General features: G+C 45.3%; 3 protein-coding genes and 1 long non-coding RNA gene across 6 annotated transcripts in view; 2 read left to right on the top strand and 2 right to left on the bottom strand.

Moving 5' to 3' along the window:
* The window catches only part of LOC145431004 (uncharacterized), a 5,808-nt gene extending 3,758 nt beyond the window's left edge, over positions 1–2,050 (top strand). Inside the window, exons 1-2 of the long non-coding RNA XR_013911374.1 lie at positions 1–1,146; positions 1,237–2,050. The exon at positions 1–1,146 is cut by the window's left edge and continues 3,758 nt beyond it. This is a non-coding gene — a long non-coding RNA (uncharacterized LOC145431004). The remainder of the gene's footprint in view (positions 1,147–1,236) is intronic.
* A 21,186-nt stretch (positions 2,051–23,236) lies between these two features.
* Positions 23,237–29,779, top strand: f3a (coagulation factor III, tissue factor a). The gene is made up of 6 exons (XM_026180815.2): positions 23,237–23,846; positions 25,607–25,718; positions 25,831–26,024; positions 26,812–26,987; positions 27,079–27,247; positions 29,230–29,779. The coding sequence occupies exons 1-6, from the start codon at positions 23,771–23,773 to the stop codon at positions 29,361–29,363; spliced, it is 861 nt and encodes a 286-aa protein (XP_026036600.2). The 5' UTR covers positions 23,237–23,770; the 3' UTR covers positions 29,364–29,779.
* A 2,091-nt stretch (positions 29,780–31,870) lies between these two features.
* Positions 31,871–39,417, bottom strand: LOC113028778 (tartrate-resistant acid phosphatase type 5-like). Its single transcript, XM_026179221.2, has 6 exons — positions 39,260–39,417; positions 35,750–35,940; positions 34,048–34,175; positions 33,632–33,823; positions 33,213–33,360; positions 31,871–32,932 (listed from the first exon to the last, which is right to left on the bottom strand). The coding sequence occupies exons 1-6, from the start codon at positions 39,333–39,335 to the stop codon at positions 32,693–32,695; spliced, it is 975 nt and encodes a 324-aa protein (XP_026035006.1). The 5' UTR covers positions 39,336–39,417; the 3' UTR covers positions 31,871–32,692.
* Positions 39,418–40,981: 1,564 nt separating this feature from the next.
* Positions 40,982–64,978, bottom strand: abcd3a (ATP-binding cassette, sub-family D (ALD), member 3a). 3 transcript variants are annotated; one of them, XM_026179219.2, is made up of 23 exons: positions 64,802–64,978; positions 61,134–61,164; positions 60,946–61,044; positions 59,992–60,080; positions 58,700–58,769; positions 58,354–58,451; positions 57,799–57,922; positions 56,483–56,539; positions 55,587–55,729; positions 55,445–55,514; positions 55,193–55,262; positions 54,944–55,041; positions 53,290–53,381; positions 53,001–53,092; positions 52,857–52,923; positions 52,718–52,781; positions 52,418–52,495; positions 52,271–52,336; positions 51,813–51,902; positions 51,625–51,744; positions 44,067–44,171; positions 43,248–43,304; positions 40,982–42,460 (listed from the first exon to the last, which is right to left on the bottom strand). In XM_026179219.2, the coding sequence occupies exons 1-23, from the start codon at positions 64,906–64,908 to the stop codon at positions 42,383–42,385; spliced, it is 1,965 nt and encodes a 654-aa protein (XP_026035004.1). In that variant the 5' UTR covers positions 64,909–64,978; the 3' UTR covers positions 40,982–42,382. The 3 variants fall into 3 exon arrangements, with proteins under 3 accessions (XP_026035004.1, XP_026035005.1, XP_026035002.1); XM_026179220.2 differs by lacking the exon at positions 58,700–58,769 and adding an exon at positions 59,649–59,718 and having other exon boundaries at positions 64,802–64,975; XM_026179217.2 differs by lacking the exon at positions 64,802–64,978 and having other exon boundaries at positions 61,134–61,443.
* Positions 64,979–70,825: the final 5,847 nt, after the last annotated feature.

The following is a 70,825-nucleotide window of genomic DNA, read 5'->3' as shown; positions in this document are numbered from 1 at the left end:
CACATTTACTATGGTTTCTTTTACATGCACATACAACTTAGAATCGAATAGAATTCAACTTTATTGTCATTGCACACGTCACAAGTACAAGGCAACGAAATGCAGCTCGCATCCATCCAGAAGTGCTTCAGCACAAATATAGATATATTACAGAATATGGATCTGTTATAGGTATGTTACAGTGTGACACACCTGTATGTTATGAATATGCTATATGTGCAGGCTATGAACAGGTATATGGTTAGAAATAGGAAAACTAGACAGATTGTAGATGTACGATTGTGAGTGTTAATAAACTGTTGTAACAACTATAATTATTGTATTGCACAGTGTGATCGTCTATACAGCATTTACAGTGGTGCAGTTGAGATCAGTGAGATATATGGATACAGTACAGTGGTATATAAAGTGCTGGTGGTTGTGAGTGGTGGCTCAGTCCATGTTATTATTGTGTGTGTGAGGGTGCAGTCGGCCATTTGTTTGTTTTGTCCATTGTGTGTGCGTTCAGTTTTAGGTGGTTGTGTGTGTGTGTGTTCAGTCCATGAGTTTAATGTGGGTGAGACGTCAGGAGTTCAGGAGTCTGACAGCTGTGGTGGTGGTCTCAGTCCGGAGGCTCCTGTAGCGCCTCCCAGAGGGCAGGAGGGTGAGGAGTCCGTGTGCTGGGATTTTTCCCAGCCCTTTTCAGACACCGCTTCCTGTAGATGGCTTGTATGGCAGGAAGTGTTGCTCCAGCGGTTTCTCTGTACAAAGCAAGCGGATGGCGTAAACGATGTCCTGTTGTTAAAAAAGGGCAGATGTTCACAGGCCTGGTGATCAGAGACGGTTACTGTCCTGCTGTCCAAAGACCTCCATTCATAAATGTACAGACCACAGCACTGACACAGTTAACATGAGTGTCACGCATGGATGCGTTTGTGCACAAACACCTGGAGTGTGCAGCTTTTTATGAAACTGTGCTGTCATCATGTTTGTACTAGTAGCACATCCATGCAGTCCCAGAGTGAGCAGAGTACAGCTGACTGCTCTGATGGGCCCTCCTGTCCGGCTCAAAGGACTGACACACACACACACACACACACACACGTCATGATGTCTCCGGTGGTTGTCTGGATCTTTGTCCTTGTGTTCTGAGAAGATCAAAATAAGGTAAAAAGGCTTTTAAGGTGAAGCATGTTCAACTTTGTGTTTTCTGTTTCACATGAAAATAAGAACAAACCTGCACTTTGCCACAAACAGAACTGCTGAGGACATCAGAAGCAGGAAAACAACAAGACAGTTTATTTGTCCTCGTGGGAGAGTTTGCTCGAAGTCACCGGACGTCTGCATTCACTGCAATAAAACAAAAGCATTCAGCCCCCTTGAACTTGAGGCCCATGGTGACTCTGGACGAGCTGCAGAGATCTACAGCTCAGGTGGGGGTCTGTCCATAGGACAACTACTAAATGGCCTGTATTTGTATAGCACTTTACTAGTCCCAAAGCACTTTACACATCCAGTCATTCACACACTGGTGATGGCAGCTACATTGTAGCCACAGCCACCCTGGGGCGCACTGACAGAGGCGAGGCTGCCGGACACTGGCGCCACCGGGCCCTCTGACCACCACCAGTAGGCAACGGGTGACGTGTCTCGCCCAAGGACACAACGACCGAGACTGTCCAAGCCGGGGCTCGAACCGGCAACCTTCCGATTACAAGGCGAACTCCCAACTCTTGAGCCACGATCGCCTGATGATGTTCCAGCGTCATGTTGTTGCTCCTCCTCCACATGCTTACCTGCCACAGTTTAACTCCGCCTCTCAGACAGTCATGTCACCTGCTCTGCATGCTTTCCTGTACGATGACGTCATCTTGATGTTGACGAGGAGTGTCCTGCAGATGGCGATCTTGCACCGTGTTCAGAGAGCCGACACGTTGATGATGCTGCTCTACTCAGCTTACTTTAGCCTGGGCTGGACTCTATATGAGCAGCTTCCACTCTGGTTTCACTCTTAAACACACTTGTTTGATTTCACTTGGAAACGTTGAAAAATAAATATTTTATTGCAAAATTATTTGTTGGTACATTTTTGAGGGTCAAATATCTTGTTTGATTTGAGGAATGAACTGTTAGAGTGAAAAAATGAATCAGGTTAAAATACTTTAAATCAGTGCAGATGTATAATGTAATTTAACATGTTGGTAATGGTTGTAGTGGGCTTGTAATGTAAATGTGTCTGATTAAATGTGACATTAATGGTGACGCTGCATAAACCTGATAAAACAGTTCTATTAGTGGGTCTGTGTGATCAGCATCAGTGGGTTAAGCTGAGGCCTTGATTAGAACGTCATGTTGGTGACAACACATGAGCCAACATCAGACTCTGAGCGCTACGATGCTAAAGATGTTGAGTTTAGATCACAGCCGACCACCAGCAGTCTGAAATGGAATGAAGCCCACTGACAGCCAGCAGGTCTAAACAGGAACGCAGCCATTTGTATGCAATGATGTGGCTGCAGCTGACACAGGATTGGTTCAAACTAAACGTCAGACGCATTTCACAGAGTTCACAAATAAACTCACGTTTTTATCTTTGAAGATCATCATAAAGTAGAATTGATGGTCCAGTAGAAACAGCAGGAGGTTTGAGCCCTTCTGATGCAGCAGAAACAGGATTTGGAGGAAGATGTTGATAGATTAGAAAGAATTGTACACTGTGAATCTTTAATAATCCTCAGGTAGGTTCCTCTGGGACAGTCACAGATAGAGATTCTGACGTCCTTTGAAAGTTTGAATTTTCATCACTCATCATGTACACAGATGTTAATTCTACATATTCCTGGTACTGAACTCTAAATCAGTCTGAAGAAAATCCTCCTACTGTCACGGCTGCCGAGGCGAGCCGTGTGGATACAGAAGGAGGACCCAAGATGCAGGCAGTGGATGAGATACCGGTGGTTTTATTTACAGAGGTGTAGAGGCAAACAAACAGTGGGGCATAACAAACAACTAAAGACACCTAAACTGGGAGAACTAAAATAACAGACCTGGGAGCATATGACAACGGATGATGAATAGCAGAGAGACACAGACGAGGAACAGGACACCGTGGAACACAGGGTAACAGACTGACACGGAGGAACACAGACGAACCGGCAACAGGCAGGAGAACACACAGGGCTTAAATACACACACCAGTAATCAGGGGATGAGAGACAGGAGGGCAACACAGCTGGGAGGAATCTGGGCTGACGGGACAGGGGAAACGTAAACTGATCACACTCACATATGACACGGACCTTCACAATAAAACAGGAAACTCAGATACATGGAACCAGACAAGACATTGAACTAAACAGACAGCTTCACAAACAGATGGGGAGACACCATAGACAGACAGATACAGACGCAGACTCAGAGGCAGATCGAAAATAACACAGAACTTAAACAATCATCATCTAGAAAATGATAACAAACTAAAAGCGCTGGGTCACCGACCCAGGACCATGACACCTACTAATCTGCATATGTGTTGATATCAAATCCTTTTGCAGCACATGGATAAATCTCTATAAATCTTTCAGTCTGATCAGAATGGGCACAGTGTTGTTATTGCAGCTGATGTTTGAAAAGCTAAATGTCCATTTTAAAGTGCTCGTGTGTAGGATTGTGTTTCCTCCTTTGTGCAGTTCTTACAGTAAACATGTTTGAATGTTTCCTGTTGCCCTGATGGCTGCACCTGTGTGTAATCTAATGTCAGTACAGATACAGCTGCTCTGTGACGGCCTCAGAGGTTGTCTAAGAGAATATTGGGAGCAACAACACCATGAAGTCCAAAGAACACACCAGACAGGTCAGGGATAACGTTATTGAGACATTTAAAGCAGGCTTAGGCTACAAAAAGATTTCCCAAGCCTTGAACATCCCACGGAGCTCTGTTCAAGCCATCATTCAGAAATGGAAGGAGTATGGCACAACTGTAAACCTACAAAGACAAGGCCGTCCACCTAAACTCACAGGCCGAACAAGGAGAGCGCTGATCAGAAATGCAGCCAAGAGGCCCATGGTGACTCTGGACGAGCTGCAGAGATCTACAGCTCAGGTGGGGGAATCTGTCCATAGGACAACTATTAGTCGTGCACTGCACAAAGTTGTCCTTTATGGAAGAGTGGCAAGAAGAAAGCCATTGTTAACAGGAAACCAGAAGAAGTCCCGTTTGCAGTTTGCCACAAGCCATGTGGGGACACAGCAAACATGTGGAAGAAGCTGCTCTGGTCAGATGAGACCAAAATGCAAAACGCTGTGTGTGGAAAACTAACACTGCACATCACTCTGAACACACCATCCCCACTGTCAGATATGGTGGTGGCAGCATCATGCTCTGGGGCTGCTTCTCTTCAGCAGGGACAGGGAAGCTGGTCAGAGTTGATGGGAAGATGGATGGAGCCAAATACAGGGCAATCTTGGAAGAAAACCTCTTGGAGTCTGCAAAAGACTTGAGACTGGGGCGGAGCTTCACCTTCCAGCAGGACATTGACCCTAAACATAAAGCCAGGGCAACAATGGGATGGTTTAAAACAAAACATATCCATGTGTTAGACTGGCCCAGTCAAAGTCCAGATCTAAATCCAATCCAGAATCTGTGACAAGATCTGAAACTGCTGTTCACAAACGCTGCCCATCTAATCTGACTGAGCTGGAGCTGTTTCAAAGAAGAATGGGCAAAGATTTCAGTCTGTAGATGTGCACAGCTGGTAGAGACAGACCCTAAAAGACTGGCAGCTGGAACTGCAGCAAAAGCTGGTTCTACAAAGTATTGACTCAGGGGCTGAATAATTACGCACACCCCACTTTGCAGTTATTTATTTGTAAAACATGTTTGGGATCATGTCTGATTTCCGTTCCACTTCTCACGTGTGCACCACTTTGTGTTGGTCTTTCACCTGGAAGTCCAATAAAACTGATTCATGTTTGTGGCTGTAATGTGACAAAATGTGGGAAAGTTCAAGGGGCCCAATACTTTTGCATCCACTGTATACAACCACATGGACTGGCTGAGCTTTGTGTTGCTAATTTCGATGTTTGGATCAGGGAATGAAAAATACTTTGGAGCAGGCTCTGTATACACGGGGTGCATGGAGGACGTGTCCTGATTTAAAAAGCAGGCAGCAAGCGGCTGCCTCACATCACTGACAATATTCTTTGGTTCACTCCTTCAGCTGTTAAGTGGTTTAGTTAGAACTCACCTTATCAGCTGTGTTCCAGGAACAAAAGGAGGAAGTATAGTTTTGCAGCTTCCTCCGGTGAAGAAGGGGGAGGATCTTGGTAATTTAACAAAGCTGATTTTACAGTGTTAGTATGGATTTGTTGTGATATGTATTGAGCGTAGAGCTTTATTGCCAGGAAGAGCAGCAGGACAGGTTTGAGTATAGAAATGTTTGTCTCACCTACCTACTGGAGTCCAGAGGTGCAGGTCAGTGTAGCTGTGCGACCTTAACATCTGTTAAGTTCAGTTGTGTTTATTTGACCTGAGTTAATTATGAGTTTTTTATCTATTTTTGTAAATATTGTTTGGTCACAAAATGGTGAATAACTCACTCGCTACACTGGACAGCATCTGTCTCCTGCACTTCTTTGGCTGCTTAAGCCGAGTCCGACCACATGCAGGATGTGCTCTCCCTGCACCTCCTTCTCTGAGGCGTCTCCTCCAGTCTGAGGGCTTTGCTCCTCACAGGTGCAGACGTGTCTTTAATCCATGGAGCTTCAACAGGGGGCATCAGAGTGTGTGTGACATACAAGGGAAAACCATCTTCAAGGGAACGGTCACGTCACCTCTCGACTTAAACGAAGCTATACCAAGAAACCTGTGAAGAAGCCTGTAGCTGGGCTGAAACAGAAGGTTAGCAGGCAGAAGGGATTTAACGAGGCTGTGATCAGCCGACTCAGTGAAAGCTGTATCAGAGCTGTAGCAATGTTTCTGTGAATGAAAATCATGACGAGGGATGGGTGTGGTTTTCTCCAATACCAGTACCAAACCGGTACTTTTGAAACGGTGCTTAAAGAATCAAGAAGTCCGGATACATGTAGTGCTTCATGTCCACTTTAAATACTGAAGACAAAAAGGGTAATAAAGAGCAAATGAGCGGCACTGAACACAATGTTAAATGTACCGAATATTAAACTAGGGCTATTGAGTAATGAGAGTAGTTTCTGGGCTGATCCATCTCCCTCAGAGACAGAATAAACAGCTTGAGAGGATTGGTCCAGTAACTCACGTCAGGCTGTGAAGAGTCTGCACGTTTATATTCACTGAACAGATTGTTTTCAGTGGGGGTGGGTCCAGACTCCCCACATTGTTCCAGGACTGCCCAGGACTACATCCACCTTAAATTCCAGTCTAATAACATCATTAGTTGGAAAAATGTCCATTCAAAGTGTGCGTCCTTTACTGAAATATGTTATTGTCTCATATCAGGTCCAGTTGAAGGATGTAGTGCCTTTACCTGATCAGGAAATCAGGTCGCATACATTTTTGTGTGGAGCAGTCGGAGGGCAGGAGAGGTCGTCACTAACCTCAGACTTCAGCGCTGACACTGTGGATGTGTTTACTGTTTGTGCGGTTGTGTGTTCACGTCACAGGAAAAGGACCTCGTCTTCAGTCTGGCATCGTTTAACCTTTCACCCTCACAGAAACACAATTTTCCAAAACAAATCTTTCACTTCGATTCCTGTTTTCGACGTTACTCCCTTAATAGAATGTGTTCTGTGACATCGTGCTGCTTTATTATTTTGGCTGTTACTGACCCTCCCGTGTGCTGTTAGCGCGCTGTAACCCGAGCCTAGCTAAACAGTCCCTTGTTGTGCGCATGTCAGAATGAATGGGCCTTGTTTTTTTTGTTTTTTTTGAATACGTTTTATTGACAAAGCACAAAATACAGACATACAAATACAAAATAGCAAACACAATGTCAGGGGGTTCGTATAAAAAAGCAAAATAGACACAGTCTATTATAGAATCACATGATATTGAACAGGGAACATAAGTTTATGGTTTTGACAGCTTTTAGATTTTGAGAACGTTGTATGGTTTTAACATATTGTTTAGTTTCAGTTAAAAAGCACTGAAAGGATGGTTCTGCGTTAGAAAATTTTGACTTATGTACATGAAATTTAGCCAATAATATCAATAAATTAATCAAATAAAATTCGTTTGCCCTGTGCATGGTTAAAGAAACCAAACAATATTTTCTCGTAACAAAGAGAGAACTCAGAAAAGATAAAGGAAACAACAAAAACACAAAACTCTTGCAGAAAAGACTCGTGTATAAGCATGACCAAAGTAAATGAGAAATATCTTCCTTCACACAATTACAAAATGTACAGTTAACATCAATGTCCTTTTTATAACGTACAAGAAAAGACCCAGTTGGATAAAAACGATGAATAACTTTAAAAGATATTTCCTTTACTTTATTTAATAGAAATTTCGACGGTAAGGTCCAAATCTTCTCCCCTTCCAGGTCCTGGTAGAAGTTATTCCAGTAGGCGACACAAGTTCTGTCTTTTGGAAACAGAGTTCGTATTTCACGGTTGTTTTTCCTCCTTACAGACGGGAAACACACCTGACCGACATAAGTAACAGCAGGGTCCAGTGGTAAAGGGGTCAAATCACTAACAACAGGATTTCTAAACAACATTAAGACCCCAGCAGGGATAGCATCAAACACTACGGCACATTCCTTTGAACAGGAAGACCATATGTATTCAAAGATTCTGAGTAAGAGAGTAAACCTCCAGCTGGATTTAAGTTGTGCAGCACCATGAATCCCATTATCAAACCAGTTACTTACAAACACAGACTTATGTTTGTATGAAATGTCTCTAGATGAATGGGCCTTGTTCTCTCCGGCTTATCCACGTAATGACGACACACTTATCACCCACCCATCACTACACCCGGCTGCCCACTGTGGGTTGTCACGACGGAGTAATGTAACGGCATTTCAGGGTCTGCAGCCTCAACGGTCCTCAAGGGGCGTACTCAAAGACCGCCAAGGCCGGAAGTGCGAGGCTTGTGAAATGGGCGGTCGCGCTGCCCAGGTTGCCTAGCAACCATGATAGCTGCAAACGTGTGGTTGACAGAAACGAAGGAGAACATGTTTTGTTCGTGTGTTTCTACGTGAGCTTTGCGTGATTCAATAAGACTGCGTGGCGCCTCGTGGAGAGCGACACCAAACAAACTCCACGCTGCAGACAGGAACACGGAGTTTAATAAAAACGTCATTTTAAGAATAAATGTGGAGATTACAGCTTCCACAGCAACACTGCCCTGATTTCTCCTTGTGACCCAGCCACGAGGAACGTCGTGCCACAGCACTACGTCATCAAACCCACTTTGCCCCCGCAGCACGAAAGTCGCGCTTCCCGATAAACACGGTTTACAGGCCGGTCACGTGGTTTTTCCTAAAGCGGAACACGCACCGTTACGGGGTTTCGCTCTGTGCTCGATCCACGCACCCACGCGTCGGTACCGTGGGGCCGGGCTGTGTTGTGCTGCTGTGAAAACAAACGGCTGACGTGACTCACTGATGAAGGCGCGTGCAGTCTCCGTGCTTCTGATAATCCTCGAAGAAGAAACGTAATAATGTCAACAAACATTTCACAGTCACGTCTGGTCCACTTCATTCAAAGCTGCTCTGCTGCTGAGTTCACCCAGTAAGAACCACACACCGTCTGCACACGCCGTGGATAAGCACACTGTGATGCACACTCTTAACTAACACGCGCCTGAACGTGTTATCCACGAAAACAACGAAATGTTGGAAACAGTTTTATAGTTTTAAGATAAGATAACCTTTATTAGTCCCACACGTGGGAAATTTGTTTTGTCACAGCAGGAAGTGGACAGTGCAAAAGTTATGAGGCAAAAATTAGAATACAATAAGAATAAATACAGTACACAGCTGTACAGAATAGAATAAAATACTATATACAGTAGAATAAAATATACAATAAGATAAAAATAGAATACGAATGCTATATACAACTGACTAAAAATACAACGATGACAGAAAGGATTATTGCACTTAGTATTATTGCACATGTATGGATGTGTGTGCTTGATCAGTTAAAGTCTTTATTATGGAGTCTGACAGCAGTGGGGAGGAAAGACCTGTGAAATCTCTCCGTCCCACACCGTGGGTGCCGCAGTCTCCCACTGAAGGAGCTGCTCAGTGCTGTCACAGTCTGCTGCATGGGGTGGGAGATGTTGTCCATCAGGGATGACAGCTTAGCCGCCGTTCTCCTGTCACTCACCACCTCCACTGGGTCCAGAGGGCATCCTAGAACAGAGCTGGCCCTTCCGATCACCCTGTTCAGTCTCTTCCTGTCCCCAGCAGAGATGCTGCCGCCCCAGCAGACCACGCCATAAAAGATAGCAGAAGCCACCACAGAGTCATAGAAGGTCTTCAGGAGTGGGCCCTCCACTCCAAACGACCTGAGTCTCCGCAGCAGGTACAGCCTGCTCTGCCCTTTCCTGTAGAGGGCGTCTGAGTTATGAGTCCAGTCCAGTCTGTTGTTCAGATGAACACCAAGGTACCTGTAGCTGTCCACAGCCTCAATGTCCATACCCTGGATGTTCAGTGGTTGCAGTGGAGAATGCTTGTGCCTGTGGAAGTCTACCACCAGTTCCTTGGTTTTACTGGCGTTGATCTGGAGGTAGTTCAGCTGGCACCAGTCCACAAAGTCTTGAGTCAGTTCTCTGTATCCTTGTACAGAGAACTGACTTTTATAATGAACTTCACAGACAGGAAATTATGAATGTGTATGATATGATCCACAAGCATCAAGTATGATTTACAAATGTGTGCAGTGATTTGTGTGTAACCGCTGAGGACTCACAAATCACGTGTTTGACCACGTGTGTATTTATTTTACACACATCCAGACCTGAGTAAATGCTGATGCACACATCATTAGGTTCACCACTTACATCATTTTCACTTCCAACAATGTGTCAAACTACGTGAAACATCCACTCGCCTGATACATCCACAAATGTGAGCTGCCTTCATGTCACACTCGTTCTTTCACTGTGTTTTTAACACAATAGGAGTTTCTTCTTCTAAATAAACACAACTGCTTCACAGCTCTAATAAAACACAGGGTTAACAATTAAAGGCATTACAAAAACGCCTATGAAGGTTAATATATGCTTTAATGAACTGTTTCTGTATCGTGAGGTGCTCAGGAGGAGACATTAAGCTGGCATCAGTGTTAGCCTGCTTTCTCAGAGAACAGTGAGACTGATATCTCAGTGCTGTTCCAGATTACCTGGATTATAACTATATCCAAAATAAACAGAGATTAGTTTGCATATATTCACTCCTCTGCATGTGTCCCCTCTCTGCAGCTGCGCACTGACTGGCTATCCTAGCAGGATGTTCCTCGTAGATTAGCTGTTCTGTTTAAAAAACAACCCCCTGCAGGAATCCAGAGGACGACCAGATGTCCTGGTTTCATACAGGGACTTGCATGAATACAACTTACATTTGTGAGTCTGTGCAAAGCTGGCAACATGAACCAAAACCCCACCTGGATGTGCTCTGTGCATATCAGGCGACCGGTGCATTTAAGGTTTTGTGACTGAGCGAGAGAGATGTTTATGAAGGTCAAACCGTGAGTCACTGAACAGAAATAATCACCATTTATTCAGGTTGGATGGATGGCCACTTTGTGAGTATAAAGTCCTAAAAATGACACACATGTGTAAATCTTAGTTTATGCTCATGGATCATAACGTGTATGTTCTCTCCACAATGATCTATTCAGTAAAGCTCTGTTCAGTCTGCTGATGCAGAGGCATGAAGGTGGATTCACACACATTCATGCTCCCATGGAGGCATCACAGAGCTGCTTGGGGTTGTCTCGCCTGAGGACGCTGCATGCAGACTGGAGCAGCTGGGGATCAAACCTCTGGATGAGCTGCTGTATCTCCTGAGCTACAATCACCCCAAAGTGTAGATAAGACTGTGGCCCTTAAAGCAGGAGACGGCTGTTTGTTTAATGAACCAGCAGGCCCATATGGAAAAGAAATAGTGAAAACATACATCATTTACTCATGAAAGTGGCCACTTTCTCATTACTTTCATATATTTTTTTAGTAAGTATACAAAACATACAAGTTTCATTATATAATTTTTGAAGGGATCTTATATCTGTTTTCACTCTTGTATGCTTTTTATACAAGTTTCATACAAGAGAGATAAAAACTTTATAAGATTTATATATATCTTTTCCATATGGGGTGGAACAGTCTATCTTTCCTTCTCTCGGGAGTATTGCTGTAAGCTCACTCCAGTCTGTTTCAAAGACCCAGCTCGAAGCTACACACTGTGTTGGCCCGAGCCTGAGAAAATATGCAGCCGTTGGCATTTTTATCCTGTTGTTTATGAAAACAAACATTTTATAGTCCCTAACTGCAAAACAGGGAGACATATTTAGTGAATTATAGTGAGTCATACTAATGTGAAAACACTTGTTAGGTTATTTTGTCACGTTCACACGTGTGAAACACATTTGATGAAAACTGCTTGTGAGAATCACATGAAGACTGAAATCACATCAGACGTCATTAAAGACGACTGCTGTGTCAGGATGATTCCACGGGCGAATCCACAGTTTCCACAGTCCCAACCTGTCAGTCAAACGATGTCCTCGCAGATACGGGCCAGGGCGTAATGTCCCACAAACATTACACTATTATTTAGGTGAGTGCGGGCACAGTCAGTGGACGTCTTCATCCTTAAGCGACTGCCTGCGTACTCTCACCACGTGAGGCTGAGAAATAATGGTCACGGTGAAGCGTGTTCCAGGCAGCTTTGCCACGTCGGTCACGCGTGTTCATGTGTCAGTTTGAGGTCTTTACAACATGAAGCGCCTCGAGGTGACTGTTCTTGTGATTTGGTGCTGCATAAATAACATTGACTTGAACTGTGAAAAACTCAGGTGGTGGATCTGCCAATTTTAGCATCGTATGCGCCCCACAGTGGACCCACTAGATCAGCGGTCTCCAACCTTTTTTGCGCCACGGACCGGTTTATGCCCGACAATATTTTCACGGACCGGCCTTTAAGGTGTCGCGGATAAATGCAACAAAATAAAACTAGTACCGGTACCGAAAAAAAAGAAGATTTATTCATAACACACGTGAAAAGACCCAGGAAAACCGAGTAAACGATAAAAACGATAACAAAATAACGCTGAAAACCAATAAAAACCCTGAAAACCAGACATTTCACACCTGAGCCTCAACTCTCGCGGCCCGGTACCGGTCCGAGGCCCGGGGGTTGGGGACCGCTGCACTAGAGGACGTTGGGCTCTGAGGCCATCCTCTGTTTCTGTTTGCCTGCTGGAGGTCATCTTTAGGGCTGATGGATTCCGTACCTGTGCAGCCTCTGCAGTTCAGGTATCTGCGGGTGTCACGCTGGCCTGTTTGTCATGTAACGAACAAGATGACCTTTGACTGTTTTTGTTGTTTTCTACACATTTTATTACGTTACTTTTTGAACCATAGAATATTAACTATTATTGTTATTTTGTATAATTATGTAGTGATTCAGACATGTTTAATGCTACCATCTCAATGGTGGGACCATTTTCCAGTTACTCCATGGGAGTAGCTTTTTCCTGTGAATCTGCATGAACGCGTCGTGTGTTTGAAATAAGCGTCTTTAAAGGGATTTTCCAGCCTTATTGTTTGTAATGTGACTGACTCATCAGCGTCATCTATAAAACCATTTGGTGCAAAAGTGGAAATAACTATATTTACAACTTCTGCAGTAATTCAAAGAGAGCAAAAGAGGAACTAAATGACAGATTTGGTTCATGCGTTTAAGAAATGCATTAATGCAATAGCTCTGACAGATGATCACACACACGAAGAAAACAAATCAACCAATCCATACCGTGTGTTGTACGACATGAATGCTGGAGTAAAGGAGTGTCCGCTCTGGTGTTCAGCCCCGTGCTCCACATGACCATAAAAGGAGGCAGCAGCACAGACCAGTGGGTGCACTTCACTCCAGCTCTTAACTCGTAGCTCGGCACAAAATAAAGGCCATGACAAACCGAGCAGACCAGTGTGTTCACGGGACGTTTGAAGTGGGTCATGGGTCATAACAACAGAATAATAATTAAAACATGTAAAACATGTGATCCCTGTCTATTCTGCAGAAAGAGCTAGGTTCCCATGACAACATCTCAGCTCCAATCATTCCTACTTTAAAGCACCAAAAGCTTTTGTGAGATCTGTCCTTAGAGCTGCTCTGCTGCTGGCAGCTAACTGGTTTTGTTGCTTAGGTCCAGTCAGCAGGTCTTCGGAGAATGCAGCAGTGTTGTCACCAAGCCCAGATCACTGCTGTGACTACAGAGCTGCTTTGTAGTTCCCTCCACCTGGTGAAAGCAGAGGATGTGCTAGAAATGGGAACACTGTATGTGTGACCATCAAACTCAGCATCTGTAACTGTTAACAACAAACTTAAAGTCGCAAAAGACAACAATTTCTGAATGGTATACACCCCCACCCATCACGCTCCTGCCCGAGGGTTCTTCCTGCCAAAAGGGAGTTTTTCCTTCCCACTGTCTCTCGGGTCCCTCAGGTCATATGATTGTTGTGGTTTTCTCAGTTTTCTTTGAATGATTGCAGAGTCTGGACCTTACAATATAAAGTGCCTTGAGGTGAGTGTTGTTGAGATTTGGTGCCGTTACATTTCACACTAATGCAAAATGAGCCGTTTCTGCAGAACAGACAGGGATCACTGTGATTTCCAACTCCCCTCTTTCACAAAGAGGACATGAGGCCAGATCAGTCCCTGCAGTCACCCTCTAGGTGCGCTTGAGGACATGCCTGTTTCACGTACTCCCCGGGGAAGTCCCTTTGGTTTGGCCTTGTCCTTCACGTTGTTTTGTTCCTGTCGACCAGGAAGTGCTTGGACTAAAAAAGAAAGCCAGTAGGAAGTAACCTAGCAACCTCCTGAACAGACAAAACATTTCTGGTTTTGAGATGCAAATTGATCCGCATGTATCTGCAATGGTAAAGTGCTTAACTGTGTGGATTTAACTCAAAGTGTGACAATGGTAACATAAATGCTGGGTCGTTTTTGCATCTGCTTCCTCTCCAAACAATCAACAAACAAGCCTCAACAGTTCAGAAAAGGTTTAACCTGAGTCCAAACTCAGGCATGTCAAGCATGTGAAACAACAAACCCTGCCACGCCACACGGCAGGAAATGTTCCGGAGCCTGGCAGCGAGCTGCTGTGTAGCTAAGAGCATCCTGCTGACAGCTTCTACAGACTATTTGCAAATATTTAGTAAAGTTTATTGACTCTTTGGATGAGAGGCACTTCAGGCAGACAGCGGTCTGTCGTTGGCAGAGCCCTCGGCTGGATAGATGACCAAAATCACTAAATACATGTGCCTATGCATAGAAAGGGGAATGTGTAAAACTGAACAGATGTGGATCATGTGATCATTTTATAGCTTGTTTGTTTTAACAGACCAGATGTCTTCTTCAGTTAAAACATATTGAGTGTTTTAATAGAGATTGGTCCCATATAATGTATGGGGTTATATTAATGCTTGTTTATCTTTAAGCAGCAAATAAGTCATCGTTTCTTCTCAAACTTAACGTCCAATATCTCACCAGCCTTCACTTAACTCAAACACAACCTGTGTCGATGAAGACGAACAAGAAAGGCGTGTGTGTCTGTATGCTGTCAGGCTTCTTCACTCGATCAATGTTTGCACATCTGGAACCTGCTATAACAGGCTGAACAGTGTTTTCTGTACTTGCATGACCCTCACAGCTGGACTCAGACGGCTGCGTTCCAGGAGGAACCAGAGACAACAAACACATAGATTGATTTAAACTTGAGCAGCATTTTTGTAATCCCAGATGATCAGGCTGAGGCACAACGATGTGTGCGGCTGCTGCTTAAACCAGGATTGAGCAGTGCAGTTTGCTTTTAAATTTGCATGAAATTTGTATAAAAGCAACTCTGTGCTTCAAAGCTGGTGTTCTGCAGACTGCAGTGGGAACAAAGTGGCTCATCTTGATCTTATCATCGTATAAAACCTCCTTTAAACCTTATGAACGCTGAAATGTTCCTGTAGTGGTTTCTTATGCTTCTGTAGATATTTACAGGGGCTACGTTTTACTTCTGATGTATGAATAGTTCTATTTGATCATTTGTGTAAATCCATATTAGGTTGTTGTTAAAGTGTTTTTATTTTGGAGGAAGAGATCAAGTGGAAGAGGAAGCAGAGAGAGCGGGAACAAAGAGAGAAGGAAGAGCGGGAAGAGCGGCGCCACGAGTGACCGGAGTGAGATGGCAGAGCGTGTGGTTGGATGCAGCTGGCATCAACTAGGACACTTGTGAGGGACGGTGAGGATAACCCGTCCTGCATCCACAGCCAAGGAACGGAGTAAGGGAGCGCATGAGTGCAGCTCGGACTAGCTTTGTATCTCTGCCCAGAAAACCAGTTAGTGGCAGTTGAATGAGCTAATGGCGATAGCTCCAACTCTGCAAATTACAGCAACAACTGTACAGGCCGCCTTGTCGCCTGCTCTGAAGGCGGAGTCTCAAGTCTTTAGCAGGTCACGCACTTCTGCAGTCATCTGGTCGCAGCAGATAGCCCCGCCCCTCCCTGAGCCTGGTTCTGCCGGAGGTTTCTTCCTGTTAAAAGAGAGTTTTTCCTTCCCACTGTCGCCAAAGTGCTGCTCATAGGGGGTCATATGATTGTTGGGTTTTTCTCTGTATCTACTGTACAATATAAAGCACCTTGAGGCGACTGTTGTGATTTGGCGCTGTGTAAATCAAATTGAATTGAATGCACAGTTTCTGGTCGGAGCGTGTTATGACAGTCTTGGAGTCAGTGACATCATCGATGCACTTACCTGTGTGCTGGTCACAGATGATGTGTTCTCCTCCAAGTTGGCGCGGTCGCCATTTGTTGCAGCGTCCCTGAACATGTCCCAGTCAGTGAGCTCAAAACAGTCCTGAAGAGCAGAGAGCTCCTGCAGGCCAACTTCTCACCTGTCTCAGAACCGCTTTGCACAGCAGTGAATTCCCGAGGTAGATAAAAAGGTCTGCCTCTAACAGTCATAAACGCTACCAGCGATGAGCAGTTTTAGAAACTAGCACAGTTCTTGTGCTGTGATGTAGACACACAAGCCACCACGTGAGTCTCACGGCACAGAGCTGCATTTCTGTTGGCATGAAATGAAGTGAGCCCGTGTAGCTGAACGGTGGTGTGCGTCACCGAGCCATGCTTCTGGGAAAACAAAGACGCAGCAGTCCCTAAATTCCCGCTAATCTGCTGGAGTCGGACGTAGTCCAGTTTGTTGTCCAGTGAGCAAATGTTTGAGAGCAGCGTGGATAACACCTGACCACCGCCACCAGGCAGCGGACTGCAGGCCTGGTTTCTGTAGCAACCCAAGGATGCACAGCGCTCCCAGGAGTTCCTGGTCAGTTTTTATATGATGCTTGTAATTTAGAAGCGTTTGCCGTTGGTGAACGCGAGCACCTCTTGTTCTGGTGTCCATGTGGCTCAGAAATCACAAAAATACAAAAACTGCCCCATTTGAGTGGCCGCGGCGTGCTGCTAACACGGCGCCAGCTGAGGATCTCGTTGAATTATAATGTTTCCTTTTTCCAGAGTTCAGTACATAGTTCTCTGGTAAGTGTGGGAAAAGGTTGGATGCTGAAGTTACCTGTGAAGAGTTAAGGAACTTTCTGAAAACCAGGAGAACAGGAGCTGATAACAAACCGGTAAAATGAACTCAGGGCGCTGAAGCCAGGGTCGTTTCCCTCCCATCGTACATGTCTGCTGGCATAAAACAGCAACATATCAGTGACGCTATTTCAAGTTCACAGGAAAACACAGTAAATTAACAGGTGTCTGACCTGGTTATACTGTACATGGATATTCACGTATACTCCAAACACAGGTGGAAGTATTTTTGCACTCTCTGAGGTTCAGTGAGTGTGTTCACATTTCTGCTTTCAGTTAGCGAACACTGACAACAGCAGCAAGACAAATACAACAACTAAGTTTATGGAAGTCCGTCTGCTCTGTGTCGTCTTTGCCATCAGTAAGAAGAATAAAGGTTTGACGTAAAGATTTCAGCGGTGCCACTTTGACAGGATTAGAGCAGAAAACCTTTAAGTCACCGTCGGAGTATGTGAAGGATCCCTGAAAGAGACCCTGCTCTGCACCAGTCTCACTTATATAACACACTTTCCATCTGTAGCTCCAGCGTGCACTTCAAGCACTTTTACAGATACATGGAGTTTTTCCATTGCTGCTGGTTTATGAACCGTCATTTGTGGCTCTATTGGCAGTGAACTGATGAACACAGTGTTTAAAATCTGCAGTCGTCATCATGATTAACACAACGAGAACAGAAAAATGATGAAATTCTGGGAAGGATGACGAGTGATTTTAGTCACTGAGGCTGGGAAATAAAAGACATCTCATTGTGTGTAAATGATATTACACATGGAGCTAAAAGCTTTTTAAGGCAAAATGAGTCAGTTATCATTGTTTTACTTCCCACACACAAACCTTCGTCACACACTGGGAGCTGGCGTTTCACGGTGAAGCAAAGGTAAAGATTCAAAGAGTCGATAAACACACACGACACACCCACAGTAAAGGTTATAGCCACTGTCTGTGTCCACATGCTCAGCCACTCATCACATTTTATTGTGTCTTCGTTCATTTCCAGACTGTTGTGGGTACCTTCATATACAGTGTGTGTGCAGTCTGAACAAAGAGCTTTTTGTTCATATGCAGACGCCTTCACGCAGAAGCCGAAGCACTTCAGCCAGATCAAAGTCCAAACATCCAGTTAGAGTGCACAGTTCATTGATACAGGTTCAGGAGACAGTGCAGCCATGCACAGATATCCACGAGCGTTTGATTCTTCAACTCAAAGCCGTCCAGCTCCTGTTGCTCGACACATACATGTCAGCTCCTGCGTCCTGCTGCTGGGGAGGCTAACCCCCCACGCACACTTCTCCTGCTCTGCATCGACGGTGAAGAATACTTTAGTTGTTGACCACCAGGACATGAAAGGTTTGAGTGTAAGAGCCAGAGGCTTCACAGGTCCTAAACAGCAGAGGTGTGGACTCGAGTCACATGACTTGGACTCGAGTCAGACTCGAGTCATTAATTTTATGACTTTAGACTTGACTTGAAAAAATGTTCTAAGACTTGTGACTTGACTTGGACTTTTACACCAATGACTTGGGACTTGAATTGGACTTGAACCGGTTTACTTGAAAAGACTTGACATTTTACCCCAAATATAAAATTTAACATGCATATTATATAGAGATTGAAAATGTGACGTCATTCAGGGGTAAAACCGCAAAGGATTCTGGGAACTCGTGGCAAGAGGTACTAGCGCACACAGCCTTTCAATTGAAATCAGTCACACAGCGATAAAAAGAAACACAAAAATGTCAAGAAGCCTTGTATTATTAACTGCAATAGCCGGTCGCATGACAGCCACGGGAAGCCGACGGGTAAAGAGATCGGTTGTTATCGGATTACGTCGTTGAAGAGAAATTGTTCGAGCCATGTTTCTGAAGTAACAAAGAGGCGACTGGATTGCAGCCATTCAAAGACCAAATATAACGTCCCAGAACCCTCCAGCTCACAGGTTAGTTTTGCTCCAAGCATTTACACAAAGGTCAGTCTTCTGTTGTAGTTAATGCGTCATTTTCATAACATAATTGGTGATATAGGTTACAAGCAAGTCTGGCGCTGAACAGAAATTGTCGCGCTATGCTCCTTTGTTTATTGTGCATAAATAGTGAATTGTCCTGACACAATATTGCGTTTCGCTTCTGTTATTATGGTACACTGACAAAAACATATACTTTTATTCACAGGGTAAAACAGTTGTTTTGTATCACTAATTGCCCAGTGCGATTACAGCATACAATATTATTGTCACTGCTACATTTCTGTAATGCTACCAGAAATTATTTCCACTGCTAATTAATTACCGTTGAGCTCAAAGGTCCTATTAATAAACGGTTAACGAATGTGTATTTATGACGACGATTTGTGAGACTGGTAAACTTATGATACGTACGATGGTCTTTCGTTCTACACGGTGCATTTCAAGGTCCTGCACCCATCCGTCGGTAAACTGTACCTGGGCTTGTTGCAGTGACCTGAAGTTACTAAACTTCACGAGTGTATGCACTCACTCCAAGAAGCGTATAATTATAAATATGTATATAAATATGCTACGATGAGATAGCTGACTTCATCTAACTAGCAAATGTTGTCCAGGCTACGTTGGTGATGCAGTTTTTTTTAATATGTATGATATTTTTGTCATGCGATTTTTAAAGCCGGTCCTACAACCGCATCCAAGAATAACATGCAGCTTATCTCAGAACTGTCGGTGAAAATTATTCTTGGAGCTAGGTTTAATTGAGCTGCATTTTAAAGAGGTGCAATTTCACAATTTGTGTATATTTTCTAAGTTCACTATTTTGTCATGTGTTGAGAAAAACACAGATTTAAAAATTACATGGTCTAATATTTACATTTAGCATATAACTGCAACATGCTTTTTTTCGTTTTTTTTTTAAAGACTCGAAAGGACTTGAAATTCAAAATTTCAGACTTGTGACTTGACTCGGACTTTTACACCAGTGACTTGAGACTCGACTCTGACTTGCCTGACATTACTTGAGACTTGACTTGAGACTTGAGGATAAAGACTTGAGACTTACTTGAGACTTGCAAAACAATGACTTGGTCCCACCTCTGCTAAACAGTACTTGACAGGAGACGTCAAAAATGCAGATACAAACTTTATTGTTCATTAAACAACCTGCACAAAAGTAAGTGGTTGTTGCACACACAGGGTTGGACCCAACCAAGAGAGAGAAATAGGAAAAGGGTCGAGTGGAGGAGGCACACACACCCCCACAGTGCACACAAAGCATTAATGAAGAGCAGTCTTCATCAGGGATGTAACACTGCTCCTGGTCAACACCGAACATCCTACTCAGCACAAAGAAGGAAGGTCAAAGTATCAATGAAACCTTGAGGATTCCTCCAGCTGTGCTCCTGTGTCTCATCCCCTCGTTATCCCTCAGTGTATTCAACCCCGTGTTTCTCTTTGTCATGATCTTCATACGTGTCTGTGTCCTGACTGCAAACTGTCCAGTTTACTTCTTTCTCGTGTCCAGCAGTAAAGCTGCCCTTTGAGTTTTGGGTCCTTTCCTGCCTCCCTGCACACACACCATGACAGAAAATGTGTCCCCCCCACTGGCCACAGCAGACGGCTGCTGCTTCCCAAGTCTGGTTGCTCTCACTTCTTCTTCTTCTTCTTCTTTTAGACTTCTATGGAAAAATGTCTTTATCCTAATAATGTCTATTAATATGTTAAAAGGCAGATTTGTGTGTGTGCGCGATATTGTGATATGTGTCACTTGTTGCTTGTGTTGCTTATCTGTTGGTTTTGAAGACAACCCTTCTGAAGTTGTTTCCCACGCTCACAGCTCGAGGCTGCTGGGTAAAAAGACGCGCAGAGACGCTCACACTGTGATCCTGCATCAGCTGACATGCTGGGGTTGTGGTTGGTGGCTTGCTTGCGCTGCAGACAACTGAGAAGGAACAGTTTATTTGTTCTGTGTGTCTACATCACACACAAAACAAGCCCAGAGTGTGAAATGTGACCTGATCTACTACACATGTAAGTGCCACTACTGCACGTCATTACATGTCCTGTGCTCTCCTTCTTCTGTCCCCCAACATCCTGTTAAAGCAGGGTTCGTCCTCCCCGTGGTCTAAAGTTGTTATATTTGTGTGTGTGTGTGCAACATTCAGGACACGTTACAGTCTTGGATCTTTTGAATGTTTCAGCTCCCGTCAGTTTCTTCCTTTGTTCTGTTTTCTAATAAAACAGCTTCTTGCTTCTAGCTCACGTGACCTGAACTCAGAGTCCAGACTGCGCCCTGGTCTCCTTAAAAGGCTCGTCTACATACAGGCTGCTTCGTCCCCATTATTCCTCACAGGAAAAAGTCCTGACAAACATGTATATCTCTGTGTCTGATCTCTTTCCTGTTTTCATCATGAGCCGCAGACAGTCATGTTCCAACAGGTGAAAACCCACCTCTGTTCTCTAATCTCCCTGAAACCTGCACACCAACGCACCGAGCATTCACCCCTGCATTCCAATCCTTCTGCTGGGAGTGGAAACCGCTTTGCTGTGTTCCCTACTCTGAACATCATGTGCATGCTTCATACAGTTACTCCATGTGCAGTTTGAACACAACACCTGGAGAGATGCTGATGGTTGCCAGCAGAGCTCTGGTTCATAATCTCACTCTCTGTCACTGTGGCTGTTCCACCTTTGCAGAAACAGGCTGTTGTTTCCGATCGCCTCTAAAACCACACCCTGTTTGCTGGAAGCTGTTAAAGCCTGCTCGCCACTCTGTGTGCAGGTTGAGCAGGATAAAGCTACCAGGAACAGGTTTCCTTGGGCAGCCTGCCAGTCTCTCTAGATTTAGGTTTGCTGGTGCTTGATCCAGCTCGTGCTGCAAACACAACCAGAGTGATAGAAAATCAGAACACAGTTTGTGACATTTGTGCCAAATAAAAGTGGACGTGGACTCTTCTGTAAAAGCCCATCTTTGATTCAAACATGCCGAAGCTTTTAAGTGCTCATTGATGACCTAACATCTAAAGTTATCGGTGTAGCTGAGGACGTAGAACACACCACCCACCAAAGATGCATCCGCGTGGCTGTGAACGTGTGAAGGTGGGATAGAAAAGCGTGTTTGAACTGGTGAATGAGGCTTTGAGCACAAATATAAGAAGGAGTCCAACTACTGACGTGAATCTGAATGTCTCTAAATGTGCTGCTGACGTGTTGGTGCGTGCTCAGTCCTGCAGGTGAGCAAATCCTCAAACGCTGACTCTTTTGAGTAACAGGCTCCTCAGAAACATACTGTAAGTCACTTCTGATCAGCATCAGTGAATCATTAACCCTCATTAGTTTTAATGCCAGAAACTGCATGGATTTCAAAAACAGACATAATAAGCAGAGCGTTGGGACAGTACTGTCTGCCTCGACTACTTGAGTCTGAAGATTAAGATCTAGAAAAGACGATTAAGACCCAGCTCCAACTTCAATGTCCTAACTTGCCAAGAAAACAGCCTAAAGTGTTTGTTACTGGTCACCAGTTCCTTGCTAAATGCAGTGAACAGTGCAGTGTTAGCGCTGGTTAGTCAGTGATACACTGCTGCTCCCTTCCTTCCTTTCAGGAATGAGCCTGAGAAAGTAATTAAGGCAGGAGGGAGGGCACGGGGCGACTCACCCTGTGTGCAGTGCGCCCCCACACCACGGTGTATTTCTCCTCTGAGAACAGTAGCTATGTTAGGAAATGCCTTGAGATATGGTGACAGAGATAACTGTTGGGGAAGAGGTAAATAAATGATCTGGACGTTGACCACGTGAAGCCTTTCCTCAGTAGAACTGGGGAAAGCAGAACATGCACACTTAGTAATTCATTATCAGTAATGATCAGTGCTCCAAACATCAGGTTCAATTTCAAACAGCTGAACTGCAAACGTTAAGACAAAGCAGGAAACAGCCATTAGAAGCTGCGCTCTCACTCCGCTTTCCTTCAGAGAAACTGTTGGACTCCAGCTTGTGTATTCAATCCTTCCTGTTTGAGACTTACTCGGTATTCAAAGCCACACTGTACCCTACGGCAGTCGGGCCTCTCATTATCTCTGCTCCGCCCTCTCAGGGGAAGGAGGACGAGGGGGCCAGGACTACCAAAGTCCAGGCAGATATTCCCGGTCCATTAAAAGGCTGAAACAGCCAGAATAACAGCCTGGGACAAACAAATCAGCTTCAGCTTTCTTTATATCATTAAAAGCATGCTAACTGTTATTGTGCTACATTGTTCAGGCTATATGCCCCTTTCATGTGTGCAAGTGTGCACTTTGAAATGACTGGACTAGAGGATTCCAGCATTTTGGAACAACCTCTCCACATGTGTGTCTGGAAATTTAGCAAAAGTAATCAGATCTATAAATGGAGCCGCTCTGACTCAGTGAGTTACAGTGAGTTACAGTGAGCTGTAAGGTCCACGCTGCGGTCATTCACGTCATTCTAGTGATCTCTCTAGAAAGTCATGTAGTCAGCATGAGCACACACACGGTCCTCTGTGAAACACGACCTGCACAGGTCTGCCTGCAGAAACACAACCGTGCATCTGTAGCAGAAACCAGGCACGAATGAAGGCGCTCTTGTGATTTCACATCAAACCTGTAATCTAGACAAACTGTTTCAATTGAAAACACTTTCAGGACTCACTGAAAATAAAGAAAGTAAAAGACAATCACGGCATGAAAACCATCATCCAGGTAAGCAAACCCCCAAAGCTGGTTCTGTCCGGACGAACAGAAGTTCTTATGATGTAATAATGATCGGCTGAGTCCGAAGAAGCCATTGAGCCGCTATATCCGCTCAATGACTTAAGCGGGACAGGCACGCAGCGCATACCGCAGCGATGTGATGACGGGCGAGCCGGACGCTCCTTATTTGGTCATGTTGGACTGAGTTAAACTGCTACGAGCGGAGGTTTTTAGTCCTGAGCAGAAACGAAAAGTATCCCAGTGTGAAAGGAGGCTCCGGGACTGCACGCGGATAGCTGTCTGATCTGGACTACACTTCCTGAGGGTACCATGGCGACCACAAGAATAGAAGCAGGATTTTATTTTCTTTACTTTTCTTTTTTCCCCATGCTGCTGTCTGCCTCAGGTGAGTCCGGCGCATTCTCCTAGTGTGGATGCAGCGACAGAAACGCTTCTTCTTCTCGTGATTATTATTATTATTATTATTATTATTATTATTATTATTATTATTATTATTATTATTATTATTATTATTATCATCATTATTCTTAGAGGTACAGTCAGAACACGTCTGTTTTTTTATTTGGCCTCACATGTGAAATTCAATTCAATTCAATTCAATTTTATTTATATAGCGCCAAATCACAACAAAAGTCGCCTCAAGGCGCTTCATAGATACAGAGAAAAACCCAACAATCATATGACCCCCTATGAGCAGCACTTTGGTGACAGTGGGAAGGAAAAACTCCCTTTTAACAGGAAGAAACCTCCGGCAGAACCAGGCTCAGGGAGGGGCGGGGCCATCTGCTGTGATTGGTTGGGGTGAGAGAAGGAAGACAGGATAAAGACATGCTGTGGAAGAGAGACAGAGGTTAATAACAGATATGATTCAATGCAGAGAGGTCTGTTAATACATAGTGAGTGAGAAAGGTGACTGGAAAGGAAAAACTCAATGCATCATGGGAATCCCCCGGCAGCCTACGTCTATTGCAGCATAGCTAAGGGAGGATTCAGGGTCACCTGGTCCAGCCCTAACTATATGCTTTAGCAAAAAGGAAAGTTTGAAGCCTAATCTTGAAAGTAGAGATAGTGTCTGTCTCCTGAATCCAAACTGGAAGCTGGTTCCACAGAAGAGGGGCCTGAAAACTGAAGGCTCTGCCTCCCATTCTACTTTTAAATACTCTAGGAACAACAAGTAGGCCTGCAGAGCGAGAGCGAAGTGCTCTAATAGGGTGATATGGTACTACAAGGTCGTTAAGATAAGATGGGCCTGATTATTTAAGAGCTTGTATGTGAGGAGCAGGATTTTGAATTCAATTCTGGATTTAACAGGAAGCCAATGAAGGGAAGCCAAAACAGGAGAAATCTGCTCTCTTTCTAGTCCCTGTCAGGACTCTTGCTGCAGCATTTTGGATCAGCTGAAGGCTTTTCAGTGAGTTTTTTGGACATCCTGATAATAATGAATTACAGTCGTCCAGCCTGGAAGTAATAAATGCATGAACTAGTTTTTCAGCGTCACTCTGAGACAGGATATTTCTAATTTTAGAGATGTTGCACAAATGGAAGAACGCAGTCTTACATATTTGTTTAATATGTGCGTTGAAGGACATGTCCTGGTCAAAAATGACTCCAAGGTTCCTCACAGTGTTACTGGAGGCCAAGGTAATGCCATCCAGAGTAAGAATCTGGTTAGATACCATATTTCTAGGCTTTTCAGGGCCGAGTACAATAACCTCAGTTTGATCTGAATTGTGAAAAGAGTGAGACAGCTGCACTCTTTGCCCCCAGCTAAAGAGGAAGGAGGTACTTACACTCCCGAGGTCTGCAAACAAGCGATGATGTTTCAGACAGATTTGCGATCCTCGGTGTAAGAGGGGAGAAGCTGTGGTGTGCTCCGTGGGTGGCACACTTACTGTGGTCACAAAGCAAAGTGCAGCTGGAACAGTCCGTCCGTAAAACTACATGAATGGGGCCTTTTTCTCCACTGATAAGAGCGCAGCTCTGGGATGTTCACCATGTGAACCTGATGAAATGATGAATCTGAGCACAGTTTGGGTCGTTTTGCTGCTAAAGGATGTGCAACACTGTGTTAAAGAGCTTCAGTCATTCAGCAGGATCAGTAATGTCTGATTTTCATCATGTGACTGATCCACTCCTTGTTTGCAGGCTCGTATCCACAAGCGCAGAACGTCACCTGGAAATCCACCAATTTTAAAACGGTTCTGGTCTGGGAGCCCAAACCATCTGCGGATTACTCTTACACAGTGGAACTGTCTCCGTAAGTACCATCCACACCTGGCCTCACAGCCCCATCAGTTCACCTACGGCAGCACGTTTTCATGTATGTGGGTGTTTCATGTAAACTATGTGTAACACGTCATATGTTGCAGGGTTGGTGGGAACGCACAGAGAATCACTAACTGTATCCGGTCGTCACAAACGATGTGCGATCTCTCCACCGCCATGACTGACCCCAAAGCCTGCTACGTAGCTGATGTCCTATCTCAGCCCCCACAGGGGGTGACCTCTGAACTCTCCGAGTTTCCCCACAAAACCTCGCCAAAATTCTGCCCATACGATGACAGTAAGACCCTTTGATATTATTTTTTATAAATCAGAATAACATAGAAATGAAAGCATGCCCGGGAGAGCGCATGAAGCCAGCGCAGGAACAGTTTAACATGGTAACACACCCGCTCTCATGGTCGCCCTCAGTGAGCATGATGCAAAGAAGTCTCACCGTCACACTCACAGGGTTGTTTCCATCATCGGTCCCTGGATCTGTAGACTTTCACAAAGTTGTTGCCCATCCAATAAAGAAATGCCCGTCACAGTTTCTCTGTCAGGTACAATGTCATCAGGCAGCGGTCTCAAAGCCGAGGTCACCCCTACCTCTGCGCTTGACTTAAACAGGAACACAATGACAGCAGCGCTGCTGCCTCGTGTCACACAGACAGGACCCCTGTGTTTATTTAGTTGTCCAGTGAACGGCTTCAGAGGAAATAAAGTTTAGTCTTGTTTTACAATATTTGAAAAGTAAACAAACAAACAAACACTCCTGTTTTCTTGTTTTGTACTACTTGAAGTGTCCTCCAATGAGACGACAGTGTCCGCAGTGGCCCACAGTGTGACACCCGGTCATCAGGGGTCGTTCTGTCTACAGGTCCAGAGAGCAATGTTAACATAAGCAGATTATTTATGTGATCATTCAGCAAACTCAAAGAAAAGCTGATCATTTTATGTCAACACATAAGCTGTTTGTTGAAGCTGTCATTCTCATTTAGTTCAGTGTAATATTGGAAGGTTAACAGAGACTTCAGTGATCACATGTGCACATATCCAGCAGTTTCACAAATACTTCTCCTCCACAGCTGAACTCGACAGGCCCAAGTTCACGCTGGAGGTCAGTGAAGGCAGCGCCACCCTGAACGTGACAGACTCACCCACTGCCATCGCCAACGGTACACACCTGCAGACTTTGAGGGACATCTTCTCTGAGCGGCTCCACTACAGAGTCACCTACTGGAAGAATAAGAGCACTGGCAAAGTGAGGAGCACCCACCACAGACTGACATCACAACAGCAGTCTTTAACATACGTGAATGACATCACGGGCCTTTCCCTTCTGTTGTCCACAGAAAACATCCAACTACAACACAAGTATGATAAAGGTGACTGGCCTGGATCACGGGGAGAGCTACTGCTTCCAGGTCCAAGCCTACATCCCCAGCCGCACTTATGGCAAGCAGCTGGGAGACCTGAGTCCCCCGCAGTGCTCAAAAGACGAGAACCAGACCATCATAGAAGGTGAGCTCTTTATTTCAGCACAGCACTGACCACGAGCTGCTGACCACAAGCTGCTGACACAGCAGCGTTACAGCAGGATGTGATTTATTTGACTAACAATCGTCTGCAGAAGCCTGTTGACTTGATGAGTAACTTATCATTTTGTGAGGTGAAAATAGAGTTTTCACAAACTCTGTGTGTTTATTTTTGATGCGGAGGAGAACACTAACTGTTAAGGTTGCAAAAGCTCTGTAAAGTGTTTGAACACTGGGCCAGGCTTTCTTCTCCGGTGTGTGTCTGTGTGGGTGTGAAGGAGCTGGGAAATAGAGGTGAGGCAGTAAATCGTGCCTGGATCTGATGGTGTTTATTGCACGACTGTGACTCCAGTTCAGTCTACAGAATAAGAGGGCGGGGCCAAAATACCAGAGCTTACACACAATGCTGTGGTGCTGGGATGTCTGCCTTTGGGACAGGGGGCGCTCCAGGACCCCAGCACATCCACTTCCCACGGCCTCGTGCGGATGTGCGTCCAGAGCGTGTACATCCGTCCGTAAATATTTGGACTATAAATTCACAGCATGTTTATTTATTGTCTTAGTGAAACAGGTCAAGCACCTCCAGAGTTCTTCATGACTAAAACAACATTACATCTACTTTTAATCCAGTTTTATTTATACAACACGTGACCTCAGTGTGCTTTATATGTGAACAATAACACAAACGTGTTAAAGTGAGTGTTTGTAGTAACTCACACAAAAACATCAGGATGTTTCCCCTCAGACTGTGAAACCTGTGAAAAAAGCACTTCTGCATTCATTACTCTGAAGGTGTTTGTGATGAACTACAGCTGCAGTGTGCCGTGGGTGCACGGATTCTTAATAGAAATCCCACAGCGCCCCCTACAGGAAGCTGCTACAGTAACAGGCAATAACCCGACACGGAGCCACGTCACTGTGGACTGTCTGTCTGCAGATGTTATTCTGAATTAGCAAACAGTGAAAGTAATCACATTACTCATCACTTTGTTTTGTTTTCAGAGTAATGCAGTATTAATTAGTAAAGTTAAACCAAGTGTGTGAATACGTCATTAATCCTCCGTGGTCACAGCGTCTCCACAGCAGCAAGAACAGTGACTAAATAACTAATACAATATTTTACAAAATATAACAAAACAGCTCTAATTACTGGAACATTGATAGGTATGTACAAATATCATTACCTATGAATGTCACTTATGGATAATAATAATGCATTGCATTTATAAAGCGCTTTATTCATCCACACACTGGTGGAGGCAGCTACAGCAGTAGCTACAGCAGTAGCCACATCGCGCCATCGGCCCCTCTGGCCAACACCAGTAGGTGAAGTGTCTCGCCAAGGACACAACGACCGAGACTGTCCGAGCCGGGGCTCGAACCGGCAACCGTCTGATTCAAGATGAACTCCCAATTCTTGAGCCGCGATCGGCCCGTTTGTTGAGCGGTTTGTTGAGTCTGCTGGCGTCTGTGAGCCTCCACAGAGGACGGCGCCGACCACAGAGACTCACAGAACATGCTGAGCATTGTCCGACAGATGTTGAAGGACCTCAGAGACGACTGGCCCGTCCTCTAGAGGGCGGTGGTGCTTCTAACCCAGTCCAGGTGTTTTCTGTGTGTACTCTGAGGCATTTATGCTCCTCCACGACGTCCACATCCACCTCCTGGACTGAAACAGGTCACAGGTTTCTTGGTCCTCCCACAGTCCACAGTCTTTGGTCTTTGTCACGTTGAGCTGCAGATGATTCTGCTCACACAGCATGCGTGTGACTGTGTTACATGGTTCAAACACCACACAGAGTCTGCCTGTGAATTTGTGTGAAAAGCTTCAGTGTGGCTTGTACTGTAGTCTTAAGTACTCTGAGTACTTAAGACTACAGTACTGTATAAAAGCCAGCCCGTGTGGATTACTGCTTAGAAATGAGCAGTAAAGCTTTGCTGTGACAGACTGTGTTGTGTTTTCCACAGTGTATTCTCCTGCAGTGATCATTTCTGCCATCATCCTCATCCTACTGCTCACCGGGATCATCATCACCGTCACAGTGGTGTGCTGCAAGCGCAAGAAAAAAGCTGCAAACGGTGAAAAGAAGGGCGTAGTATAAAGTATGTGCTTCACTACACATCTCTCGCGGTACGTTGAACTGGACACACGGACATATGTCGCTCAGCATTCCTCAGCCAAACACTGGACTTTCATTTAGTTTCTGTGAAACAACCTTATTTTTGACACTGGGAAGATGGGAAAACTCTGCTGAAGCCCTGCTACAGTATGTACTGATACTGCAAATACTGCATCTCCTTTCCTGGTGCCTGTGACTACTATAGTAAAATATAACAGCTTATTTTATTTAATTTCACAGTCTGCTGTGTAAATGTAAATCATTCTTAGACTGTAGTGGGGATTTTACCTTGAAACACATTTTTATGGAATCAAATGTAGGATGTATATTTTTGTATGTGGTGTATTTATTTTATTGTGTTTAACTGATATTAAAGACAATAAACATGTTACTCCTTACGTTTGTGCATTTTACTGGTAACAGCAGAGCATCGCTGGGCTTTGGTGGTCATCAGCAACACAACAACATTCAGGGGTCAGCGTTTTGCTGGACGCTGTCTGAGCTGATGCAGGATGAAACCCAGCGCTTGGCTCAGACCATCAGTTTAATACATTTGCTGCAGCAGGCTGGATGTGTCACGTTGTTTATTTACAGATAATTTATAAACAAACACCTTCATTACGTGTTGATTTACTCAGTGCACGTGTTTGTTTTTGTTATTTTACATTTTCCTGGTTCATTCATTTCTTCACCAGGTTAAAACGGCCGTTTATTAATTAATTAATTAATGTTACAATCCATGTTAAAATGTAAAATAAGGATGGTTAAAGGATTTAGACAGATATGGAATTTCTTGGAATATGTTTAACGAGTTTTCAAAGAGCATTTAAAATGTATATGGTCCATTTTGACCAGCATCCTGTTTTATTGTGAAAAGCTCGTGATTGTAAGAGGAAGTGAATGTGATTGTGATCAGTTGCTGAGAAAAGCTGTGAGGAAAGTACGAGATGTTAGTCCAAGTGTGTAATTGTGTACGAGCTGGACTATCTGCTGTCTTTGTCAGTCGCTGCGAGCAGCTGCTCACTCTCGTTTGAGCATCAAGAGCCTGAAACATCCTGAACATGTCCACTGATGACTCCTTCACACGTAACTCTTATGATCTAGTCCCATTTCACAGGGCTCATGCTGCTCCATGTGACTGTCTCAGCCACAGATGACAGCTGCAGACATAAAGCTACAGAAAAATGACCTGGTAGCTCACAGACATCATGTCCTCCACCCTCTGGAGACATCAGAGCCTATAGAAGCCATGTCTAATATGAGTCCAAGTTTGACGTTTAAAAGACGTCCACAATGACCACACAGGGACTGTAAATAGCGGCACACGGAGGTGCTACGGACGTGAACACTAGACTAGAGATGGACCGATCCGATATTACGTATCGGTCCGATACTGACCTAAATTACTGGATCGGATATCGGAGAGAAATAAAAAATGTAATGATCCATTAAATATCAAACAAGCACCTCACAAAACTTGCAACATGGCGTAACTCGGCTCATAACCGAGCAGTGTGGTCATGTGGCTGTGTGTATTAGCCTCAAACCAGCATTTCATCTCCGAGGAAGTTACCCCAGAGAGAAGTAAAGCAAGTGTGTAAGTTCATCTCTGAATGTTTGTAAAGCTTAACAACCGATATATGGAGCGACTGCCTCTCTCTCTCTCTCCTGCTGCTACTTCAATCATGAAACTGATCAATGATCAGCTGATCGTCTCCTTTGTTTTTGGCCCACTTTGCACCAGAAAGAGGAAACCAGCGGCTGAACAACAGCAGCACGTTTAAGCTTGATCAGCTGTTGTTAGAATTTATTTAATATTACTTTCTACTCCAGGATCTTTTTCTACAGCTGACGTAACTGTGCAGGGGCGGATCTAGCAAAGTGTAGCCAGGGGGGCCGATAGGGCATGAACAGGGAAAAGGGGGCACAAAGACATACTTTTCTTTCTTATTCTCATTTAAAATGTCGAGCTTTTAATAAATAATTATCTGACACCCAAAGTTTTAATTTGATGCAAAATGAATAGAAGTCAATTACTGTATATAGTGACTATTAAGTCTAATATACCCTAGTAAGCTATAGTACTTTTTCCTTTGGGAAGGTACCATCTGTGCAGTCTGCAATTTTGTTGAAGAAAGATGTTGAATCTATTTAATTATTCTTGAAAAATTATTGATTCTGTGCATTTTTTTTCACACTGCATCAAATTAAGGTTGATTACATCGATTAAGCATCATGAGGTGGAGCGTGAGGGGTGGTTCCCTATTTTTTTATTAGGTTATTAGGTTGCTTAATATTTCTGCTAAGTACTCTTTAAAATACCAGAGTAGGGAGGATGGTGCAGGTTTAAGTTCATTAGATTGATCAGTGTTGCTGAATTATGAAATATTTTGGGTGCAGTGTATTTTTTGCATACAGGTCTAACAGAATAGCCTTAGTGTTGTTGTTTATTTACACTAGAGTATGAACTCATACAAAAAGCAGCAAGATATTAAAAAACAGTTTTATTGATTAAAAACACTATATCGGATTCATCAGTGGGACTGGACTCCATATATTACAAAGACGTATTAGGGACACATTAAGAGAAAAATGTTGTCAATCGTTCTGAGAAAAAAGTTGAAAGTGTATTTCAAGAAAACAAGTACTTCTATTACTTTGTGCTAACATATTGATTCCAGAGGGAACGTTGCACATGTTCTAAAGAACAAAGCTTTGACGTCAGCCGCAATCAGGTAGCTTCATTATAGATGATTATCACCATCATCATCATCAATCACAGCATCTGATCGATAACTGATCAGGAGCCGATCAGTGCTTAATTATTTTTAAACCGTCTGTGACTATGAATGTGAAACTGAATTTACATTAAATTTGTTTAACAAAAGCAAAGAAAACAATGCTGATGGTTACAAAATAGTAACGAGGATGTTATTCTTCACACAGGCTGCTTTTCTGTAACCGAAGCAACAGTACTCAACAAAGTAACTGCAGTGTTATTGCAGCACCTTTAACTTACAATATAAAGTGCCTTGAAGCGGCTGCTGTTGTGATGTGGCATCATATATATTTCCCTACATATTCATATGCAGGTATGTACACATACACGCTGATCTATTCATAAAGATTAGAAGTGAAAAGCATTGCATTTGAAAGTGTTATTGATTAAACAGCTGTTTAATTTCACAATAATTAAAAGTTGTAATTAAAATGAAGGTTTTATATTTACAGAGTGCCAGAGTACATGACACAAAGCTGGGCAGCACATGAACAAACATGGCTGCTCCTGATGGTTACCGATCTCTGCGGCCTCAGACTTTGCGTTTTGGCAGCTCAGCCTGGTAAACACATTTCCCATCTGTCTGCATGTAACTGACTGTCATCTGACGCTCAGTCACTTGGAAGAAAGCCAGGCCTCCTGCTGTGTGATTGACAGGACTGGAAAAGAGCTGCCAGGATGGAGGGACACTGCTGATGTGACGAGTGGAATGATCACTGACCATCCCACTCCCGCTGACAACATACGAGCTCCCATCATCCTCTCTGATGAACTGTTGGAGGAGAGAACAGAGAAACTGCGTCTTCTTTTGATGGGTTGGATTGTCACACTTTCTACACAAAGATCAGGAACTAGCATCTCTTTCTTTAACATTAATATGATATCCTCTGGTTTGGGGCACAGAAACTGATCAGCAGTCAGAAACACTTGGTCAACACGTCATAGCACAGGACTGGTTGTCCCAGCAGGTCAGTGCGATGGACTGAATATAATGGAGACACTTCACTCCCTTGTTTTAACCGGTGAAAGTGATGTTCTGTATGTGAACACACCTGCAGATCATGATCATGGCCACACAGGTAAACGGTGACTCCGTACTTCTTCAGCAGAGGCCGTAGTTTGTCGACTAGACAGGCTGTAGGTCCGTGATTGCCAATAGACCACACAGGATAATGACCAGCCACCACCACATAGTCAGACCTGCACAAGCCAGACAGCCTTTAAACTCCCACACAGAGGGACCAGCAACACCAGCAGAGCTAACTGGTTTAAACTGTTGGGTGTATGTTTCCCTCTCTTTGATGCTCTTCTTTATTTGGTTTTCTGTACACTGTATATTTATTTAAATCCTCATTCTGCGTAATATTTGTCACACAGTTGTATATCAAACCTTTAATAAATCACAAATGTATCTTTGTATTGAGTGACATCTGTGCAGATAACTGGTCAAACGAATCTGTGTTTGAATCACCTGCTGCTGGCCAGTTTAGCACTGATCCAGTTCCACTGGTTTGCTGCTGCCGTGGAGTCCTCTGGTCCCACAGGCTGGACCTGGTCATTGGTGTTTCCACAGAGCACCACCGTATCAATCATCAGGATGCTCACTGACACGTTTGTGTGTGGAACAGTAAACTGAAGATCGTAATAAAGAGCTGGGTAATTCCTACAGAGACAACACATCATAACGTCCAAGCAACACTGAGGTCTGGAACCTTGAATCATCTCAGTTATCACAGAAACGAGTGTACAAAACATCAGAGCACGTTTTAGCAACGTCTGAAACACGATTTTAATGCAAGTCACATGATAACTAGTTCAGGTCAAAGCTACAGGTGTAAGAAGACTGACCTTCTCACTCAAACCTTGTCTGTATTGCTTGATATTTACCATCGGTGGGATATGTTAGAGTAAGCCATTTGTGCTGAGATGTTGCCGATATGGTCGTGGTTTCCAGCAGTTAGGTACCACTGTATATCCAGTAGAGATGGCTGCGAGAAGACACCTTCAAACGTGTTCTGTGGAGGAGAAATACCTCACAGTTTATGTCTGTGTAGGCTCTCAGTCGTCCAGCTCATGGTAGTCTAAGAAGCTTTGAAAGTACTGGACTCCTTCTGTTTCACCTGTCATCAAAGAAGCTTCTGCAAGTCTAAAACCTGAGGTATTTAAACCCAAGAGAGTCACTGACCCACTATGGATTTATTCCACAAACATGAGTGTGCCATGGGCTCCCCAGTGTCACCCATTATAGCCAAGCTTTACATGGAGGAAGCGGAAAATAAAGCACTTAGCCACTGGCACAGATACGAGGATGACACCTGGGTCAAAATCAGAACCCAGGAAGTAGAAGCCTTCACTGCTCACATGAGCTCTGTGGATAGAAACACACCAGGGCAAAGGATAACTGTTCACTGTTTCTGGACTGTGCCGTGCGCACGGAGGTGAACGGAAACCTCAACACTGACGTTTACCAGTTTACCAGGACATCTGCATCTCAAGGACAAAGGTCTTTCGAGGATGTCAGTGTTCACATTGTGGGCAGAGAAGACAGATGGTTTGAAAGAGGAGTGAAAGAAGTTATCTATGTCCACTGTGAATAATCATCTTTAAATAAAGGCTGCCTTACATCACCAACTGTCTGCTGGCTACGATGCAGTTTCTCTTCCAGGTGCCTGACATTTACATCAGGTAACCTCAACAGGTCACATGACAGGGTAAGGCAAGGTCTCACAATGGTTCCACCTGAAACATACTTATCACGCCTCCGTTCTTGTATCACACCGTGACTCACGTGACGAGGCTCGTGATCAGTAGTGGGTCAACAACTCTTAGCCTGCAGTCTGTTAGACTGATGATAGCGTTAACAAGCTGCTAGCTGCAAATAATCATGTGCAGTTCTGAAAGCAGACTATGACCTCACCTCAACTAATGCCAGCTCGGTGGTGAGTAGCCTCAGTAACACTAATAAATCACACAGCAGCAGTACATTCACGTAGTTGTAAAAGCATGACAATAGTAATCCAAAGTATTCAGAATCCCTTACTCACATTGAGTAACTGAACAGAATATGTTACAAACTACATTTTGGGGCATGTATTCTGTAATCTGTAGTGGAATATGCTTTAAAAGTAACCTTCCCAACACTGGGTACCAGTACTGTCCCTCCAGTCTTCACTTTGCAGGGAATATGGTGATCGGGTGTTTCTTTGGAAACCTCAAGCCACATTTTGCAGCTTTCTGGAGTCCAGCAGAGCTAAACATGGACAAGCTTCCTGTTGCTATGGGTTTCTTTTGGTTCTCTTACCTATTGTGAAGTTCACAAAGAAACTGGCAGTGAATAAATTATCCCTGCTCATCTTCACTGTAAAAGAGTGTAGCAACACCAGTGAGAAGTGCTAACTACAAATCTAAAACTATGCGTTTGATTTGTAACATTTTAGTTTTTAGCCAAGGAAATGACATCACCCTGCAGAATCCTTTAGGGTAGACTAAACTCTGAAGAGATGCTATTCATCGCAAAGTCTGGGGCTACAAGAAGAGCTCAACAGAATATATCAACAGCTGTTAATGCATGGGTCCTGATATGATATACCTTGAAGCGTGGGTCTTCCACATCCTTGACGCCGCTAAAATAGAAGTGATCTCCAAGGCTGAGAACAAAGTCCACCCCCTCGGATTGGGCCAGTCTATCCATCTCTGCAGCAATAGCTTTCTCTTGAGCAGTGTAGTAAGGAGGAAAAGGCAGCCCACCCCAGTCTGCAAGCACCACAAAGTTCAGCACACCTACAGACAATGAAGACACTTTTCTCAACACATGTGCACCATCCACAGACAGATACATACATGTGAATGGTTTTGTGGTTTAAAAACTATGTGTGAAATGCCTTAATGAAAACAAATGGTGAACATTCAAACAGACAGGCCCTGGCCAGATGGTGGATTCACACCCACAACCTTCTTGTTTATTACTTTGGCTGGGCAACAACAGCACTAAATATTGTGCCCCATGCTGCCCTCTAGTGGTGCCATATGACCTAAATCAGTGGTTCTCAACAGTTTCACAATGAGTACCACCTCAATAAATATATGGCTCTTAAAGTACCACCCTTATGACTGACATTAAAGTACAGTAGTATGGGCCTATTTAACACCACATATAGTTTACACAAGACAATTTTATTTCTTATATGAATGAATTTTATTTTAACTTTCATAAACAGGACGTGACAAGTGATAATAATAACAACTGTACTGCATTAAAACATTCACAGCAGGTGGGATAGCCAATCTTTAAGTGATGACCCGATGAAACCTGCGTCAGTCCAAACTACTCTGAGATTATTAAGGCTGTTGTGTTTTCAACATGTTTTAATGCTTTCGATCTTGTTCTGTTTAATCTGATCAAGCCCTGTTGGCCTCTCTCGGTTTTTATTACCACTGTTCATTTTAAAGCTCAGTTTTTAAACCCTTACGATGTAACTCCAGCCCATGCAGCAGTATATTAATGACTAACCTCGTATTGCAGTTGTTCTCCTGACTGAAGTTTGGTCCGTTTACAGCATCCTGTCATGCGACTGCCAGGGGCGTAATTTCCAGAGGGATTAGGCGGGTTATGACCCCCCCCCCCCCCATTAATCAGACCCAACCAATATAACCCCCCCCAATAAAATTATGAATTATCTTGCATAAATAGGCTGTTGATTTTCTTTACTCATTTCAGTTATTACCAGCAAAATAGTTGAATGTTTAATCATCTGGGAATTTACTCAGATTTATTTATTTATTTAGACAGAGATCTTGACCCCCCCAATGTTCAGCACAAAGTTACGCCGATGGCGACTGGATTTGTCCCTAACCATCGGGAACCCTCACGTTAACTTTTACAGAGTGGAAAAAAGTTAGCGTTCATCCTCCATCTTCACTGTTTGTGTTATGCTAACATAGCTGTGTAGTTAGCGGTCACGTAGCACATCATTATATACCAGCTAGCCCAACTTCAGTAACCCTACAAACGTCACTGCTGTTTAGTTTCCTGTCTTCATTTATGCTGGAAGTGATAGCAGAGCTGTACAGTTTAATTTGTGTTGTGGCGATTAAGCTGCCGGATTTTTGGCTTCACAACTCTTCGTGGTCCGTGGACATCGAACCTCAGTTTGCTCTTTGTGGCATTTCAGAAACAAAATAACACCATGTGGTGGCCTCGCTGGATCTGCTGCGATGACCCGCTGTGTGATGACCCTTCTCTGGGCTCCCCCCACCCAAGGGAAATTCACCGCTCTCAAGGCGCTGCTGCTGCGCCGCTACTCCCTCTCCGATGCAGAGCGGGCCAAGATACTCCTCTCTCTCTCAGGCCTGGGTGATGGTACCGCTCTTGAGCTCATGGAGCGCACGCTGTCCTTGCTAAGAATGGATGATGGCGGATTTCTCTTCACTCACGTCTTCCTCCGACAGTTGCCGGCACCAGTGCCAGCTGGCCTCGCCAACTCCCCGCTGCTGGCCTTGGAGGATTACCGCTCACTCGCAGAAGAACCAGATCGTATTCTCCTGGCTACTAGGAGCTTTGGCATCCAGGTGATAGTTCCGACGGCATCTCCTGCCCATCCACCGATTCTCCCGGGGGCCTCTGACTCATCGATGGTGGCTGGGATCGTGGCACGGCGGCGCCTTGGAAAACAGCTGTGTTTTTACCAACAGCATTTTGGCACCACAGCACGGCGCTGTCTGCCGCCTTTGCAGTTTCAAGGCCCAGGGAAACGAGCCTGCCAGCGCTCTGTAGCGGCTGCGACCGCTGGCGATAAGGAAAGGCTGCTCTTCATAGAGAACTCATGCTCAGGGAGACGTTTTTTGGTTGACTCGGGCTCCCAGAAGAGTCTCGTGAAGTCTCATGTCGTCTTTGCAAACCTCCACAATGGTATATTCTTTAATCCTAAAAACAATTGGAGATTTCCTGCATACCACTAGAGAGAGCCCAAGTACCACCAGGGGTACGCATACCACAGTTTGAGAATGACTGACCTAAATAACACTAACTGCTAACTGCGCTAACGCGCTGACACGGCGCAGCCCCATGCATTGGGCAATCTGCGCTAACTTGCTAACGGAGATTTGCTGGGTTAATGCAGTTATGGCGTTAAGGTCATTTTAAGGAGATTAACGCTGACAGCACTAATAAAAACACATCTTTTGATGTTTTTTTTAATTTTATTTAAATGGTGTGCAAAAGTCTCAAGACATCTTATTCCTTTATATTTTGCTTCCAGGGAGTCAGATTGTTGCCAGACTTTGCATTTTTCTTTTTCAACACAGCACTCATGTGCTGGCTCATGCCCTGCCCACCTCACGTTTGGGAGACTGTAATACCATTCTCTTTGCTCTCCTCAAAAACAAACTTCTCAGTTGGCTCCACATGGTACAGATGGTACATCTACACAAATCTGCACCAATGACTGTTGCACCCATTCTCAGCTTCACTAGCTCCCTATCCACATTGTATTCAGTACAATATTTTGGTTCTTTGACTCTGACCTCCTTCAGCCTTAGACTCCTTCTCATGTCCTCTGCTCAGTCAGCTGCTCCTCACGTCAAACTGGACACTTCACGTGATGGAGTCTTTCGCTGCGCTGCACCTTGACTTTGAAATTCATTACTACACCTTCAACAGCTCGACTCTGACAGAGTCAAATCTCAGCTCAAAACTTAACATTTTCATTTGCATGTCAACTCTAATCATCCTTAACTTTTTAGTATTCCTATCTTCTAAAACTGTTCTTGTTATTTTGTGTTGTAGGGGCCAACAAATAAATATTATCGTTATTATAACGCTGACCTATCAGTCATTCAAGCCTTATAAAGGTACCCAGCTCAAGGGATGAACCAATGATGCAGCTACACTAAACACACAACTTGGCAAATACCCTGTTTTGTAACTTTGGGCACTTTATTAGCAGCCTGTCACAACAAGGAAACAAAGTAATATGTTTAAGCTCAAATATAAGGCTCGAACCTGAGAGTCCTTAATCACGACTCTTCATGTACTTCCTGTGTGACAGGTCATCACACTGTAAATCAAACCTAACACTGACTAACATAAGCAGCAGCCTACCTTGTTCCACAGCGTCGAGGCCTTTCCACAAGTTATGAAAGCTTAGAATCAACACTATACACATGAGCCTGTCCATGGCTTCACTGTGCTCCCGTTTAAAACCGAAACAAACCTGAAACTTCCTGCATCAGGCCGGGCGAGAAAAACAGGATATCAGCTGATCAGCAGGTCAAAGTACAAACTGACTGCAGTTGCTCTAAGCAGACACGTTGTGACACACTGCAGCGAGTAAAAGAAGTGCAGACCTTCACACGGATCTTGCAGTATTTTCTGCTCTGCATGAAATGATTTTAAAGGAAGCTCTAAAGACAAACCTCTGAAAAAAGCAAAAACATAACGAGATTAAACACCTGTGTGGGTGTTTCCTGTGGTTACAGTGTGCAACTTTTATTATACTATCATTCAAGGCTAACGACGACAGCAATTCCTAAATTAGAGTAATTTAACTAAATACAGGCTGTGCAGAGAGCGCTATGCTGACTGGTGCACTGACAGGGTCACAGCAGTGTGATGTTGTCACCCTCCGTGGAAAAGCAAGAGATAGTGATGATGTTCTGCAACAATCCCACCCAGCCGGGGACCGTCCACCCTCCAAGATAACCATGCTCGTTCCAGTAGGAAGTGAATTCACTTTCACTGATGTAGTGCCAGACAGTTTCTTCACACTTCAGTCATCCCCTCTGATAAACAACACCCACGTATCAATAACAGAAAATGTGACATTGGTAGAAAAAAACTTGGTGTTTCATGGATGCTGCACAACTCACAGGTGCATTGTCCTTGTAATTGTGTTACTATTTATGGGCAAATAAGAGAAACATTGTTACAACAGAAATAAAATCAACCAACACAACGTTTAGTTCTTTTGTGGTAATTTTATGAAAAGCAATGTTTTTAAGTTTCTTAAAAATAGAGATGGTGAATCCAAACTGGGAGAACTTCAAAGGAAGCCAGTACAGGAGAAGTCTCACTGTGGCGTTTTGGATCAACTCAAAGCTTTTCAGGGAGTTTTTAGGACTTCCTGTTGACAGCGATTACAGATAGAAGTAATAAACGTATGAAGAAAAGCAGTCGTACACATTTATATTTTGGTACATGGACTGGCTCTCATGCACCGCCTTTCTACTCTCAGCACTTTATACAAGAGTCCTCATCCACCCCGTTTATAGAATCATGTTTTTCCATGTTTAACTGAGCTCAGGTAGAGAACGGGAACAGGGTTGATGTGCAAGGCTGTAGCAACTACAGTGTGATGATATGGAAACAGCGTCTGAAACTAGGGTGAAGACAGATGTCGTGATCAGCAAGCAGCAGTATGGATTCATGAGCAGGAGCTGGACCAGCACACATGTAAGCACAGCGAGACGGCGGGGAGGCGTGTCATAGATGAGGCAGATGGTTCACATCAGAGATCAGCTCTGAGCCTCCTCTTGGTCTCAACGCTGATGGACAGGTTGAGCTGCAGTGAGAGTGGAGAGCCAGGAGGGGTGGAGGTATGTGCTGGATCGCTTTCAAGATCGACCTCCATCACTGCAGAGCAGCTCTTGCTACCCATGTTGAGTTCCCCAAAAAAGTCTTTTTGTATAATTCTGAAATTATTATTTTTAACCTGTGGCAGTTCAACACTTTGCACCATTTCATTCGTTAAACGAATAACTGGAAACGTTGGGCTGTTCTAAAACGTTACAAATCCATCTCTCTGTGGATGCACAGACACAAAAATCGTTTCTACAACTCTTTATTTCATTAATCTGAGGTGAGATAACATTAATTATAGAAAATACCAACACAGTTAAGGCTCCCCTTTACATTTTTAAAACATTAGTATAAGGTACAAACCCCCAAGACAAACACAGTCCCACCACCCACAGAATCTACATTTCATTCATGGAAATTAGTAATGACACATCGGGAAGGGAAATGCTCAAAGTCATGATTTGGTGTTTAAGTGTGGACCAGTTTTATCATCACTGATCAAAAACAGGAGAAGGTGCAGCTTGACAACCACCAGGTTCAAATGACTTGAGCTCCAGAAACACAGCTCGTGCCGTTACCAACAGTTTTTCATAAAAACGCTGCACTGAGCTTAACGAGCTGCATTCTGCTTCTCCATCTCTCCACCGTTTGTTTGTCCGATCACACAGTCAAGATATTCAGACCAGCTTTATAAACAAGAGCAAAGTTCTGGAAAACTACAGGCTGCCGTCTGTGACAGTACTTATGTGTTTAACAAGAAACAACCACAGGCCTCGATAACTTTGTCCCACAGCCAGAGAAAAAGTCATCGAGCAAACTTGTTTTAACTCCATGACACATTTAGACGGCCTTTATCCTTCGGCTTTGAGAGGAGGGGAAACAGCCAGTAATGACAGAAGCAGCAAGCACATTTATGCCATCAGATAAGGGGTCCCTCCCCACAAACTCCCCCACAGGGATTCGTTATGACCCACAGCTACATGTGAAAGTTGAAATGCTTGCTGGCGTCGTCACCTGTAGGTGGAGTGCCAGATGTCCCCCTGGTACCACAATTGAAAACAACAAACAAAAACAAATAAGCCGTCATTGTGAATCTGAACCAAGTTTAGCTAAAGGTTAGCCGAGAGCGAGGCGGACCCAGAGTGAGAAATGTGAGTGGTTGCAACAAGGCGAGATGTCCTGTGTGATGTGTTTGTGATGCCACAGGATTCGCCTCCTCACAACTGCTTCCATAAATGAGCTCATTAAAACATTAATTACGAGTGAAGGACCGTCCAACGGTCAACTCTCATCTTCAGTCAGAAGCTCCCAGACAGACACATGTAGGCAGCATCACACTCACATGAAGAACAGCTCCTGCTCCTCATTACAAGCAAACCTGGTACTGTTATGATCCATGACTGCAGTGGTGACACAGTAGCATGAGTCTACTTCTTAGTGTGAAATAGCCTAAAGGCCGGAAACAGACGTTTGGCAGTGAACAAATTATTGTTTCGACAGGACAACAGTGATAAGGATTTAACAGTGCGTAGTTTGAACTGCTGCCACGAGTGCAACCCACCCACCAAACAAAAACACTAAACAGAAAGAACACAGGACGGGTTTCTAAATCAACAGGAAGTCTGCGCCAGTGTCAGCAGCTGGTAGTTATGAACCAAACTCGACTGTTTCCTCTGTGATGGGCTTGAACTCGTAGTTTCCTCGTCCATCCATGTGCAGATAATACTACAGGACAGATCCAGAAACACAGAGTGAGTGTGGGAAGGAGAGAAATAAAGAGACCAGTGGGTTAAAACACATTTACCAATACAAAGATGTCGTTTACAACAGCAAAGAGACCAGTTACAAATGTAACCACGTGTCAGATGGTTAGGTAACAGTAAGCACCAAGATCAACATGTTTCTGTACACACATGAAGAAGACCTGGGAGGTCCGTCACTATTCACAGGTTACTCTACAGTGACACAAAGACTTTGTTGTCATTGGTTGACTATACTGCACAAACTAATGAGCAGTAATCCAATGAGACATCAAGGAGGCTCAGGATAAGCTCAGTCATAAAAGCACCAGCACGTCGTAGCATTGACCGTTTCACTGACGTTAGCATAGCGGTGACAGCATGGATCCGAGCACAGCTTCAACCAATAGGATTCCTCTCTTCATGATCGCGACCAATAAGATCAAGAGACTCAGCGGCCAACATTACACAGTGTGTGGCACATCACATACTGTACAGTTTATCAACACTGGACATCGTAATGACTCTGCTTCTAATCATAGTGAGTAGATGAGGGGGGAAGCTTTGGTGCCCCTGAAACAACAAACCACCCTGAATACAGTTTGTTTGAAGCCTTAATCACTGAACGTTACAGACGTGTTAGTCTGAACTATGCACAGACTCACTGCTCCCAAATCTGCACTATGAGTGGTCTGCTCAGCCTCAACAATGAAGCCGAGCGCTGACACAATGACAGGATCTGCACTTTGAATCATAAGAACATCCAGTCCTACCTCATGATGTTTCCACAGGGATTTCCTGTGAGACACAGTGAACAAGGTGATGCCCACCTGTTGAGATAAAAAACAAACCCCCGTTTTAAAGAACACCATGGTGAGATTTCGCCACATCATCTCCAACCCTGCTGCAAAAGTTCATAGTGTGTTACGGCCCCAGCAGGGCCTCCTTCCAAATGGACCTGTTCATACAGCTGACCCCCATCAGAGTTTAAAGGTACTTCAGGCCAGAGAAAGGTGAGCTCTAGTGCCAGAGAGCCTTGTTGGGTAGCAGCCAGTGAGCTGTGTGGTGGCTGATTAACTAACGCTTCTGACTTTTCAGCTTTTTGACCAACACCTCAGTTTTGTTGCTCTTTCTTCAAAGCTGATAGCAGCAGTCTGAGTTTAGTTAGTAGTAGAAGCTGCATGCTCAGGACTGGCTGAGCCCTCTGAGGCTGATCTGGATTCAGTGACTTGACAGCTTCAGTTTAGACTGACAACAGTTAAAGGAGGGCGCTGGACAGATGCTATTCTGAAAGCAATGAATTCAGATCAAGGTCAGTCCCTGACATCACTGAGAAGTCAAACTAACATTTAACTGTTCAGTGTCTGTAAACAGGGAAACTTCTAGAAACCAATGAATTCCAAGATGCACTTTGATATGACTGAATGAAGAAATGATTAAACTGGACGGGAGGAGTCGTGCCAGTGAGCAGGTTCACATAATTTAGTCACTCTCTAACTGGCCCCAGTTCAGCAGAGCCCCCCCAACAAATGTGGGCCCAGACGTAAACGAATGTGCTCATGTGCTATATTTATGTATATGCAAAGACATACCGTCCTGCAATGGGTGTAGATGTAATCCTCAACATCCACACTCACTGCACTGGTGCACTCATCCAGGATCGCAAACTGGGGCTTGTGGTAGAACAGTCTGGCCATCTACATGAAATAGATGTGTTAGGTAAGTCAGTCACTGCTGTTCCAAAAGTTGACCAGTTGACTGAAAATGATACTCAAATCCACAGCCACAGGGCAACTCCTGCATCACACTGCCGGTTTAGGTGTGAGAATAAAGCGCTCCTTCAAATGTGTCTGTTAGCAAGCAGAGAAGGGCTTTCATCCCCCGCAGGCCCGACCCCGCAGAGGGTGAAAGCCCAAACTTCATGCATCTGCCAAACCATGACTGGTTGGGCCAGAAAAACAAAGGAGCGACAGTGGAGGTGACAGTGGAGGTGACAGTAGAGGTGACAGTAGAGGTGACAGTGGAGGTGTAAGTAGAGGTGACAGTAGAGGTGTCAGTGGAGGTGACAGTGGAGGTGTCAGTAGAGGTGTCAGTAGAGGTGACAGTGGAGGTGTCAGTAGAGGTGTCAGTGGAGGTGACAGTAGAGGTGACAGTAGAGGTGACAGTGGCGGTGACAGTGGAGGTGACAGTGGAGGTGTTAGTAGAGGTGTCAGTGGAGGTGTCAGTGGAGGTGACAGTGGAGGTGACAGTGGAGGTGACAGTGGAGGTGACAGTGGAGGTGTCAGTGGAGGTGACAGTGGAGGTGACAGTGGAGGTGACAGTGGAGGTGTCAGTGGAGGTGACAGTGGAGGTGACAGTGGAGGTGTCAGTGGAGGTGTCAGTGGAGGTGACAGTGGAGGTGACAGTGGAGGTGTCAGTGGAGGTGTCAGTAGAGGTGACAGTAGAGGTGTCAGTAGAGGTGACAGTGGAGGTGACAGTGGAGGTGTCAGTAGAGGTGTCAGTGGAGGTGTCAGTGGAGGTGTCAGTGGAGGTGTCAGTGGAGGTGTCAGTGGAGGTGTCAGTGGAGGTGTCAGTGGAGGTGACAGTGGAGGTGTCAGTGGAGGTGACAGTGGAGGTGTCAGTGGAGGTGACAGTAGAGGTGTCAGTAGAGGTGACAGTGGAGGTGAAAGTGGAGGTGACAGTAGAGGTGACAGTGGAGGTGAAAGTGGAGGTGTCAGTGGAGGTGTCAGTGGAGGTGTCAGTGGAGGTGACAGTAGAGGTGAAAGTGGAGGTGTCAGTGGAGGTGTCAGTGGAGGTGTCAGTAGAGGTGACAGTGGAGGTGACAGTGGAGGTGACAGTGGAGGTGTCAGTGGAGGTGACAGTGGAGGTGTCAGTAAAGGTGTCAGTAGAGGTGACAGTGGAGGTGACAGTGGAGGTGACAGTGGAGGTGTCAGTGGAGGTGTCAGTGGAGGTGTCAGTGGAGGTGTCAGTAGAGGTGTCAGTGGAGGTGTCAGTGGAGGTGTCAGTGGAGGTGTCAGTAGAGGTGACAGTAGAGGTGACAGTAGAGGTGTCAGTAGAGGTGTCAGTAGAGGTGACAGTGGAGGTGTCAGTGGAGGTGTCAGTAGAGGTGACAGTGGAGGTGTCAGTGGAGGTGTCAGTGGAGGTGTCAGTGGAGGTGACAGTGGAGGTGTCAGTGGAGGTGTCAGTGGAGGTGTCAGTAGAGGTGACAGTGGAGGTGTCAGTAGAGGTGTCAGTGGAGGTGACAGTGGAGGTGTCAGTAGAGGTGACAGTGGAGGTGTCAGTAGAGGTGACAGTAGAGGTGACAGTAGAGGTGTCAGTAGAGGTGACAGTGGAGGTGTCAGTAGAGGTGTCAGTGGAGGTGACAGTAGAGGTGTCAGTGGAGGTGACAGTGGAGGTGTCAGTAGAGGTGACAGTGGAGGTGTCAGTAGAGGTGACAGTAGAGGTGACAGTAGAGGTGACAGTGGAGGTGACAGTGGAGGTGTCAGTGGAGGTGTCAGTGGAGGTGTCAGTGGAGGTGACAGTGGAGGTGACAGTGGAGGTGACAGTAGAGGTGTCAGTAGAGGTGTCAGTAGAGGTGACAGTGGAGGTGTCAGTAGAGGTGTCAGTAGAGGTGTCAGTAGAGGTGACAGTGGAGGTGTCAGTGGAGGTGACAGTGGAGGTGACAGTGGAGGTGACAGTGGAGGTGTCAGTGGAGGTGACAGTAGAGGTGACAGTGGAGGTGACAGTGGAGGTGTCAGTGGAGGTGTCAGTGGAGGTGTCAGTGGAGGTGTCAGTGGAGGTGACAGTAGAGGTGACAGTAGAGGTGTCAGTAGAGGTGACAGTGGAGGTGAAAGTGGAGGTGTCAGTGGAGGTGTCAGTGGAGGTGACAGTAGAGGTGACAGTAGAGGTGACAGTAGAGGTGACAGTGGAGGTGAAAGTGGAGGTGTCAGTGGAGGTGTCAGTGGAGGTGACAGTAGAGGTGTCAGTGGAGGTGTCAGTGGAGGTGTCAGTGGAGGTGTCAGTAGAGGTGACAGTGGAGGTGACAGTGGAGGTGTCAGTAAAGGTGTCAGTAGAGGTGACAGTGGAGGTGACAGTGGAGGTGTCAGTGGAGGTGTCAGTGGAGGTGACAGTGGAGGTGACAGTGGAGGTGTCAGTGGAGGTGTCAGTAGAGGTGTCAGTAGAGGTGACAGTGGAGGTGTCAGTGGAGGTGTCAGTAGAGGTGTCAGTAGAGGTGACAGTGGAGGTGTCAGTGGAGGTGTCAGTGGAGGTGACAGTGGAGGTGACAGTGGAGGTGTCAGTAGAGGTGACAGTAGAGGTGACAGTGGAGGTGACAGTGGAGGTGACAGTAGAGGTGTCAGTAGAGGTGACAGTGGAGGTGTCAGTGGAGGTGTCAGTAGAGGTGTCAGTGGAGGTGTCAGTGGAGGTGTCAGTGGAGGTGACAGTAGAGGTGTCAGTGGAGGTGTCAGTAGAGGTGTCAGTAGAGGTGACAGTGGAGGTGTCAGTGGAGGTGTCAGTGGAGGTGTCAGTGGAGGTGTCAGTGGAGGTGTCAGTGGAGGTGATAGTGGAGGTGATAGTGGAGGTGACAGTAGAGGTGTCAGTAGAGGTGACAGTGGAGGTGTCAGTGGAGGTGTCAGTAGAGGTGACAGTGGAGGTGACAGTGGAGGTGTCAGTAGAGGTGTCAGTGGAGGTGTCAGTGGAGGTGTCAGTGGAGGTGACAGTGGAGGTGACAGTAGAGGTGTCAGTAGAGGTGACAGTGGAGGTGTCAGTGGAGGTGTCAGTAGAGGTGTCAGTGGAGGTGTCAGTGGAGGTGTCAGTGGAGGTGACAGTGGAGGTGTCAGTGGAGGTGACAGTAGAGGTGTCAGTAGAGGTGACAGTGGAGGTGTCAGTGGAGGTGTCAGTAGAGGTGACAGTGGAGGTGACAGTGGAGGTGTCAGTGGAGGTGACAGTAGAGGTGTCAGTAGAGGTGACAGTGGAGGTGTCAGTGGAGGTGTCAGTGGAGGTGACAGTGGAGGTGTCAGTGGAGGTGACAGTAGAGGTGTCAGTGGAGGTGACAGTGGAGGTGTCAGTGGAGGTGTCAGTGGAGGTGACAGTAGAGGTGTCAGTAGAGGTGACAGTGGAGGTGAAAGTGGAGGTGACAGTAGAGGTGACAGTGGAGGTGAAAGTGGAGGTGTCAGTGGAGGTGTCAGTAGAGGTGACAGTGGAGGTGTCAGTGGAGGTGTCAGTAGAGGTGACAGTGGAGGTGACAGTGGAGGTGTCAGTGGAGGTGACAGTAGAGGTGTCAGTAGAGGTGACAGTGGAGGTGTCAGTGGAGGTGTCAGTGGAGGTGACAGTGGAGGTGTCAGTGGAGGTGACAGTAGAGGTGTCAGTGGAGGTGACAGTGGAGGTGTCAGTGGAGGTGTCAGTGGAGGTGACAGTAGAGGTGTCAGTGGAGGTGACAGTGGAGGTGTCAGTAGAGGTGACAGTGGAGGTGACAGTGGAGGTGTCAGTGGAGGTGACAGTAGAGGTGTCAGTAGAGGTGACAGTGGAGGTGTCAGTGGAGGTGTCAGTAGAGGTGTCAGTGGAGGTGTCAGTGGAGGTGACAGTGGAGGTGTCAGTAGAGGTGACAGTAGAGGTGACAGTAGAGGTGTCAGTAGAGGTGACAGTGGAGGTGAAAGTGGAGGTGACAGTAGAGGTGACAGTGGAGGTGAAAGTGGAGGTGTCAGTGGAGGTGTCAGTGGAGGTGTCAGTAGAGGTGACAGTGGAGGTGACAGTGGAGGTGAAAGTGGAGGTGACAGTAGAGGTGACAGTAGAGGTGACAGTAGAGGTGTCAGTAGAGGTGACAGTGGAGGTGACAGTGGAGGTGAAAGTGGAGGTGACAGTGGAGGTGTCAGTGGAGGTGACAGTGGAGGTGACAGTGGAGGTGTCAGTGGAGGTGACAGTGGAGGTGTCAGTGGAGGTGACAGTAGTGGAGGTGACAGTGGAGGTGTCAGTGGAGGTGTCAGTAGAGGTGACAGTGGAGGTGTCAGTGGAGGTGTCAGTGGAGGTGTCAGTGGAGGTGACAGTGGAGGTGTCAGTGGAGGTGTCAGTGGAGGTGTCAGTAGAGGTGACAGTGGAGGTGTCAGTAGAGGTGTCAGTGGAGGTGACAGTGGAGGTGTCAGTAGAGGTGACAGTGGAGGTGTCAGTAGAGGTGACAGTAGAGGTGACAGTAGAGGTGTCAGTAGAGGTGACAGTGGAGGTGTCAGTAGAGGTGTCAGTGGAGGTGACAGTAGAGGTGTCAGTGGAGGTGACAGTGGAGGTGTCAGTAGAGGTGACAGTGGAGGTGTCAGTAGAGGTGACAGTAGAGGTGACAGTAGAGGTGACAGTGGAGGTGACAGTGGAGGTGTCAGTGGAGGTGTCAGTGGAGGTGTCAGTGGAGGTGACAGTGGAGGTGACAGTGGAGGTGACAGTAGAGGTGTCAGTAGAGGTGTCAGTAGAGGTGACAGTGGAGGTGTCAGTAGAGGTGTCAGTAGAGGTGTCAGTAGAGGTGACAGTGGAGGTGTCAGTGGAGGTGACAGTGGAGGTGACAGTGGAGGTGACAGTGGAGGTGTCAGTGGAGGTGACAGTAGAGGTGACAGTGGAGGTGACAGTGGAGGTGTCAGTGGAGGTGTCAGTGGAGGTGTCAGTGGAGGTGTCAGTGGAGGTGACAGTAGAGGTGACAGTAGAGGTGTCAGTAGAGGTGACAGTGGAGGTGAAAGTGGAGGTGTCAGTGGAGGTGTCAGTGGAGGTGACAGTAGAGGTGACAGTAGAGGTGACAGTAGAGGTGACAGTGGAGGTGAAAGTGGAGGTGTCAGTGGAGGTGTCAGTGGAGGTGACAGTAGAGGTGTCAGTGGAGGTGTCAGTGGAGGTGTCAGTGGAGGTGTCAGTAGAGGTGACAGTGGAGGTGACAGTGGAGGTGTCAGTAAAGGTGTCAGTAGAGGTGACAGTGGAGGTGACAGTGGAGGTGTCAGTGGAGGTGTCAGTGGAGGTGACAGTGGAGGTGACAGTGGAGGTGTCAGTGGAGGTGTCAGTAGAGGTGTCAGTAGAGGTGACAGTGGAGGTGTCAGTGGAGGTGTCAGTAGAGGTGTCAGTAGAGGTGACAGTGGAGGTGTCAGTGGAGGTGTCAGTGGAGGTGACAGTGGAGGTGACAGTGGAGGTGTCAGTAGAGGTGACAGTAGAGGTGACAGTGGAGGTGACAGTGGAGGTGACAGTAGAGGTGTCAGTAGAGGTGACAGTGGAGGTGTCAGTGGAGGTGTCAGTAGAGGTGTCAGTGGAGGTGTCAGTGGAGGTGTCAGTGGAGGTGACAGTAGAGGTGTCAGTGGAGGTGTCAGTAGAGGTGTCAGTAGAGGTGACAGTGGAGGTGTCAGTGGAGGTGTCAGTGGAGGTGTCAGTGGAGGTGTCAGTGGAGGTGTCAGTGGAGGTGATAGTGGAGGTGATAGTGGAGGTGACAGTAGAGGTGTCAGTAGAGGTGACAGTGGAGGTGTCAGTGGAGGTGTCAGTAGAGGTGACAGTGGAGGTGACAGTGGAGGTGTCAGTAGAGGTGTCAGTGGAGGTGTCAGTGGAGGTGTCAGTGGAGGTGACAGTGGAGGTGACAGTAGAGGTGTCAGTAGAGGTGACAGTGGAGGTGTCAGTGGAGGTGTCAGTAGAGGTGTCAGTGGAGGTGTCAGTGGAGGTGTCAGTGGAGGTGACAGTGGAGGTGTCAGTGGAGGTGACAGTAGAGGTGTCAGTAGAGGTGACAGTGGAGGTGTCAGTGGAGGTGTCAGTAGAGGTGACAGTGGAGGTGACAGTGGAGGTGTCAGTGGAGGTGACAGTAGAGGTGTCAGTAGAGGTGACAGTGGAGGTGTCAGTGGAGGTGTCAGTGGAGGTGACAGTGGAGGTGTCAGTGGAGGTGACAGTAGAGGTGTCAGTGGAGGTGACAGTGGAGGTGTCAGTGGAGGTGTCAGTGGAGGTGACAGTAGAGGTGTCAGTAGAGGTGACAGTGGAGGTGAAAGTGGAGGTGACAGTAGAGGTGACAGTGGAGGTGAAAGTGGAGGTGTCAGTGGAGGTGTCAGTAGAGGTGACAGTGGAGGTGTCAGTGGAGGTGTCAGTAGAGGTGACAGTGGAGGTGACAGTGGAGGTGTCAGTGGAGGTGACAGTAGAGGTGTCAGTAGAGGTGACAGTGGAGGTGTCAGTGGAGGTGTCAGTGGAGGTGACAGTGGAGGTGTCAGTGGAGGTGACAGTAGAGGTGTCAGTGGAGGTGACAGTGGAGGTGTCAGTGGAGGTGTCAGTGGAGGTGACAGTAGAGGTGTCAGTGGAGGTGACAGTGGAGGTGTCAGTAGAGGTGACAGTGGAGGTGACAGTGGAGGTGTCAGTGGAGGTGACAGTAGAGGTGTCAGTAGAGGTGACAGTGGAGGTGTCAGTGGAGGTGTCAGTAGAGGTGTCAGTGGAGGTGTCAGTGGAGGTGACAGTGGAGGTGTCAGTAGAGGTGACAGTAGAGGTGACAGTAGAGGTGTCAGTAGAGGTGACAGTGGAGGTGAAAGTGGAGGTGACAGTAGAGGTGACAGTGGAGGTGAAAGTGGAGGTGTCAGTGGAGGTGTCAGTGGAGGTGTCAGTAGAGGTGACAGTGGAGGTGACAGTGGAGGTGAAAGTGGAGGTGACAGTAGAGGTGACAGTAGAGGTGACAGTAGAGGTGTCAGTAGAGGTGACAGTGGAGGTGACAGTGGAGGTGAAAGTGGAGGTGACAGTGGAGGTGTCAGTGGAGGTGACAGTGGAGGTGACAGTGGAGGTGTCAGTGGAGGTGACAGTGGAGGTGTCAGTGGAGGTGACAGTAGTGGAGGTGACAGTGGAGGTGACAGTGGAGGTGACAGTAGAGTTGACAGTAGTGGAGGTGACAGTGGAGGTGACAGTGGAGGTGTCAGTGGAGGTGACAGTAGAGGTGACAGTGGAGGTGACAGTGGAGGTGTCAGTAGAGGTGACAGTGGAGGTGACAGTAGAGGTGACAGTGGAGGTGACAGTGGAGGTGTCAGTAGAGGTGTCAGTAGAGGTGACAGTAGAGTTGACAGTAGTGGAGGTGACAGTGGAGGTGACAGTGGAGGCCTGAAGAGTTTAACACATGTTTATGGCTGTTCAGCATAAATATGCAAACCAATGGCTGGTGTGTGCTTTTCAGCATGTGGAGAGGTACAACTGAGTCCTTACAGCCATCCTCTGTTTTTCCCCTCCACTGAGAACGTCCATCCAGTCCTGGACAGTATCCCAGCTGCCCTCCCGGTCCAGGATGTGACCCAGCTGAACATTATCCAGGTATTCCTTCAGCACCTGTACACAAATATAGAGTCATACACACATACACAGTGGCAGTGTGGAGGAAATCTGCAGTGTCGTACCTGATCAGAGATGCCTTTCCTTTTTTGTTCTTCATGGGTGTCGGGGTAAATGACTTGGTCCCTCAGAGAACCCAGAGTCATGTAGGGTCTCTGGACAGAAACAGAGGAGGACTTGTGAAGGGATGCATTAATGCTGTGCTTTCCAAGCTGACCCTTAAACGTGTTGTGGGTAACATCTCCGCAGAGACCTACACTCCAAACAATATTTGGGCATGAAATGAGCATCTACTGAAGAATCGCTCAGACCTGTGTTTACACACAGGAGGCTTTAACACACTAGCATGCTCCTGGTGAACAGGGAGGTTGTGAAAAGTGCAGGAAGCCAGTGAGACTCTGGAGTAGTCTATAAATAAACTCTGACAGTGTTGTGTTTTATCCCGTCTCATTTTTAGAGACCATCTTCCTCAAACTGCATCAGAGTTAAAGTAAAGCTCACACATCGCCTCCTGAAGACTCACCTGTGGGACGTAGAAAAGCTTCCCCCTCTCAGGTTTTGTCAGATGCCCACCAAACAGAGGCCACAGCTAAAACACAACCAAATAAATCCACATCATAAAAGTAAAACCAGCTTGAGATGAAACTGATTACTGATGGTGCAGCCCTACCTCTCCCAGCACCCTGAACAGGGAGCTCTTCCCACAGCCGTTGGGTCCACACACAAGAACATTAGTGCCAGACTTCACCTTCAGAAAAGAGAGAACAGCGTCTACACAACGTCCCATTGAACATCAGACACAGGGACAAAGCTATCTGAGCCCCGGCTGATCTCAGGTAGACAGCATCACACATACATGCAGCCACGAAAAGTTTGAACTGTGTCAGCACACCACTGAGTGAAATAAGTATTTGATCCTAAAACATGTCGTAGTACTCGATGGAGATGAGGTAATGCATGCACACTTTACTTCAAACGTAAGATTTCTGATCAGGATGTCTCCATTGGGTGTTGCTAGGGGAGTATTCTCAAATCTGCAGAGAGGAAAACATAAATCACACTCGATATCGCACTAAAGCACAAAGTGAAACCACACAAGCAGCACATACTTGATGAGGTTGTCTTTGTTAATAATTTGACCACTGCCCGGGACCAGTTTCTCTGCAGCATCTGCTTCTAAACACAGCGGAAAAACAAATGATGATGGCAGCTGTCGCAAATCCACTTCACAGTACATCAGGACTCATGCGTACCCTTCTCCTGCTGGGACACCATGGTGCGCTCGTATTTGCCAGCATTAAGGTCCTTGAGCACCTTCATCAGTTCAACGATACGAGCCGTGAACCTGTCGGGGGCACAATTCAACACATCCTCAGTGAACAGCACACCAGCTGTGTTTGGAAACACACTACACAACCCAGACAGCCAGCGCTCATCATGCCAGTGCTGTAGGACATTATTATCCATTTAAAGATGAGCAGTCAAATCTAAGCTCTAAGGAAATATTGGCTCAAAGCACAGCTCCCCCTTCTGCACACTCACCCCGAGAGCCGGCTCATCTCCCGGCCAGCCAGAACAATCCTGCCCAGGGCCTGGGACATTCTCAGCAGCATCCTGCCGCTCTGGTAGTAGTCCTACGAACAGCAATCAGTCAAACCTCAAAGCCCAAACATTACTACAGCAGTTTGTTAAAGCTGCGCTCCTGCTGCACGTCCCGACTGCAGCATAAACATACAGTTAATAAAGCATTAAATCTACGTGTGAAAACTAATTATGCTGGACGTCTAACATGAGGACTGAAGGGACGCCACATCGTTGGACAGACATGAAAATGATCAGGACAGAATCCGAGTTCACAGACACCCTGAAAAATCAAATCAATCATGGACCCTTTCACAGATCTGGAATCAGTCGGCACGGAGCTCCCGGATAGTTGGAGGCGGAGCCTGGCAGCAGATAGACTGAAGCACGGAGCCATTTAAAGGCAACACTTCATCCTCCAGATACTCCACTGTTGCCACAGGAGGCTGGACACACCAGTGGGAATTCCCATTCCATGATCCATATATAACTCCGCTCTGAGAGTCAACAGCATCGCAGCATAGTGTGCAATATAATTGCATGCTGCATGTCCCCTCTTTGCTGTGATCAGTGTTAGAGTTGGTGCTCTAAAGTGTAATGCATCACACATATTGCACAGAAGTGTTTACTTTACTTTCCTGTTTGTTACATAATGACCTGAAACGCATCCTTACCATTGAATAGAAAGCCACAGGTCTGCAGTGCCACACTACACATGGCACCAGAACACTTTTTATGTCCGATACCACAAATTTGGATATCTGCCGATACCTAAATTAATCTGATATAGTGTCTTTTTTACAAATATCTTGCTGCATTTTGTATAAGTTCATACTCAAGTTTTTAAAAACAAGAGACTGAAGCTATTCTGTTATACACAGAATACACTGCAGCCAAAACATCTTATAGTTCAGCAACACTGATCAATCTAATAAAGTTAAACCTGCACCATCCTCCCTATTCTGGTATTTTAAAGAGTACTTAGCAGAAATATTAAACTAACTAACAGGGTCGCCAACTTATAGCAACAATATTAGGTAACCACCGTCCACCTCACAATGCTTAATCGACATAATCAACTTTAATTTAATGCACATGTAAAACCAAAGCACAGAAATCAATTTTTCTACAATATCTGTGGATTCAACATCGTTCTTCAACAGAACTGCACAGATGGTTCCCAAAGTACTGTAGCTTACTAGAGTATATTAGACGTAATAGCTCCTATATACAGTAATGGACTTCTATACATTTAATCCGATCACCACTTTGTAAGATTCAGATAATTATTTAATAAAAGCGAGACATTTTAAATGAGAATAAGAAAGAAGTATTTCCTTGAGCCCCCCTCTCCCCGTTAATGCCACGATCACCTGACCCAAACTCAACGTAACACCTGTTCGTCCCGTCTGATGCTGCCAGGTTACACCTCAGACTGTACCTCCTGCTGCCACAGTACTATCAGAGGACAAAGTCAAGGTTGTTCTAGCGATGCTGACAGAAGCTACAGTTCATTATTACATTTGTAATCTAGATCATCGCGGCTTTAACAAATGTCAGGATTTATAAAGTACTCTTTCAGACGCGTGTTAAGTTACAGTACAGCTCCGCTCACCTCCAGCAGCTCCGAGTGTGTGCTGTGTGTGTGCCGTGGATGGGAAAGGTTCAGGAACGGCCGGCTAACCACCAGATATCCCACCACGGTGGCCAGATCTGCAAAGGAACAGCACGTGCACACACAGGACGACGCTTTATGTTGTTGGGGTGAACGTGATGAAAATGGCTTCATTCTGTCAGTTACAGGCTGTTACTGATGCTCGGTGGAGGACTGGACGAGGAGCACGTCAGCAAAACAGCTACTTACACTTAGCAATTATACTGTCCACGACACCCATAGAGAACCGGAAGAAGATGAAGTCATGCAGGTGGTCCACCTGGAAGGACAGTCTGGATTACACTCCCATATTCACTCTAGTTACCAGGAACTGGACATTTCTCCTGCTTTACTGGTTTCATCCTTCAAAAGCAAAATGTTTGCATCTTCTAAGTTTCTCTACATGAGTACTTACTGAGGTCAAGCACAGTCCCTCAGCCTGGGTAACCCAGGGCTACTCACCAGTTTCTGGAAAACGCTATGAATGGTCTGTTTTTCCCTCTTGTTCCCATTGTAGAAGGCAATCTCCTCACTGATGAGAAGATGCATCGTTAACAAACACGCCAGGCCTGCACAGTAACAGACGAGTGGCTGACAGGCTTACCTGTTGGTGATGAGGCGAGAGTTCACGTAGCGGTACTCGCCCTCGTAACGCTGCTCAGTCACGGTCATCTTGCCTACTGGCCTCCTTAATCTGGTCAGGAACAGCCCTGAGATCAGCAGGTAGACCATCATGCTGGCTGGACCCTAGGTGATGATGAATACAGAGACAGCAGCACACCTGAGCTCAAGATGTGCCCGCGGCAAACAATGAGAAGACGTAACAGATGTAAGGAGGTGGACCCTCACTGGAGGAAATATCCTGGTCAAAAACGACTTCGACAGTCCTTTGATTGAGTAGAAATACTTCAGTACTATTGGAGGCCACCTGAACTCTGGTTAGACACGTTTATTCTGGTACAACACAGTAGCACAACCTCGGGATTGTTTGAGTTCAGAAGGAGAACTTTAGGTGTTTATGTTGGACCAGACAGCGATCGACCCACCGACCTTCAGCCATCGCAGGCTTTGGACCAAGCTCTGTCCTCCAACGCACAAATTAAAGAAACATGCACACTGACAGACGCCTAAAGAAGGGAAGGCCAGAAGCATGTCTTTGTGGAAGCACACAATGGGAGCTGTGGTAACGCACAACAGTCATACTGTGGAAGAAAGCTGTGTGAGCACACATGTACACAGAGGGCTTCAAGCAGCAGCTCTCCTCTTGTTGGACAGCTAGATGGAGGAGATGCAGATGTCAGGGTGATTTGTAGCAGAGGGAAAGACAGGAAGCGTTTCATGATGAGGAGGAAGGTGATTTCTGCTGACTCAGGAGTCCTGCTACAACCAGCCCAGACAAGCCTACAGCTGACAGTGCTGATCACACAGACCTGAGAACCAACAGGAATCATTGTACTCGTTCCATCCCAAAATAAAGACATTTCTTGGAAACTTGCTTACCTGGGCACCGATGGCACTTGTCAGTTTGAAGATGTACAGGCCAATATCTAACAGAGGCTGCAGGACACAAACAGGAAAGAGTTAGACACAGGGAAACACCACAGCAGGCCTCACGAGTCCAGAGCTGCTGCAGAGACACCAAACAGAAAGTGAACAGCTGTAGCTACAGACGCAAACACGTCCCGCACAGAAAGCCCCGCCCACGTGGTAGAGGCCGGCCCCACCACTGGGGCAGGGCAATATGGCCAAAAATATTTATCACCATATATTTGAAAATGTGCGATAACGATATAACTGGCGCGAGACAAAATACTTTTTCACTTGAACAAGCAGCTGTTTTATGTGCAGCTGTACAACAATGCAACAGCTTAACCAAAAGGCATTTCCAGTGGAAACTGGCCGACATATCCTCAGCATGTATATCCACACTAGCTAAAGAGCTGCTTTGCAGTGTGCCCAATAAATAAGTCAAACATGTCTTTTTTGGGATTATAAGAAAACCAAACTCGACTCGTTCTTCTTGCTTCCTGCACTTCGTACCATCGATTCATTAATGTTGAATTCTCTCACAGCTGCTCTGTTCTCATGATCGACTGCGCCACTGATGGACTTTAAAATCCACTTCATGCACATGTCTTAACAGGAGCCATTTGGGCTCCTTATGCACACAATACTGTAATATTATGTTGAAGCACAGTGCGTATCACAGTGCGCATCACTCCACCAGGCTCCAGTCTGCGGCTTCGTAGCTTAGCAAAGTTGTACTGAAACATTTTGACATGAGCGCCGTGGACATAAAATCGGTTTGAGGTCAGTAAGCACAACCAGAATTCATACATAAGGCGCGCTGTCGATTTTTGAGAAAATCAAAGGATTGATTTTAAGTGTGGCTTCTTTTGTGAAAAAGACGGTAATAACGACGGCCGCTTGCATGTTCTACAAAAAAAAAGTGCTTCGGTGCCTATGTGACGGACAGAAACTCAGCCAGCTCTGCACATTATACTGGTATCACAGTGAACGGTGTGATGTGGCCCAGTCCTCCCACCACTGCACCCTCAGCCTCCTGGTAACCACACCTCTGCTATCCATTTCAAAGCCCAGGCGACGATCTTGTTAAATTATTGCAGTCAGAGGTTTTTACTACATATATCCATGATATCAGTTTGACTCTGCGGTGTCACCTTGCTCTCCATCCACCCGCCCCACGGGGTGATGATACTCTGATGTGTACAGTGGATTTACATCCCACTGTGGCCGAATTACACCTGCATGATGGGGGAGTGCAGCTGATTGATCATTAACATGTATGGGAGTACCTTGCTGACGTTGGAGTACAGATCCACCACACTGTTGCAGAACTTCTCCACATCCTGTGTCAGCAGCTGGTCTGCGTTGGCTACACGGTTGTCCAAGTTTCCCATTTTGTAGTAAGTGTAACCTCTGAAGAAGCAGGAAACAGAGTGCAGCAATCACACAACAGCTCTAATCACTACCAGTCGGGTCAGAGTCCCTGTGATGGAAGAGAGGCTGACGCTGTTTGCTTTGGCTCTCCTCAGTTACATCTGCAGGGTCAAAGTTCAGTAGTGCCGAGCTGATAGTAGCAAACAAGAGAACGCTGCAGCCACACAGGCCTGGCTTACATGCATTTGAACAACATGCTCCAGGTGTTCAGTGACCACAGGCACACAGAGGCTTCAACACCACAGCCGACTGACACCGTCTCACATCTGCTCCCCAGATTTAGCAAACAAAGCCACTCGTTTCACTGAAGTTTAAATACAGCAGCCTAACCCTGCTGCTGTCAGTGTCTCACATGCACTGAAGGTGAAAGCCTCTGCACACGACGAGCACAGCATCACTGGTGTACTTACTGCAGGTACTGGTTGTAGAGATGCTGGGTTAGCCTCTCACGAAACCTCAGCTTCAGCTCATTCAGACCAAACTTCAGGAAGTTGTTCACCAAGGATATCTGGAAACAGCCAGTCAGACATTCAAAGAAAGCTCCCAGGAGAACAGCGTGCAGGAACACAGCTCGAGGTGATGAAAGCCATGCAAACTACAGACAATCAGCCATGCTCAGTTTATGTCAGTGTGATAATTACACCAGTTTCTGTGCCATGAAAAGCAGTCAGTCACACAGTTAGCCAAGCAGATCATGCTAGTGTGATGATGGGATGTGGGTGTCACAAACCTCAGGACTCCAGAGTTCACACTTACAATTGGCATGAATTCAATAAACTTCAACAAGCAGATCTTGAAATCTTTAGTGGAACGACCAATAATTGCACTGCAAACCACAACAAGAACAAAGATGAGCAAACAAAGCCAAGGTCAGAGACAAACACTGAAGCTTGCTGTGTGCAATTTATGATGTGACACAAAGAGGACGGTGGATCCTGACACGGAGCAACACTGGAACACTACTCAATCTATGCATTTCCATGTTATTAGCTGCTGTGCACAGAGGCCTGAGGCGTCACTGGGCCATGTGTAAACTGCATTTGTTACATACATTACAAATATTTGTCAGATCCACCTAATCGCACAGAAAAATAACAAAATATGGCAGCCCAAACCCAAGTGCAGTGTGTGCTCGTAATTCAACATCTGCAGCAATATCAAATCTATAATCAACAGTAGTTCAGTCTGCTCTCCAGCAGCTTCGACTCCGGGATCAGAGCGTGACGGTCTCCACCGTGAAGACATGGATCAAAGCACATCTGGGTCCCGCCCAGCTCTCTCTCTCCTGGGTTTCTGACATTTGCAGAGTGCACACAGAACAAGTCTGCGTTTGAAAAACTCAGCTTCAGGCGCTTCTCAACAATGCAGCGCCTTTCACTGCTCCTACAAAGATGCAGCACTCGTACGCAGCGCTTTGTGTGCCAGGGTCATGTGACACTTGAAACGGCGCACACAGTCTCTGAAGCAGAACAAGTTCATACTACACGCCACGTCTGACCAGCTGCAGGTCGAGCCAGCTGATCCAGAGCCGGCGGCCGGAGTAATGAGCACACACTGAACAGCATTCCAGTGAACCTGTGCCAGGATGTTACACGTCCCCATGACGACCACAGGTCAGCGTTGTACCTCACAGACCGCACACAAAGCAGATGTTAGAGCTACCATGTTAATGGCTTCTTCTAACACAGCACTTGTTGACAGTTACCCCTGGTATGACTGACATGTAGGAACAAAAGTGCGTGTTGAACACACAGCTGTCTCTGCTTATAATACCACTGTGAAGAACCAAAACACAGTCATCAGTTCCTGTAAAGACAGCAAAGCAGAATCCACGTTACGTTTTCAAACTTTCATTGTGTGAGCAGCAGCAGAGAAAGCCGGGAACGCCCCCTGCTCTGCTTCGGCCTGGTAGGGCATCAACATCGCCGACGCTACGACCACACACTGCCCCGCCCCCCACTCTAGTGATTTATCACCGTCTCATCTTTGTTGTGTCGTCTGATTTACTCCTGTAACACAAAGAAACATCGTAAACACTGAAGCCTGACCTTTCGATCATGGTCCCGTTCTGGATCATCCACACGTCACAGTAGGTTCTGGCCACCAGCATGGCAGCAATAAACATCAGGTAGCCAGCCTGTGGAGGAGAGGGGAGACAGCGCCCACAGACTGGTTAGTGTGTAAAAGACTGCAGATGTTTATGGTCCTACCTTTGACTCTGCTCGTATCTAATGAACTGATGAGATAAGACGAGACCAGGAGCAGCCATGTGGCGGCGACCTTGACTTGTGGAGTTATTGTCTCTGTGTCAAAGGGCTCTGCTGCAATCACAGCAACGCTGTGGAAACTGTTTCCCAGTATCTTTCAACCATTACCAGACTCAATGTTTATGGTTGGCCCAGTCATCACTGGTCAAATAGGTGAAAGGCCTCAGTGATTAGGGCTGTCACAAAACTAGAATCACAATTTAATACCAATAACCATGAAAATGTCAGAGAGCGGCCAATCGAACACCACGGGCACCAGTACGTTTCAATGGGAGGACTGGCAACAGGTGCCTTCAACATAATGCTGACCAGAAGGAAGCAAAGATGAAGAGCTGGTATCACTACGACCTTATCATCAGGTCATTACTGTCAGAGTACCATATTCATACACCTGCTGTGTTCATTTCACTGACAATGATGTGAACACAGTAACCTCACTGTGACACGAACCAAAGCAACTTTCCGGAGCCACGTACGCTTTGTATTCTGGGAGGTCCTACAGATATGTGAGGGTCTGTACTGGCTCTTCTGCTAGTTTCTAGAATAAAGGATGCAGTGTGTACACCATGCATGAAGCCTTCAAACGCAACATCCATGTAAGGGCCGCGATCAGAAGAAATGTGCAGCATGTCTACACCGGCATGATGAACTGTCCACTGGCCTGGAGTCGAACCAAAGCACCTATATGAAGAGAGCAGTGAGTGCAGGCGGTCGCTGGTTCGAGTCCACTCTTACCTCCATGCAGAAAACGCGAGGCACCAAGACCCGGAGGATCCGGAGGATCCGGAGGAAGAAAACTTTGTCCACAGCTGCGCGATCTTTTTTGCCATCCTTCTGCATGAAGAGGTTCAGACAAGAATTAAATGCACCAAACTAAGTATTATGTAGACTTTGGACACTCCGCTCAGGGTGTTTCAACATACCTGCGTGTTCAGCACCAGGTCTGAGCTTCCTCTGAAAAACAGGGCATTAAACGATAAACACGCTGGTAACTGTGGCCTCCGCTGCCATCCTGTAGCATGAGGCCCGTTTACAGGACTCACACACGGGACTACAGCCTCAGCCTTCACCGCCTCAGAGCGACCTCTTTCCCACAACATTCACCACGTCACCTGCCAGCGGGGTTACTGCTGTCGTGGCTGACAGATAACTACACACTAGCTTATTAGATTACACACACAACTTTGGCTGACAGTACGACATTACTGAGAAAGAAACAGTAGAAGACACCAAGCCACAGAATTCTGGCTGTGCGACAGTGTGTCGGGAACACGTTATTTCTGTTCGTGTTGGGATGTATGCCGAAACAAGAGGACCCCGAAGAGCACACAGAAAACGTGCCTGCTTAGAAAGGAGCCTCGGGAGCGCCGAGCAGCGGCAGGTGTTCCAGATCAACTGGCGTTTAGATCAACTGGCGTTGGTGGAACAGATGTGTGTCAGTCTTGCGTTTCAGGAGCTGCTACCGACAAACCAGCAAAAAAAACGCCAAATGTGTCATCTGTGACACTTGTGAGGTTGTCTCAAACACACTCCGTCAGTCTTGATGCTGTTGAACAACAAAATGTTTAAAAATGTGGCGAGTTTACCTGGTGATATCCTCATGCGCGACGCGATCGCGAAAACAGCAAACAAGTAACACCACGCCGATGTTGTTCACAGGACAGCAAGAGTAAACGATTGGGAGACTGTTGTCGTCGTTATCGTTCCACTCGCACGGTTTATTTCACCGAATTCAGCGTTTTTGCTCCACAACTACAGCGAGCAGTTTACTTTGTGCACTAACATGGAGTCGAGTCAACCAGCGCCACCTCTGGCCAAGTGCCACAGCCTACAGCCAGATCAACTGGTGACACACATCTGCACCACGTTTGAATTCGTGTCATGCACATTTGTACCTTTCAATTGTGTCTGTTTGTGCGTCATGCAAATAAACCTTTGAAATGAATGAAATGATATCATGTATTTATTATCAGCCTACATTTGTACAAAATGCCAAATGACATACACATAAGAATCACCATCCTGATATCAATACTTTTGCCCACAAGAAAAATGTCGTGAACAAATATATGACACACTAATATTTCACCAGTGTTGTAACATCACATGTCGTTAGCATAGTCTGCCTGTGTCTTCCCTCTGCAAACGAACATTTCAGAGTTGGTTGTGATATACAGTCTGCATAAGTGTGGTCAATCTAATAAACATTTGTAAGGAGATGGCAGTTACTGTGAATGTACAGCAGTTACACAGTGATTAGTAATAAACAGTCAGACAATGACTCTGACAATCTCATTCAATCTTGCAGATTGAATGCACCTTCTGTGGAAAGTGGTACCACACAGTGTTGTGGACAAATGTTGTGGGTGCTAAATAAACAGAAAAAAGTGATCCCTGTTGTCTTTGCTTACTGATTGTTTTTAGTGTTGACAATCCACATTGCTGCCATTGCATCTGTCAACATGTTTGTGGGCAGATTTGGATGTACCAGGGGTAAGTGCAGCCACTCAGCCTCTACTCAATGTGATCATAGCAGCAGGTGCAGATGTGTCACAAGTTAATCTAGTAGTAGGCTATGGTAGTAGTGGACTGACCTCCATTTGAAACTGCTCCAGCTGCTGTGTGATAGTGGATCTGCCACAAATTGAAGATCATAAGCAAGTTTTGGAAATTAACCCTTGAATTATGTTGAAGAACAAAAAAATGACATTGATTTTGTTGCGGGTCATTTAGATCCGTACTGTGTAAATCCACTCAGAATTATCCAAAAACTGCAATAAAACAATAGCAACTTTATTTTCCATCAGATAAACATGTAGAACACAGACATACAACAGTTAGACTTTCCATAACTATTTTAGGAACAATTTGGTTTTTCGTTCTTACAAACACATTTCTTTTGAACTTGCCCAACGTTCTCAGTTTTTCAATGCTCAACATTTTCAATTTTGTCCACATGATGGACAGAATGTAACTGTGTGCTTTCTGCAGATGTACTTCTTGCATTTCTCACAGAAAGTGCTTGTTTTCAAACAGGCATCTTCCTAACTACGATTTAAAACAAAAGATTTCTACATCCCCTCCAGTCTCACAAACAGATGACAAACCAAGCGACACACCTGAGTCACTGACTTTCTTAAATCCACTCACTCTCACTGGCTGTTTATTACTAATCACTGTGTAACTGCTGTGAATTCACAGTAACTGCCGTCTCCTTACAAATGGTCATTAGATTAACCACACTTATACAGACTGTATATAACTCCAGCCATGTTGATGAATTGCCTACACAGCAAAATCTCTAGTGTTAAATTAACACTGGAGAGTGTCTATATGGGTCCACACCTCTGAGTGTTAAATACAACACTGTTGAGTGTTAAATTAACACTTTTCACAGTGTTATATGTTTAAAAGTAACCTAGTCAGTTTTGAAGATTAACAATGGCTGACACTGAGCAGTGCTGATTTTCTAACACTGGAATATTTCTAACATTTTGAGTTATTTTCCAGTGTTAGAAAATCAGCACTGCTCAGTGTCAGCCATTGTTAATCTTCAAAACTGACTAGGTTACTTTTAAACATATAACACTGTGAAAAGTGTTAATTTAACACTCAACAGTGTTGTATTTAACACTCAGAGGTGTGGACCCATATAGACACTCTCCAGTGTTAATTTAACACTAGAGATTTTGCTGTGTATATTGGCTGGAAATATTAATTTCCAGGGAACAGACACAGACAAACGATGCTTACAGGATGTGATGTTACAACACTAATGAAATATTGATGTGTCATATTTGTCCAAGGCGTATTTCATTGTTATGGAAAAAGAGAATATCAAAATCATGATGACCAATTGGAGTGGTGATTTCTATGACTTTGTGTATATAATTTGGGATTTTGAACAAATGTAGGCCAATAAGGAATATATGATATCATTTCATTCATTTCAATGGTTTATTTGCATGACGCACAAACACACAATTGAAAGGTACAAATGTGCATGACACGAATTCAAACGTGCTGCAGATGTGTGTCACCAGTTGATCTGGCTGTAGGCTGTGGCACTTGGCCAGAGGTGGCGCTGGTTGACTCGACTCCATGTTAGTGCACAAAGTAAACAGCTCGCTGTAGTTATAAAAGCAAAAACGCTGAATTCGGTGAAATAAACCGTGCGAGTGGAACGATAACGACGACAACAGTCTCCCGATCGTTTACTCTTGCTGTCCTGTGAACAACATCGGCGTGGTGTTACTTGTTTGCTGTTTTTGCGATCGCGTCGCGCATGAGGATATCACCAGGTAAACTCGCCACATTTTTAAACATTTTGTTGTTCAACAGCATCAAGACTGACGGAGTGTGTTTGAGACAACCTCACAAGTGTCACAGATGACACATTTGGCGTTTTTTTGCTGGTTTGTCGGTAGGAACTACTGAAACGCAAGACTGCCACACATCTGTTCGACCAACGCCAGTTGATCTAAACGCCAGTTGATCTGGAACACCGGTCGCCTGTCAGCTGCTAGCCGCTCCTCAGTAGCATGACTGTCGCTGACAACCAGCTGCTGAGCGACACACAGCAGCCGCTTACCTGTTTGACTTGGTCCGCTTCCTGTGCTTCAGCAGCACGAACACAAACAAAATGCTGCCCGCTATGGAGGAGTTCCTAGCTGTCAGATATTTACTGAAACCCGCCATGACTGGGACACAACGACCGGCCTGCGCTCCACGGTCTTTCGGACGAAGTCTTCTTCTTCTGTATCGGCGGCTGACAACGACTATAGAGATGCATTACTGCCACCTACCTGTGGCTGCAATAATAATAATAATAGTAAATTATCATTATTATTATTTATCTATTTTTACTTTGACGCGTCAAGTACAAATGCATATAGGAATGGATGAACTGCCAAAGAGATCAGTAACAATGAATGAAAACAGTCAGTGAATAAATGTACATACAAAAAACAAATCATCATGTCTAAATGTCTATGCAAAAAATAAGCATGTGAACGCAGTGTAATATTAAATCAAAGCTGCACTTACTTTACAATAGCATGTGTTGTTTTTGTGGTTTAGTCATTTTAAAGTACCTGTAAAGTTCTTTTTATATAGAAGTTAAATTCTAACTTAAATTAGCTCAATTAGTTTAAGATGTAACCCAGCTTTAGACATAATAATCAATGATGGTGATAATGAGGTAGCTCTTCTGCCTTAAGCCATGTGCTTGGCCAGAGGTTGTTTGGTTTCCTTGATGTATAAAACAGGACAATCATCCTGGCACTTACTGGTGTATTACTACTCTAATAGTGTATTACTAATCTGTGCCGGGGGACTGTGGGTGGACTGCTTTTTGGCGTAGCATGTTTTGGGGTTAAAAGCCATAAAAACCTGGTCTTTAGAGAAGGTATGTGTCAGCTGTTCTAATAGTACTGACACATAACCAATCATTAAAGTGTTTCATTTACACAGCAGTGTAACTGGGCCCTATGCAGTGAGGTTTCTGTTCGTTATCTAAGTTCACTTACCCAACACTGGTGATCAGGACAAACAGCCACACAAAGCTTGTTATTAACTTGGTCAGCTAACCCACGGTTTCCCCTGGGGTTTCTGTCCTACAGTCTAATAAAGCAAATATGGGATTCTCTACAGTAACAGGAACTGTGCACGTTTCTGTGCAATGCATGCAGTTCCACTCAGCAGTTTTAGTTCTGTACACCTGCACATATAAAGGGTATTCCCCCCAGGACTGAGTCTCTATCACACTTAAAACAAGCTGTAAATGAAATGTTCTCTCAGCTTAAAGGGTTTGAAAATAGAAACATAGGCTAAATCTATCTACAAATCTGACATGAGGTCAGTGTAGGTCCATCAAGGACCACGATCCTTATAGAACAACAAATTGTTGTAAAAATGTTTTGTTCCCAACAGAAAAAACAATCAAAGAATAAACTTGCATCTTTGTGATATAAAGAGCTCTTACATTCTTCTAATAATATCACAAATGTGAAGGCCACGTATTTTATCCAAACAGCAAGAGAATTCAGAAGTTTTATTTGACACAATCAGAAACATTGTCACGTCTGCACGTCCTGCTCCAACTGTTCAGTCAAATAAAGAGTGTGAAACCTTTCTGTGTTAATGAGACCCATAATATCAAGAACATATTAGCTGCTCATCACTCTTTGCACCAACCTCTTGTTAGGATGCCTGGGTCGTTGGCCCAGGGTTTTTGAGTTTATTATATTTATCATTTCTAGTCTTTGGTTTCTTTGAGTTCTGTCTTATGGTTTATGTCTCTGTGTTCTCTAGTTGCTCTGTCTCCTCTGTCAGCTGTATCCCCTTGTCAAGTTCACGTCTCTGTGTTATGTTTCCTGTTTTACTTTGAAAGTCTGTCTCATGTAAATGCGTCTGGTTTTGCTTCCCCTGTTACGTTAGGCCTGATTTGCCCCAACTGTGTTTCCCTCCTGTTACCCATTCCCTGATGGCGCCCTCTGTGTATTTAAGCCCTGTGTTTCTCTGTGTCCGTGTCGTGATTTACCCTCATTTATGCTGTGTGTTCTGTCTGCCTGCTCATGTAAGTTTATTTGGTGTTTTGGCAGTGATGGGCAGATGAAGCTTCATGAAGCACTGAAGCTTTTCATCCAATTGGTTCACCCCAGCGCAAAGCTTCTTGAAGCTTCATTTGCTCTAGTAGGCCACCTACTGGACGTAAAAATATTAGTTGGCATGAATTTGAAGAGTGTGGCCTTTTGCACACAGCCTGTAAATGTCAACAACAAAAGGAGTGTGTAAAACATCTATATTGTAGTGATGCAGTATACTGTGTATATTTATAGTGGCAGTATGGAAAATGATCATTTGGAAATGCTTAAATGGAAATGATCATTTACTGTGAGGTGAGGTGTGGTTGGGGTGTGGACAGTAGTTGTGCTTTTGTAACGTTGAGGTATGGACAGCTACACACTGAGGCTTTGAGCCTCAGTCCTGCCTGTTCACATTTTATTCTGTAAAAACTAAATTTTCACTGCTTCTATAACCTTTAGTGGGGAGAACATAGCTAGGATTTAATGATTTAACAAATCTTTTGAATCCTTTGTCCTCCACAATGCTAAATGGCTGGGAGTCCTCAATCACCATGCTGACCAGGTCTTCATCTATTTGAGATTGTTCTCCTGAGGAAAGACAATAAAGATAAAGCACAAATATAAATATCACACACGTAACTTAAAACAGTTGTATAATATTGTTATATCATTTAGTAACATTACTGCATGCTATATTATCATTGCATTTGATGGCTCACCTGGTCTTGCTCCACAATCGGTGTTCCTCTTATTCTCATGCAAAGCTCTGTAGTGCCTAAGCATGGATGAGGTGTTGTTGTTATATCCCAGCTCCCTGGCACATAGAAAACACTTCACCTTGTACAAAAGTCAAGACAGCTCAACATAAATTGTATTGCACCATCAGTATCATGAAAATACATCTTCTGTAGAAATTTGCATACCTTGTTGGGAGGAATAAAATCAAAATGTTCCCACACAGGGGAGGACATCCTCCTCTTCTTAGCTGGCTCCATTCTCTCCTGACTTTCTCTCCTCACTCTCATAAACCTCCAAACGGTCTCCAAACTCTCACTAACAACTCTCCATCAAACACCCACATTTTTGAATGAAGTCTGAGGGTTTATATCTGTCATAGCTCGCGGCAAAGTTCGAACCACTTCATGAACCAGTCACGTGGTACAGCCGGGCAGCGAGGCTTCGGACGTCATCATTTTCAGCTCCTCCCATAAATGAAGCAAGCCTCGATATGCGCATCGCGGAAACGCCCCCTCAATTACTCGACACAAGCTTCGAAGCCTCGATACAGAACATCATATCACTACTTTTTGGCTTTTTGTTAGCTTTTATTGCTGGAGGGCAAAACGTGAGTTTTGAAATACAGTTTTGCCTGCCGTGAGTCTGCACTTTGGGTCCTATTCCTGCCTGCACACAGCGACACCTGACAGAAGATCGCGACCAGAACATGGACCCTGCGACTCTTCAGCCTTTGAGTTTAACGCTGAGATGGAGCGGATGATTAAGCTTCTTGACGGCATTGCCCAGTCCAAGGATTTAAGGACCATGGCGGTTGGGCTAAGCGCAGTAGACGCTGTCATTCGGAGCAACCCTCGGCTAACTCAGCTTTCTACAGACACTGTGCTGGGCAACTCCATAGCTGCCTGGAGGGAGCAAGTCCGGGCTGGCGAGCTTGCTCTCTCTATTTCCACCTCCACTTCTTTACCGCTGACCCAGGACAACACACACTCTCCACCTGCCTCAACGCTGCCACGGACTTCCTCTCCTTCCTCACGCCAGCCGGGACCTTGTTCGCCTGTCCTTTCGCCTGCCTTTTCCCTGGCGGCTATGTGGTCGGAGGATGAGGAGGTCGTCTCCATTTCTCCACCGGTTCCCTCTTCCAGAAGGAAACATCGCCACCGCCACTCCTCTCCCCAGTCATCTGTTCTGCAACCTGGTCCTGCTGGAGGGTCCGAGGGGCCCGTCCAGCCTTCTGTTCCCGCTGGGGGTTCTGGAGAACCGCACCAGCCTTTGTTCGCCTCCGCTGGAGGGTCCGAGGGGTCCGAGGGGTCCGTCCAGCAACCTGTCTCCGCTGCAGCGCCACCACCTGCGGCTCCCACGCCGTCGCCTGCAGCGCCACCCTCCTCGTCTGGTCCAGCCTCCTTTGGTTTCTTTGAGTTCTGTCTTATGGTTTATGTCTCTGTGTTCTCTAGTTGCTCTGTCTCCCCTGTCAGCTGTATCCCCTTGTCAAGTTCACGTCTGTGTTATGTTTCCTGTTTTACTTTGAAAGTCTGTCTCATGTAAGTGCATCTGGTTTTGCTTCCCCTGTCTCGTTAGGCCTGATTTGCCCCAGCTGTGTTTCCCTCCTGTTATTCATTCCCTGATTGCTCCCTCTGTGTATTTAAGCCCTGTGTTTCTGTGTCTGTGTCGTGATCTACTCTCATTTATGCTGTGTGTTCTGTCTGCCTGCTCATGTAAGTTTATTTGGATTTTTGTTACGTTTTGCCCTCCAGCAATAAAAGCTGAGTTTTGAAATACAGTTTTGCCTGCCGTGAGTCTGCACTTTGGGTCCTATTCCTGCCTGCACACAGAGACACCTGCCACCTGAACAGTCTCATCAGTTTGGTTGATAAAATGAAGCCATTGTTTTGCCCATTTGACACTTTAGCAACTTCACTGTTCAAAAAGGTCTCACACACCATTTACTCTTAAGGTAATGAATAATCCTTAAATGTGTCCCTCCATATTTTAAACAGGCTGTTATTCACCCCCTTCTAGCCCCATGTTGACCCCTCCCTCCTTGAGAATTTTTTTTCCTTGTACTCTTTGTCATATATTATGTTCATTAAACACTTCAAATGATTTCTAAAGCTCCTCCAGGAATATCATCAGCAAACATCACCAACTGCTCACATCCTACACTCAAACAAAATGAAACGTTGACTTTAATTACAATTATTTTGTCAACAGGTTCCACGAAATTACATTATGTTAGTTTAAAGCAAAAACCTTTAGGTCATCTAATTTTAAAAAAACTCCTTAGGATTAACAGGAGATATTTAAGACTACCTAAATCAAGTTGTGTTGTATGAACATAAATCAAATCAAATCAAATCACTTTTATTGTCACATCACATGTGCAGGCACACTGGCACAGCACATGCGAGTGAAATTCTTGTGTGCGAGCCCCACAAGCAACAGAGATGTGCAAACACAACAACACAAACGAGCAAAATACAAGAATGGCCAACCTGAAACTAATAAATATATGTACAATATATAATAGTGTATGCATTTCTGGATGTGTATACTAAATATTTTCCTACGTGTGTGTGTGTGTGTGTGTGTGTGTGTGTGTGTGTATACACATTTTTACAAATTAAATAGTAAAAAAATAAAATAAAATAATAATAATAATAAAATATATAAAATATACAGAGTTGAATATGTGCAAAATGTAAATGATGTATTTACAGGTGAGATAGTTTAGATTAATTTTTAAGCACATTTCTTATTTGTGGTAGTAAAATGTGAAATTTAAGTTAGATTAATTCAAATATTATATTTTCAGCCACCTTGTGCTTTACTAATTAGTTTCACATAAATCTATTTTGTCAACAGGTTCCACACAAATGAATTAAGTACATCCAACTTATTTGGAAAAAAAAGAAACAGCAGCTTGGCGCCAAAAACAACGTTTTTAAGTTAAATTTGAAGTCTTGCGCATGAGCAGGCCCAAGCCCTGAAACCTTGTTGTTCTTTGCAGTTTTATTGCAACTGTTTTTGCATTACTGCCACATTGTGGATATACGAAGTATATCGATCCTAATTAACTTAAATGTTATGCCATCAAGTAACACATTAGTATTCTGTACACACAATAATAGACACAATTACGTAGACTTAATTAGAAAAACATATTTTAACTTACCAAAAACATATATTTTAAGTAAAATGAAAATAATTAATATACACTGAACAATCCACCTCATTCATTCTTTTGAGTGTACCATCATGTCTCCAGCCTTTTCGCTGGCCTTCTATAAAGACAA

The sequence above is a fragment of the Astatotilapia calliptera genome, chromosome 9 (genome assembly GCF_964374335.1).
Source record: "Astatotilapia calliptera chromosome 9, fAstCal68.1, whole genome shotgun sequence".
In the NCBI taxonomy this organism is placed as follows: Eukaryota; Metazoa; Chordata; class Actinopteri; order Cichliformes; family Cichlidae; genus Astatotilapia; species Astatotilapia calliptera.
The sequence above is the reverse complement of the archived record's forward strand: the minus strand, read 5'-3'. Positions and strand labels throughout refer to the sequence as shown.

Bases quoted from the DNA above. Each gene is read 5' to 3' on its own strand.
- abcd3a (XM_026179217.2), bottom strand. From the start codon at position 61,310: ATGTTGTGGGAAAGAGGTCGCTCTGAGGCGGTGAAGGCTGAGGCTGTA. The intron at 53,093-53,289 runs GTGAGTGTGCAG...TGCCCCCGACAG, and splicing joins GAGATGAGCCGGCTCTCGGG to GTTCACGGCTCGTATCGTTG. The intron at 43,305-44,066 runs GTATGTCTTTGC...TTATCTCAACAG, and splicing joins TCTACACCCATTGCAGGACG to GTGGGCATCACCTTGTTCAC.
- LOC113028778 (XM_026179221.2), bottom strand. From the start codon at position 39,335: ATGGACAGGCTCATGTGTATAGTGTTGATTCTAAGCTTTCATAACTTG. The intron at 35,941-39,259 runs GTAGGCTGCTGC...CATTGTCTGTAG, and splicing joins CCTCGACGCTGTGGAACAAG to GTGTGCTGAACTTTGTGGTG. The intron at 33,361-33,631 runs GTGATTCAAACA...TGGCTTGTGCAG, and splicing joins GCTAAACTGGCCAGCAGCAG to GTCTGACTATGTGGTGGTGG.
- f3a (XM_026180815.2), top strand. From the start codon at position 23,771: ATGGCGACCACAAGAATAGAAGCAGGATTTTATTTTCTTTACTTTTCT. The intron at 25,719-25,830 runs GTAAGTACCATC...CATATGTTGCAG, and splicing joins TACACAGTGGAACTGTCTCC to GGTTGGTGGGAACGCACAGA. The intron at 27,248-29,229 runs GTGAGCTCTTTA...TGTTTTCCACAG, and splicing joins GAACCAGACCATCATAGAAG to TGTATTCTCCTGCAGTGATC.